Source organism: Hoplias malabaricus, chromosome 12 (assembly GCF_029633855.1).
Source record: "Hoplias malabaricus isolate fHopMal1 chromosome 12, fHopMal1.hap1, whole genome shotgun sequence".
Classification (NCBI taxonomy): Eukaryota; Metazoa; Chordata; class Actinopteri; order Characiformes; family Erythrinidae; genus Hoplias; species Hoplias malabaricus.
Genome location: NC_089811.1, coordinates 7,589,096 through 7,661,184, shown reverse-complemented (window position 1 = coordinate 7,661,184; position 72,089 = coordinate 7,589,096). Strand labels below are relative to the sequence as shown.

The 72,089-nt window shown below is 45.5% G+C and overlaps 2 protein-coding genes across 2 annotated transcripts; one reads left to right on the top strand and one right to left on the bottom strand.

Moving 5' to 3' along the window:
• The first annotated feature begins 14,571 nt into the window (after positions 1-14,571).
• Positions 14,572-36,759, top strand: dct (dopachrome tautomerase). The gene is made up of 8 exons (XM_066686597.1): positions 14,572-14,857; positions 26,739-27,038; positions 27,176-27,276; positions 29,812-29,978; positions 34,868-35,047; positions 35,215-35,350; positions 35,500-35,698; positions 35,856-36,759. Exons 1-8 carry the CDS (start codon positions 14,572-14,574, stop codon positions 36,029-36,031), a joined length of 1,545 nt encoding a protein of 514 aa, XP_066542694.1. The 3' UTR covers positions 36,032-36,759.
• Positions 36,760-42,748: 5,989 nt separating this feature from the next.
• On the bottom strand, positions 42,749-66,352 carry gpc6b (glypican 6b). The gene is made up of 10 exons (XM_066641249.1): positions 66,208-66,352; positions 63,342-63,500; positions 59,748-60,139; positions 55,860-56,025; positions 51,907-52,037; positions 51,320-51,463; positions 50,968-50,997; positions 44,591-44,724; positions 43,987-44,159; positions 42,749-43,503 (listed from the first exon to the last, which is right to left on the bottom strand). Exons 1-10 carry the CDS (start codon positions 66,350-66,352, stop codon positions 43,298-43,300), a joined length of 1,680 nt encoding a protein of 559 aa, XP_066497346.1. The 3' UTR covers positions 42,749-43,297.
• Positions 66,353-72,089: the final 5,737 nt, after the last annotated feature.

Sequence of the window (72,089 nt, the reverse complement as noted above, 5' to 3'; positions counted from 1 at the left end):
AGAGAGAGAGAGATCCAAATCCATTAATACAACAGCAAACTGCAACCGAGTGATCTGATTGGACGAAAGACACTAACTAAGTGTTTCTGTTGTTCTTTAGGAGATTTCCTTGTGAGAAACAAAATGAGACAATAAAGGAGACATGAGACTTAAAGCTTGAGACTTTACTGAGATCTCCACTGAGACTCTAGAGGAGACAGGTGTGAGACACTGAGGTCTTAAATTTGAGGATTTAGTATATCGAGGGAAAAGGACTTAAAGGGGATGTCTATAATTGTGGGGAAACACTGTTCTGTGTTTGGTTTAAATTCAGGAGCTCTCCGTCTTTTAAGGAGGAACGGTGTGATTGAGGAAGAATTGTATCTTATTGGTGTCTGAAGTGTAACCGACTCTAAATTCAGGAGAGCGCTAACTGCGTGAAAGTAAACACAGAGCGAAAGTGCTACAAAACTAAACTAAGCTTGAGTTACAAATGAGATTCAGTGGGAAATCAAACAGTGAATAAAAGCTTACAGACAAGTCTGACTACAGACACCAACAAGATACAGTTACTTCTTACTCAGACACACCGCTCCACTTTAAAGGTGAAAACGAAACATGGAGAAGCAGAGTTTAGCTACTATGCCACTGACTTTAGACACTTTTAAATCAAGAATTAAAACATTCCTGTTTAAAATACTCTGCACTTTTATTCGGTAACGACACATTAGTTCATTTCTTTTATTGTGTCATTTAAATTGTTTTAATCATTTTTATGATGTTTCCTTTGACTCTTTTTATGTATTTCCTTTTATTGCAATATTTGAATTGTTTGATTGATTTTCATGCTTTTAATTTAACTGTTTTTTTTTTTTTTTGTTTTGTATGAAAGGTGCTCTATAAATAGACGTGCCTTGCCGTGTCTTAAAAGACACAGAGCTCATATGGAGCAGGAATAAAGAACAATCCTCATCTTGGCTCATGCTTTTCTACAGTTTACCATTTCTTTTTGGTGAGAGAAAGCCTAGCATACCGGACCAAGACACTGTTTTTTTAACCCATTTACAGACAGGGAGAGGAAACATCCTCAGAGTTTTATACAAAGTGTTTTTTGTTTAAAATCATGTCACCTTTGAAAGCTAAGCACCACTTAATGAACCTCCATGAATATTTCACATTATTTTAATTACTGACATATCCATCCATCCATTATCCATCCATTATCTGTAACCGCTTATCCAATTTAGGGTCACGGGGGGTCCAGAGCCTACCTGGAATCATTGGGCGCAAGGCGGGAATACACCCTGGAGGGTACGCCAGTCCTTCACAGGGCAACACAGACACACTCACACACTCACACCTACGGACACTTTTGAGTCGCCACCGACCAATGTGTGTTTTTGGACTGTGGGAGGAAACCGGGGCACCCGGAGGAAACCAACGCGGACACGGGGAGAACACACCAACTCCTCACAGACAGTCACCCGGAGCTGGAATCGAACCCACAACCTCCAGGCCCCTGGAGCTGTGTGACTGCGACACTACCTGCTGCACCACCCTGCCGCTTACTGACATATATAAGTATGAATTAAAATGAAAATAGCTTAATGCTTAATTTGCTTTAAAACGGACAATTTTATTAAATTGACGGAAAAACCCGAGCTCACTACGGAAATTCTTGAACGCGACCGTGACGTCACTGGTGGACAACAGCTGAACAGTGCCGCAGTAAAACACCATTATGACTGACTGTTATGACAGTATCTAGCTAAATAACCAACATTATTCATGACAATAGCCTAGCAATAAGCTAAACTCAAATGTAGAGGTACCGTTATTCTCGTAAATGTGATCGAAGTCGAACTCGAATTCATCCGACACTATAAACCTCCGTAATGCAGCTACGTAGCCGAGTATAATCTGAGCCACCGAGTTTAGCAAGTCAAGCTAACGTTAACTAACACCAACTAAAACAGGCGAAGTGAGTGTCCTTACCCTGTTTACCTCCATGTTACAGAGGCTCTTGAACACCTTTCGTTGGTGTCCTTACATGCCCATATTGTTGGAAAAGCGCCAGTAAAATGAGCTACAGATAACGGAGTGAGCGGATGGTCCTTTCCAAAGTGTCCGTTTAAAGTTGAGAAATTTAGTCCATTTTCTGGATATTTTGGGATCTTTGGGCCATTTGTTCACAGATGTCCCACTGTACATTGAATGATTGCAGCCACAAACAACACACCTTTTCGTCATTTTACATTAAACTAAGTGCAGCTTCTAGAGTTGTTGTCCACCATCTACGTCACAGGCAAGACGCCTATTAGAGTTTCCAAACACCGTTGGGGGGGGGGGGGGGGGGGGACCAACGGTCTTTTAAACCTTATTCCTTCAATTAGTAAGAAATAACATGTTTTCTGACGATCAATAAACACAGGTTAGGAACTCAAATTCCACTGTATTTATTTGTTTGACACTTTCATAGAGCTGGTGCCTAGCCTTAAAAACAGTCTTGATGTTGACCAACCCCAAATAACAGCGAGAAACAGCCTCAACAAAACACTGTATTTTCATTAAACAGGTAAGTCTTAGGCCCTTATGTTTCTTGCTCATACGGTCAAAGTCTGAAATAAATCTTTAAATAAAGTAGCAAAGTGCTATTGTTTAGTGTTTAATTGCAATTCAACATTTCTTCTGTCATTTCACGGTAAGTGTGTGTCATAGTTCTATTTTTATTCAACAAAAAGAACCTAAAAATGACACATTAATGCGCTCCGTTCCTGATCTAACACTGAATTCCCCACCTTTAAATCGACTAAACCCAAACTCACATATTTTTGGATACAGTTTTATCCCCAAGAACAGAACAAATCCATCATGTTTCTGCAGCGCTTTTTCCAGATGGAGCTCATAACAAATGCAGCGGCCAATAAATTCATACATTCATTCATTCATTGTCTGTAACCCTTATCCAGTTCAGGGTCGCGGTGGGCCCAGAGCCTACCTGGAATCATTGGGCGCAAGGCGGGAACACACCCTGGAGGGGGCGCCAGTCCTTCACAGGGAAACACAGACTCACACATTCACTCACACACTCACACCTACGGACACTCTTGAGTCGCCAATCCACCTGCAACATGTGTTTTTGGACTGTGGGAGGAAACCAGAGCACCCGGAGGAAACCCACGCAGACACAGGGAGAACACACCAACTCCTCACAGACAGTCACCCGGAGCGGGAATCGAACCCACAACCTCCAGGTCCCTGGAACTGTGTGACTGCGACACTACCTGCTGCACCACTGTGCCGCCCAATTACAGTTATACACTACACAAAAACACTTTAAAACTTGTTTGTGCACCTGACACACTCTCAGAATTAAAGGTACGGTACAGGTACATTACTGTCACTAAAAGTACAAACAGTGTAAAGTACCTTTAAAGGTAAGGAAGTGATGTTAAAGTCCAGTTTCCTAAAGGTTAATTACATTCTCATACATTTGAAATCTACAGTTAGTATAGAATATGGCACTAATATGTTCCCTCATTAAAGGTACAGTATATGAACCCTTGAGTTTTTCTGACTGTCTATAAACACAGTGTCACACTGAAGGTGGAGCTGCATAACCAAGGCATAGCCACAGGTGACCCACCCAAACTGGACAAGGGCCCACCTGGTCTGGTCTGACAGAGGACTCTGTGCGCCTACTTTGCCAAAGACGCCCACCCAGTGCTCACCCCATGAGTCATTAGTGGTTACTGCTGTTATCACTGTTACTAATGTTAGTGTTAAAGTAGATGTTGCGGATGTTGCTGTGGTTGTTATTCTGTTACTCTTTGTATGTGTTTTGAAATAATGCAAACCTATCTTTAACCTGGATACACTCACTCACACACGCACACACACACACACACACACACACACACAGAAGGAGAGAGAAAGAGGGAGAGAGAGAGGCCTATTCAGAGCAGAGCTTCCTACTCCTCATTGTCTGGACTCTGCATTTGAATATTCTCTCTCTCAGTTTCTCTCTCCTCTCTCTCTCTCTCTCTCTCTCTCTCTCTCTCTCTCTCTCTCTCTCTCTCCTTCCTCTCTCTCTCTGACAGATGAGAGGCTTTAGTGCCACATGTTTGTCGCTTTTCTCTCCTTCCCCCTTTTTTATTTGCAATTAAATGCATTTCAAATGGAACAACTCTACAGAAAGCAATTTCGATAAGGGGGGGGGGGGGGGGGGCAGTGGAGGGGGAGGTGAAGAAAGGCCGTCGTTCCTCTCGTCTTTTGTGGATTTTTTTGCATTTCTCCAGCGTGCGTCCTGAGGATTCCACAATCCAAAACATATCTGCTCCGAGGATGTGCTTCGGAAATTTAATCGTCTCACATTGAAAATTAAATTGCATCCAAGAAATCATTTAAGCCTCTTCTCTTTCTTTCTCTTCTCCTTACTCCCGCACTTGTTCTGACGCTCCTGAGCGTGACCCGGTTCTAAAGGCCTCTGAGCGTGACCCGGTTCTAAAGGCCTCTGAGCGTGACCCGATTCTAAAGGCCTCTGTGTGTGACCCGGTTCTAAAGGCCTCTGAGCGTGACCCGGTTCTAAAGGCCTCTGAGCGTGACCCGATTCTAAAAGCCTCTGAGCGTGACCCGGTTCTAAAGGCCTCTGAGCGTGACCCAGTTCTAAAGGCCTCTGAGCTTGGCCCGGTTCTAAAGGCCTCTGAGCTTGGCCCAGTTCTAAAGGCCCCTGATCTTGGCCCGGTTCTAAAGGCCTCTGAGCTTGGCCCACTTCTAAAGGCCCAGTTTTACACACAAGCTTCGCACACAGCTGTTAGGGGGTTAAGGCCCTGAGCTCAGCTTTATGTGGAAAACCTACATCTCTAAAGGTGCTGAGAAATGGAAGTCACTGCTGAGACGTAAAGTAATGGGTGTCACCACTGAGACGTAAAGAAATGGGTGTCACCACTGAGACGTAGAGAAATGGGTGTCACCACTGAGACGTAGAGAAATGGGTGTCACTGCTGAGATGTGGGAAAATGGGTGTCAACGCTGAGACGTAGAGAAAGGGGTGTCAATGCTGAGACGTAGGGAAATGGGTGTCACCGCTGAGACGTAGAGAAATGGGTGTCACCACTGAGACGTAGAGAAATGGGTGTCACTGAGGAGACGTGGAGAAATGGCTGACACTGAGGAGATGTGGGGAAATGGGTGTCACTGCTGAGACATGGAGAAACGGCTGTCACCGCTGAGACGTAGAGAAATGGGTGTCACTGAGGAGACTTAGAGAAATGGGTGTCAATGCTGAGACGTGGGGAAATGGGTGTCACCACTAAGACATAGAAAAATGGGTGTCACCCCTGAGACATAGAGAAATGGGTGTCACGGCTGAGATGTGGGGAAATGGGTGTCACTGAGGAGACATAGAGAATTGGGTGTCACTGCTAAGATGTGGAGACCAAGGTCTCACTATGGAGACGTAGAGAAATGGGTGTGACCGCTGAGACGTAGAGAAATGGGTGACACCGCTGAGGCGTAGAGAAAAGGGTGTCACCACTGAGACGTAAAAAAATGTGTGTCATCACTGAGACGTGGAGAAATGGGTGTCACCACTGAGACGTAGAGAAATGGATGTCACCACTGAGACATAGAGAAATGGGTGTCACCGCTGAGACGTAGGGAAATGAGTGTCACTGCTGAGATGTGGGAAAATGGGTGTCAACGCTGAGACGTAGAGAAAGGGGTGTCAATGCTGAGACGTGGGGAAATGGGTGTCAACGCTGAGACGTAGAGAAATGGGTGTCACCACTGAGACGTAGAGAAATGGGTGTCACTGAGAAGACGTGGAGAAATGGCTGACACTGAGGAGATGTGGGGAAATGGGTGTCACTGTTGAGACATGGAGAAACGGCTGTCACCGCTGAGACGTAGAGAAATGGGTGTCACTGAGGAGACTTAGAGAAATGGGTGTCACCACTGAGACGTGGGGAAATGGGTGTCACCACTGAGACGTGGGGAAATGGGTGTCACCACTAAGACATAGAGAAATGGGTGTCACCGCTGAGACATAGAGAAATGGGCGTCACCGCTGAGACGTGGGGAAATGGGTGTCATCGGTGAGACGTGGGGAAATGGGTGTCACCACTAAGACATAGAGAAATGGGTGTCACCCCTGAGACATAGAGAAATGGGTGTCACCACTGAGACGTGAAGAAATGGGTGTCACCATTGAGACATAGAGAAATGGGTGTCACCACTGAGACGTGGAGAAATGGGTGTCACCACTGAGACATAGAGAAATGGGTGTCACCACTAAGACGTAGAGAAATGGGTGTCACTGAGGAGACTTAGAGAAATGGGTGTCACCACTGAGACGTGGGGAAATGGGTGTCACCACTAAGACATAGAGAAATGGGTGTCACCGCTGAGACATAGAGAAATGGACGTCACCGCTGAGACGTGGGGAAATGGGTGTCACCGGTGAGACGTGGGGAAATGGGTGTCACCACTAAGACGTAGAGAAATGGGTGTCACCCCTGAGACGTAGAGAAATGGGTGTCACCCCTGAGACATAGAGAAATGGGTGTCACCACTGAGACGTGAAGAAATGGGTGTCACCATTGAGACATAGAGAAATGGGTGTCACCACTGAGACGTGGAGAAATGGGTGTCACCACTGAGACATAGAGAAATGGGTGTCACCACTAAGACGTAGAGAAATGGGTGTCACCACTGAGACGTAGAGAAATGGGTGTCACCGCTGAGACGTGGGGAAATGGGTGTCACCGCTAAGACGTAGAGAAATGGGTGTCACCACTGAGACGTGGAGAAATGGGTGTCACCCCTGAGACATAGAGAAATGGGTGTCACCACTGAGACGTGGAGAAATGGGTGTAACCACTGAGACATAGAGAAATGGGTGTCACCACTGAGACGTAGAGAAATGGGTGTCACCACTAAGACGTAGAGAAATGGGTGTCACCACTAAGACGTAGAGAAATGGGTGTCACCACTGAGACGTGGAGAAATGGGTGTAACCACTGAGACATAGAGAAATGGGTGTCACCACTGAGACATAGAGAAATGGGTGTCACCACTGAGACGTGGAGAAATGGGTGTCACCACTGAGACGTGGAGAAATGGGTGTCACCACTGAGACATAGAGAAATGGGTGTCACCACTGAGACATAGACAAATGGGTGTCACCACTAAGACGTAGAGAAATGGGTGTCACCACTAAGACGTAGAGAAATGGGTGTCACCACTAAGACGTAGAGAAATGGGTGTCACCGCTGAGACAGGGAGAAATGGGTGTCACCACTGAGACATAGAGAAATGGGTGTCACCACTGAGACATAGACAAATGGGTGTCACCACTAAGACGTAGAGAAATGGGTGTCACCACTAAGACGTAGAGAAATGGGTGTCACCACTGAGACGTGGGGAAATGGGTGTCACCGCTGAGATGTAGAGAAATGGGTGTCACTGCTGAAATGTGGAAAAATGGGTGTCACCACTGAGACGTTGGGAAGCGGGTGTCACTGCTGAAATGTAGAGAAATGGGTGTCACTGCGGAGGGGGAACAGGGTATATTCATTCATTCATTCATTCATTCATTCATTGTCTGTAACAATCCTTTTATCCAGTTCAGGGTCGCGGTGGGTCCAGAGCCTACCCGGAATCACTGGGCGCAAGGCGGGAACACACCCTGGAGGGGGCACCAGCCCTTTACAGGGCGACACACACTCACACATTTACTCAAACACTCACACCTATGGACACTTTTGAGTCACCAATCCACCTACTAACGTATGTTTTTGGACCGTGGGAGGAAACCGGAGGAAACCCACACGGACACAGGGAGAACACACCAAAGTCCTCACAGACAGTCACCCGGAGCGGGACTCAAACCCACAACCTCTAGGTCCCTGGAGCTGTGTGACTGCGACACTAACCTGCTGCTCCACCATGCCGCCCAGGACAGGGTATAGCTGAAAGCTAATTCGAATTGTGTCTGTTAATTTAAGTTGTGTGAATGTTAATTTGTGTTGTGTGTATATTAATTAGAATTCATTCATTCATTCATTATCTGTAACCCTTATCCAATTCAGTGTCGCGGTGGGTCCAGAGCCTACCTGGAATCATTGGGCGCAAGGCGGGGAATACACCCTGGAGGGGGCGCCAGTCCTTCACAGTGCTTAATTAGTAATGTGTGTATTCTAATTCTAGTTGTGTGTACGCTAATTTAGTATAAATTTAATAAGGGCTCCCTGATGCTCACAAATGGTGTAAAACTCTCAGATTATCCCCTGTATATTGCATTAATTTTCAGATTAATATGTTCTACAGAGCGACAGAAAAAAACACCAATTTAAAGACAGCTTTAAACTGTTTTGATAAAACTGAACATTATTTATATATATTTTTTTTTGTCATCCAATTTTTACTAAATTCCTTTACAATTAAATAAATTTATGAAGTATCATTTTATTCAGAGCAGCGGAGAAACACAAACAGCTGCCGTATTTGTGATATGTTCAAATAATATTTTTTCCAGCGTCCAAAATCATTAATTCAATCACACTGCGAAGTTTTAGATAAAACGGCAATGAAATATGTGATATTTTAAAATTCTAATTATTGTATTTCTGTAATTAAATGTGTCTGGGTTTAAAGGGTTTAAAGGGGTTTTAAAGGGTCACTGTTTATTTCCTGAAGTCAGCTCTGAGTTAATGACCATGCAGAAATTTGTTTTTTTTAAATATATTTTAAATTGTTTCCATAAACTCAGTAAAGAAAGAAATCTGAAAATTGCAGAAAAATAAGATATAATCTTGTGTAAAATTATATTTACAAAAATAATCAACAAAAACATATTTGTTTAAGAGTGTGTGTGTGTGTGTGTGTGTGTGTGTGTGTGGGGTAAGAGAAAGAGAATGACAACACTCTGCTGCCCTCTACAGGTCGCTGTTAATCTCTGTATGATTTATGTGTGCATGGAACTGTGTTCTCTGGAGTGATGGGGTTCCTCTGGTGTGTGGAACAGTGGAACTGTGTTCTCTGGAGTGATGGAGTTCCTCTGGTGTGTGGAACAGTGGAACTGTGTTCTCTGGAGTGATGGAGTTCCTCTGGTGTGTGGAACAGTGGAACTGTGTTCTCTGGAGTGATGGAGTTCCTCTGGTGTGTGGAACAGTGGAACTGTGTTCTCTGGAGTGATGGAGTTCCTCTGGTGTGTGGAACAGTGGAACTGTGTTCTCTGGAGTGATGGGGTTCCTCTGGTGTGTGGAACAGTGGAACTGTGTTCTCTGGAGTGATGGAGTTCCTCTGGTGTGTGGAACAGTGGAACTGTGTTCTCTGGAGTGATGGTGTTCCTCTGGTGTGTGTAACAGTGGAACTGTGTTCTCTGGAGTGATGGGGTTCCTCTGGTGTGTGGAACAGTGGAACTGTGTTCTCTGGAGTGATGGTGTTCCTCTGGTGTGTGGAACAGTGGAACTGTGTTCTCTGGAGTGATGGAGTTCCTCTGGTGTGTGGAACAGTGGAACTGTGTTCTCTGGAGTGATGGAGTTCCTCTGGTGTGTGGAACAGTGGAACTGTGTTCTCTGGAGTGACGGGGTTCCTCTGGTGTGTGGAACAGTGGAACTGTGTTCTCTGGAGTGATGGAGTTCCTCTGGTGTGTGAAACAGTGGAACTGTGTTCTCTGGAGCAATGGAGTTCCTCTGGGATGAGTTGGAGTGATGAGTGTGATCCAGAACTAATCCCCAACACCAGCCCCTGACCCTCACTGATGATTATGAGGCTAAGCTCCATCAGATCCACACAGCTATGTTCTAGTTCCTAGAACGTGTGGTTCTTGTGTGATTATAACTGAGAACCCTAATAAGAACGTGTGGAGGGTTCTCTATTCTGCTGATTAATTCCCTTGTTCACAATTTCAATGTGAAAAGCTCCACATCCAAAACAAGACTGTCCAGCGTCCATCAAACCGCGCACTTTCATGTCTCCATGACGACGAATGTTCGCAGAGTTTCAACATCACCATCCTTTCCGTCCTGAGAGGCTTTCACTCGTTAATCGCTCATTGTTTCACTTCAAAGCTTCAATTCACACAAATTTCATTAAAAGCCTTTGATTTCGGTGGAGGACTGGAAGAATGGGGGCGCCGCTGAGTGCTCTCCGCTCCCTGGCCTTTGTCCTGACCACAACACCCCACCGCTATTACAGCCTGGACGAATCAGCAGCACCGTGACACGGGACACACAAACAACACCTCAGCAATGAGCAAACAAACAAGAAGATGACAATATGAGTAATTACACAAGAGACTAAACCTCAGACTACACCTCAGAACAGAGACTATTGCTCAGATCTAAGACTAAACCTCAGACTACACCTCACAACTGTGACTAAACCTCACACTAAACCTCAGACTACACCTCACAACTGTGACTAAACCTCAAACTAAATCTCAGAATACACCTCAGAACTGTGACTAAACCTCAAACTAAACCTCAGACTACACCTCAGAACAGAGACTATTGCTCAGATCTAAGACTAAACCTCAGACTACACCTCACAACTGTGACTAAACCTCACACAAAATCTCAGACGACACCTCAGAACTGTGACTAAACCTCACACTAAACCTCAGTCTACACCTCACAACTGTGACTAAACCTCAAACTAAACCTCAGACTACACCTCACAACTGTGACTAAACCTCACACTAAACCTCAGACTACACCTCAGAACAGAGACTGTTGCTCAGATCTAAGACTAAACCTCACACTAAATCTCAGACTACACCTCAGAACTGTGACTAAACCTCACACTAAACCTCAGTCTTCACCTCACAACTGTGAATAAACCTCAAACTAAACCTCAGAATACACCTCAGAACTGTGACTAAACCTCAAACTAAACCTCAGACTACACCTCAGAACAGAGACTATTGCTCAGATCTAAGACTAAACCTCAGACTACACCTCACAACTGTGACTAAACCTCACACAAAATCTCAGATGACACCTCAGAACTGTGACTAAACCTCACACTAAACCTCAGACTACACCTCACAACTGTGACTAAACCTCAAACTAAACCTCAGAATACACCTTAGAACTGTGACTAAACCTCAAACTAAACCTCAGACTACACCTCACAACTGTGACTAAACCTCAAACTAAACCTCAGAATACACCTCACAACTGTGTCTAAACCTCAAACTAAACCTCAGACTACACCTCAGAACAGAGACTAAACCTCACACTAAAACTCAGACTACACCTCACAGCTGTGACTAAACCTCACACTAAACCTCAGACTACACCTCAGAACAGAGACGATTGCTCAGATCTAAGACAAAACTTCAGACTACACCTCAAAACTGTGACTAAACCTCACACTAAACCTCAGACTACACCTCAGAACATAGACTAAACCTCACACTAAACCTCAGACTACACCTCACAGCTGTGACTAAACCTCACACTAAACCTCAGACTACACCTCAGAACAGAGACGATTGCTCAGATCTAAGACAAAACCTCAGACTACACCTCAGAACGGTGACTAAACCTCACACTAAACCTCAGACTACACCTCAGAACAAAGACTAAACCTCACACTAAACCTCAGACTACACCTCACAGCTGTGACTAAACCTCACACTAAACCTCAGACTACACCTCAGAACTGAGACTATTGCTCAGATGTAAGACTAAACCTCAGACTGCACATCAGAACTGAGACTATGGCTCAGATCTAAGACTAAACCTCAGACTACACATCAGAACTGAGACTATGGCTCAGATCTAAGACTAAACCTCAGACTGCACCTCAGAACTGAGACTGTTGCTCAGATCTAAGACTAAACCTCAGACTGCACCTCAGAACTGAGACTGTTGCTCAGATCTAAGACTAAACCTCAGACTGCACCTCAGAACTGAGACTATGGCTCAGATCTAAGACTAAACCTCAGAACTGAGACTGTTGCTCAGATCTAAGACTAAACCTCAGACTGCACCTCAGAACTGAGACTGTTGCTCAGATCTAAGACTAAACCTCAGACTGCACCTCAGAACTGAGACTATGGCTCAGATCTAAGACTAAACCTCAGAACTGAGACTGTTGCTCAGATCTAAGACTAAACCTCAGACTACACCTCAAAACAAAGATGTATATCTTATGTCTGTAACTGCTTATCAAGTTCAGGTTCATTGTGGATCCAGAGCCCACACGGAATATTTTATATATTATATATCTAAATTTTTAAATAATAAAACATTGTTTCCACCAGGTTGGGGAAGCCCCAGTGGCCACCAGAGTGGATGGTAAATGTTTGGGTGTGTCTGAACGGGTCATGTGATCCTGCTTTTCCTTATTTATTATGTTTTAATTGCTGTGTCATGTACAGGGTAAAAAGTAAGACTAAACCACAGAACTGAGACAGCACCTGAGAACAAAAGACCACACCTGAGAACTGAGACTAAACCTCTGATTCTAAACTGTAGCTGAATACTGACTGAAAGATTAAAGCAGTGATACCATTTCCTCCTGTGAACAAACTCTTATGCTAATTGTAAAAACTTCAGGGTCAGACGCTAAAGCTGCAGCAGCTCTGTGGAGCCACCATATGAATATGTACTGCCCTCTGGCGGCAGTGGAGTGTGATTACAGCCAACCAAACACCGAATTAGACCCAGGAAAATATAATAATTTACAGCACAGTCCAGACTCTCTCACTCCTCCTCTCTCACTTCACTCTTGCAGCACACCTCCTTCACCTCTGAGTGTGTGTGTGTGTGTGAAATTCATTAATTCATTACAGAAATCACTACAACTTTTAATAACCCAGAGAAAAATTAAAGAATAAAAATATATATATTATCAAAAAAGATAGAAAAACTATTAATAAAAACAATATATATATATATATATATATATATATATATATATATATGTGTGTGTGTGTATGTGTGTGTGTGTGTGTGTTACAAACACAACAATATAAAAAATAAATTATGTTGATAGTAAATCATGTATAAATCATGTAAATGCAGCAGTTCCAGAACAGACGAAAACAGTGTTCTATGCATTAGAGCCTCAGGCGTTCCTCAGGGAACCTTCTTCTGATCCTAACAGCTCTGACGTACTTATGTGGTTCTGTGAAATACGTTCCCATCGTTCCTTTATGATCCTCATGACGCAGTCATGTGGTTTTTCCAGGAGTTTCCGAGACCCCTTCCTGGCCCCAGGGGTCCACATCAAAAGCCAGAAACTCCACAAAGAACCTCGCTGTTAACATTGGCATCATCAGCACCACAAAGGTTCTGTACGTACGGCCATACTTCACTGACCAATCACGTCCACCTTCCTACGACGAACCGGGCTATGTGCTGGTCCTGCCCGGTACCTGGTGGTTCCTGGTGGACCCCTGCCACCCTGAGCAGACTGAGAACAGCTGAGAACAGTTCCACTGGTCAAACCAAAAGGTGCGGCTCTGTTCTGATGCTCTGAACCGTACGTTCTAATTTATGGATGCAGACAAAGTTTGTTCCTGGGCCTAATCACAGCCCAGAGAGCAGAATGGTTCTGGTTCAGGTTCCAGTCCGTACAGCCCACTTCTGCATGACTGCACTTGATCGACAGATCCGAGCCACATGTCAGTAGAAGACACTGTTTGGGCCATATGTAGTGTGGCGGTACCAATAGGGGGCCAGAAGAACCGCATTCTTCCAGAACCCATCTATATCCGCTTTGAGTTTTTTGGTTACGATGTGTTTCACATGTGTTTATACTTGGTTCTGGTTCTAATTCTGTGGTTATATTTGTTTCTGGTTCTAACTGTTATTTATATTCGGTTCTGGTTCTAATTCACAGTTATTTCTATTCAGTTCTGACTCTAATTCTGTTATTTACATTTGGTTCTGGTTCTAAATCTACATTGTTTTTATTGGTTCTGCCTCTGTGTGGTTTATATTTAGTTCTGAATTTAATTCTGTGTCATTTCTATTTGGTTCTGGGTTTAATTCACCGTTGTTTCTATTCGGTTCTGGTTCTAATCCTGTGTGCTTTTGATTTGGTTCTGGTTCTGCCTGTCCAGTTCTGTTCTCTTCTGATGTTCTGCTGCAGTGCGTTGAGCTCCTGTTTCTCATCAGGTGATTACCACGAGACCAGAGCCGTAATCCCCACAGCCCCGGGGCGAGAGTGGAGAGCAGGGGTGAGTGTGTGTGTGTGTGTCTGTGTGTCTCGAGGCAGGGGGTGGGGAGTGGGGGGAGTGTGTGATCTGTAAAATGAGCTCAAACACAGCCCTCATTCTCTCCGGACCTTCATTAAACTCTCACGGAGGACTGTGGCTAATCTTTAAGACGCTCCAGTCCTACAGCTGTCCTTAGTGTTGTACATAGTGCAGAGCGACGGAAACCTGCCACATTCAACCCTCAACTGGGCCTTGAACCGGACCCTCAACTGGACCCTGACCAGGAACCTTCACCCGACACTGACTTGATCTCGTAAACAGACCCTAAACTGGACCCTCAGGCCTTTCCACTCTGAACTGGACCTTAAGCCGTACCAGAACCACACCCCGAGCAGGACCGCGACCCGGTTTTAGTGATGGAGGTATGGTCGGTGTGTTTTCTGTTGTTTCTGTGCTGGACCCAGCAGGTGGGAGCTCAGTTCCCCCGGATCTGCTGCACGGTGGAGGGGATTCTGACGAAGCGCTGCTGCCCCTCGCTCGGTTCCAACTCAGCGGATGTGTGTGGGGTTTTGTCGGGTCGAGGGAACTGCTCTAACATCCGAGTGGACTCCAAACCCTGGAGCGGACCCTACAGCCTGAGAAACGTGGACGATCGAGAACGCTGGCCGCTGAAGTTCTTCAACCAGACCTGCACATGCTTTGGTAATGTATTAGTGTCTTTACTGAGCCAGTGTCTGGTACACACCCACCCACCCACACACACACACACACACACACTTCCACAACAAGCACTGTACCATGCTCCTCACCTTTTGCTACAACATCTGCACTCTTAAAGATAAAGGTGCCACAGAGGGTTCTCTGAGCCACAGAAGAAATACTTCTGGTTCCATTAAATTTTTAAAAAAGTTTACACTCTTTGAGGGTTCTCCCATGGTTCTTTAATAAAGCAATGCTTCTAATCAGAACCGTGATTTCTGTATAGAACCAGCTGCAGGGTGAAACTGTTCTTCAGATTCATGGAGAACGTAGTGTGTATGGTTCTATACAGTTTTAAAAATGGTTCTTCTGTTGTAACAACCCAGAGAACCATTGTGGGAATTTAATCAGAATTGTTTTCAATAAAAGGTGCTACCTTATAGAACCATATTTAACACTTATTTTCATTAATCTTGAGAACCATTTCTGAATGGAACTAGTTCTATAGAGAACATGTGGTTCTAACTAGAGGAATCGCTTTAAATAAAGAGCTCTACACACTTAAAAATTACAAGAGTTCTAAAGGGGACCTTTAGTAAAGATAATGCTTCTATACAGACCCCTGTAGACCCTTTTTCATGATTAAAGTGTTCTTTAGATTGATGAGGTTGTGCTATAGATGGTTCTATACAGCAATGTTTAGGGAAGGGTACTATGCAGCACAAAAAGGGTGCTTTTATAGTTATCTGCAAAGCTTGTTACAACAGAGAAAATGTTTTTGGTGCCATAAAGAACCCTTCCCTAAATGGTGTCGTATAGAACCCTTCCCTAAACGGTGCTGTATAGAAGCCTTCCTTAAACGGTGCCGTATAGAACCCTTCCCTAAAATGTGCCGTATAGAACCCTTCCCTAAACGGTGCTGTATAAAATCCTTCCCTAAACGGTGCGGTATAGAACCCTTCCCTAAAAGGTGCGGTATAGAACCCTTCCCTAAAAGGTGCGGTATAGAACCCTTCCCTAAAAGGTGCTGTATAGAACACTTCCATAAAAGGTGCCGTATAGAACCCTTCCCTAAAAGGTGCGGTATAGAACCTTTCCCTAAAAGGTGCCATATAGAACCTTTCCCTAAAAGGTGCCGTATAGAACCCTTCCCTAAAAGGTGCGGTATAGAACCCTTTCCTAAAATGTGCCATATATAACCCTTCCCTAAGCATTGCTGTATAGAACTCTTGCCTAAACGGTGCTGTATAGAACCCTTCCCTATTAGGTGCCATATAGAACCCTTCCCTAAAAGGTGCTGTATAGAACCCTTCCATAAAAGGTGCCGTATAGAATCCTTCCTTAAACTGTGCAGTATAGAACCCTTCCCTAAAAGGTGCCGTATAGAACCTTTCCCTAAAAGGTGCCGTATAGAACCCTTCCCTAAAAGGTGCCGTATAGAACCCTTTCCTAAAATGTGCCATATATAACCCTTCCCTAAGCATTGCTGTATAGAACCCTTCCCTAAACGGTGCCGTATAGAACCCTTCCCTAAACGATGCTGTATAGAATGCTTCCCTAAACGGTGCCGTATAGAACCCTTCCCTAAACGGTGCAGTATTGAACTCTTCCCTAAACGGTGCCGTATTGAACCCTTCCCTAAACGGTGCCGTATAGAACCCTTCCCTAAACATTGCTGTATGGAACCCTTCCCTAAACGGTGCCGTATTGAACCCTTCCCTAAACGGTGCCGTATAGAACCCTTCCCTAAACGGTGCCGTATAGAACCCTTCCCTAAACTGTGCCGTATAGAACACTTCCCTAAACGGTGCCGTATTGAACCCTTCCCTAAACATTGCTGTATGGAACCCTTCCCTAAACGGTGCCGTATAGAACCCTTCCCTAAATGGTGCCATATAGAACCCTTCCCTAAACGGTGCCGTATAGAACCCTTCCCTAAACGGTGCCGTATAGAACCCTTCCCTAAACGGTGCCGTATTGAACCCTTCCCTAAACGGTGCCGTATAGAACCCTTCCCTAAACGGTGCCGTATAGAACCCTTCCCTAAACATTGCTGTATGGAACCCTTCCCTAAACGCTGCCGTATAGAACCCTTTCCTAAAACGTGCCATATAGAACCCTTCCCTAAATGGTGCCATATAGAACCCTTCCCTAAACGGTTCTGTATAGAACCCTTCCCTAAACGGTGCCGTATTGAACCCTTCCCTAAACGGTGCCGTATAGAACCCTTCCCTAAACGGTGCCGTATAGAACCCTTCCCTAAACGGTGCCGTATAGAACACTTCCCTAAACGGTGCCGTATTGAACCCTTCCCTAAACGGTGCCGTATAGAACCCTTCCCTAAACATTGCTGTATGGTACCCTTCCCTAAACGGTGCCGTATAGAACCCTTCCCTAAATGGTGCCGTATAGAACCCTTCCCTAAACATCACTGTATGGAACCCTTCCCTAAACGGTTCTGTATAGAACCCTTCCCTAAACGGTGCCGTATAGAACCTCTCCCTAAACGGTGCCATATAGAACCCTTCCCTAAACATTGCTGTATGGAACCCTTCCCTAAACAGTGCCGTATAGAACCCTTCCCTAAACGGTGCCGTAAAGAACCCTTCCCTGAACATTGCTGTATGGAACACTTCCCTAAACTGTACCGTATAGAACCCTTCCCTAAACAGTGCCGTATAGAACCTTTCCCTAAACGGTGCCATATAGAACCCTTCCCTAAACGGTGCCGTATATAACGCTTCCCTAAACGGTGCCGTATAGAACCCTTCCCTAAACATTGCTGTATGGAACCCTTCCCTAAACGGTGCCGTATAGAACCCTTCCCTAAACATTGCTGTATGGAACCCTTCCCTAAACGGTGCCGTATAGAACCCTTCCCTAAACATTGCTGTATGGAACTCTTCCCTAAACGGTGCTGTATAGAACCCTTCCCTAAACGGTGCCGTATAGAACCCTTCCCTAAACATTGCTGTATGGAACCCTTCCCTAAACGGTGCCGTAAAGAACCCTTCCCTAAACGGTGCCGTATAGAACCCTTCCCTAAACTTTGCTGTATGGAACCCTTCCCTAAACGGTGCCATATAGAACCCTTCCCTAAACATTTCTGTATGGAACCCTTCCCTAAACTGTGCCGTATAGAACCTTTCCCTAAACGGTGCCATATAGAACCCTTCCCTAAACGGTGCCGTATAGAACGCTTCCCTAAACGGTGCCGTATAGAACCCTTCCCTAAACGGTGCCATATAAAACCCTTCCCTAAACGGTGCCGTATAGAACCCTTCCCTAAACGGTGCCGTATAGAACCCTTCCCTAAACGGTGCCGTATAGAACCCTTCCCTAAACACTGCCGTATTGAACCCTTCCCTAAACGGTGCCGTATAGAACCCTTCCCTAAACTTTGCTGTATGGAACCCTTCCCTAAACGGTGCCATATAGAACCCTTCCCTAAACATTTCTGTATGGAACCCTTCCCTAAACTGTGCCGTATAGAACCTTTCCCTAAACGGTGCCATATAGAACCCTTCCCTAAACATTTCTGTATGGAACCCTTCCCTAAACAGTGCTGTATAGAACCCTTCCCTAAAAGGTGCTGTATAGAACCCTTCCCTAAACGGTGCCGTATAGAACCCTTCCCTAAATGGTGCCGTATAGAACCCTTCCCTAAACATTGCTGTATGGAACCCTTCCCTAAACGGTGCCGTATAGAACCCTTCCCTAAACGGTGCCGTATAGAACCCTTCCCTAAACTTTGCTGTATGGAACCCTTCCCTAAACGGTGCCGTATAGAACCCTTCCCTAAACGGTGCCATATAAAACCCTTCCCTAAACGGTGCCGTATAGAACCCTTCCCTAAACGGTGCCGTATAGAACCCTTCCCTAAACAGTGCCGTATAGAACCCTTCCCTAAACTGTACCGTATAGAACCCTTCCCTAAACAGTGCCGTATAGAACCTTTCCCTAAACGGTGCCATATAGAACCCTTCCCTAAACGGTGCCGTATATAACGCTTCCCTAAACGGTGCCGTATAGAACCCTTCCCTAAACATTGCTGTATGGAACCCTTCCCTAAACGGTGCCGTATAGAACCCTTCCCTAAACATTGCTGTATGGAACCCTTCCCTAAACGGTGCCGTATAGAACCCTTCCCTAAACATTGCTGTATGGAACTCTTCCCTAAACGGTGCTGTATAGAACCCTTCCCTAAACGGTGCCGTATAGAACCCTTCCCTAAACATTGCTGTATGGAACCCTTCCCTAAACGGTGCCGTATAGAACCCTTCCCTAAACTGTGCCGTATAGAACCCTTCCCTAAACTTTGCTGTATGGAACCCTTGCCTAAACGGTGCCATATAGAACCCTTCCCTAAACATTTCTGTATGGAACCCTTCCCTAAACTGTGCCGTATAGAACCTTTCCCTAAACGGTGCCATATAGAACCCTTCCCTAAACGGTGCCGTATAGAACGCTTCCCTAAACGGTGCCGTTTTGAACCCTTCCCTAAACATTGCTGTATGGAACCCTTCCCTAAACGGTGCCGTATAGAACCCTTCCCTAAACGGTGCTGTATAGAACCCTTCCCTAAACACTGCCGTATAGAACCCTTCCCTAAACGGTGCCGTATAGAACCCTTCCCTAAACGGTGCTGTATAGAACCCTTCCCTAAACGGTGCCGTATAGAACCCTTCCCTAAAAGGTGCTGTATAGAACCCTTCCCTAAACGGTGCCGTATAGAACCCTCCCCTAAACGGTGCCATATAGAACCCTTCCCTAAACATTTCTGTATGGAACCCTTCCCTAAACGGTGCCGTATAGAACCCTTCCCTAAAAGGTGCTGTATAGAACCCTTCCCTAAACGGTGCCGTATAGAACCCTTCCCTAAATGGTGCCGTATAGAACCCTTCCCTAAACATTGCTGTATGGAACCCTTCCCTAAACGGTGCCGTATAGAACCCTTCCCTAAACGGTGCCGTATAGAACCCTTCCCTAAACTTTGCTGTATGGAACCCTTCCCTAAAGGTGCCGTATAGAACCCTTCCCTAAACGGTGCCATATAAAACCCTTCCCTAAACGGTGCCGTATAGAACCCTTCCCTAAACGGTGCCGTATAGAACCCTTCCCTAAACGGTGCCGTATAGAACCCTTCCCTAAACATTGCTGTATGGAACCCTTCCCTAAACTGTACCGTATAGAACCCTTCCCTAAACAGTGCCGTATAGAATCTTTCCCTAAACGGTGCCATATAGAACCCTTCCCTAAACGGTGCCGTATATAACGCTTCCCTAAACGGAGCCGTATAGAACCCTTCCCTAAACATTGCTGTATGGAACCCTTCCCTAAACGGTGCCGTATAGAACCCTTCCCTAAACATTGCTGTATGGAACCCTTCCCTAAACGGTGCCGTATAGAACCCTTCCCTAAACATTGCTGTATGGAACTCTTCCCTAAACGGTGCTGTATAGAACCCTTCCCTAAACGGTGCCGTATAGAACCCTTCCCTAAACATTGCTGTATGGAACCCTTCCCTAAACGGTGCCGTATAGAACCCTTCCCTAAACGGTGCCGTATAGAACCCTTCCCTAAACTTTGCTGTATGGAACCCTTCCCTAAACGGTGCCATATAGAACCCTTCCCTAAACATTTCTGTATGGAACCCTTCCCTAAACTGTGCCGTATAGAACCTTTCCCTAAACGGTGCCATATAGAACCCTTCCCTAAACGGTGCCGTATAGAATGCTTCCCTAAACGGTGCCGTATAGAACCCTTCCCTAAACATTGCTGTATGGAACCCTTCCCTAAACGGTGCCGTATAGAACCCTTCCCTAAACATTGCTGTATGGAACTCTTCCCTAAACGGTGCTGTATAGAACCCTTCCCTAAACGGTGCCGTATAGAACCCTTCCCTAAACATTGCTGTATGGAACCCTTCCCTAAACGGTGCCGTATAGAACCCTTCCCTAAACTTTGCTGTATGGAACCCTTCCCTAAACGGTGCCGTATAGAACCCTTCCCTAAACGGTGCCATATAAAACCCTTCCCTAAACGGTGCCGTATAGAACCCTTCCCTAAACGGTGCCGTATAGAACCCTTCCCTAAACGGTGCCGTATAGAACCCTTCCCTAAACGGTGCCGTATAGAACCCTTCCCTAAACGGTGACGTATAGAACCCTTCCCTAAACGGTGCCGTATAGAACCCTTCCCTAAACGGTGCCATATAAAACCCTTCCCTAAACGGTGCCGTATAGAACGCTTCCCTAAACGGTGCCGTTTTGAACCCTTCCCTAAACATTGCTGTATGGAACCCTTCCCTAAACGGTGCCGTATAGAACCCTTCCCTAAACGGTGCTGTATAGAACCCTTCCCTAAACACTGCCGTATTGAACCCTTCCCTAAACGGTGCCGTATAGAACCCTTCCCTAAACGGTGCTGTATAGAACCCTTCCCTAAACGGTGCCGTATAGAACCCTTCCCTAAAAGGTGCTGTATAGAACCCTTCCCTAAACGGTGCCGTATAGAACCCTTCCCTAAACGGTGCCATATAGAACCCTTCCCTAAACATTTCTGTATGGAACCCTTCCCTAAACGGTGCCGTATAGAACCCTTCCCTAAAAGGTGCTGTATAGAACCCTTCCCTAAACGGTGCCGTATAGAACCCTTCCCTAAATGGTGCCGTATAGAACCCTTCCCTAAACATTGCTGTATGGAACCCTTCCCTAAACGGTGCCGTATAGAACCCTTCCCTAAACGGTGCCGTATAGAACCCTTCCCTAAACTTTGCTGTATGGAACCCTTCCCTAAACGGTGCCGTATAGAACCCTTCCCTAAACGGTGCCATATAAATCCCTTCCCTAAACGGTGCTGTATAGAACCCTTCCCTAAACGGTGCCGTATAGAACCCTTCCCTAAATGGTGCCGTATAGAACCCTTCCCTAAACATTGCTGTATGGAACCCTTCCCTAAACGGTGCCGTATAGAACCCTTCCCTAAACGGTGCCGTATAGAACCCTTCCCTAAACTTTGCTGTATGGAACCCTTCCCTAAACGGTGCCGTATAGAACCCTTCCCTAAACGGTGCCATATAAATCCCTTCCCTAAACGGTGCCGTATAGAACCCTTCCCTAAACGGTGCCGTATAGAACCCTTCCCTAAACGGTGCCGTATAGAACCCTTCCCTAAACATTGCTGTATGGAACCCTTCCCTAAACTGTACCGTATAGAACCCTTCCCTAAACATTGCTGTATGGAACCCTTCCCTAAACGGTGCCGTATAGAACCCTTCCCTAAACATTGCTGTATGGAACCCTTCCCTAAACGGTGCCGTATAGAACCCTTCCCTAAACATTGCTGTATGGAACTCTTCCCTAAACGGTGCTGTATAGAACCCTTCCCTAAACGGTGCCGTATAGAACCCTTCCCTAAACATTGCTGTATGGAACCCTTCCCTAAACGGTGCCGTATAGAACCCTTCCCTAAACTTTGCTGTATGGAACCCTTCCCTAAACGGTGCCATATAGAACCCTTCCCTAAACATTTCTGTATGGAACCCTTCCCTAAACTGTGCCGTATAGAACCTTTCCCTAAACGGTGCCATATAGAACCCTTCCCTAAACGGTGCCGTATAGAACGCTTCCCTAAACGGTGCCGTATAGAACCCTTCCCTAAACATTGCTGTATGGAACCCTTCCCTAAACGGTGCCGTATAGAACCCTTCCCTAAACATTGCTGTATGGAACTCTTCCCTAAACGGTGCTGTATAGAACCCTTCCCTAAACGGTGCCGTATAGAACCCTTCCCTAAACATTGCTGTATGGAACCCTTCCCTAAACGGTGCCGTATAGAACCCTTCCCTAAACGGTGCCGTATAGAACCCTTCCCTAAACTTTGCTGTATGGAACCCTTCCCTAAACGGTGCCATATAAAACCCTTCCCTAAACGGTGCCGTATAGAACGCTTCCCTAAACGGTGCCGTTTTGAACCCTTCCCTAAACATTGCTGTATGGAACCCTTCCCTAAACGGTGCCGTATAGAACCCTTCCCTAAACGGTGCTGTATAGAACCCTTCCCTAAACACTGCCGTATTGAACCCTTCCCTAAACGGTGCCGTATAGAACCCTTCCCTAAACGGTGCTGTATAGAACCCTTCCCTAAACGGTGCCGTATAGAACCCTTCCCTAAACGGTGCCGTATAGAACCCTTCCCTAAACGGTGCCATATAGAACCCTTCCCTAAACATTTCTGTATGGAACCCTTCCCTAAACGGTGCCGTATAGAACCCTTCCCTAAAAGGTGCTGTATAGAACCCTTCCCTAAACGGTGCCATATAGAACCCTTCCCTAAATGGTGCCGTATAGAACCCTTCCCTAAACATTGCTGTATGGAACCCTTCCCTAAACGGTGCCGTATAGAACCCTTCCCTAAACGGTGCCGTATAGAACCCTTCCCTAAACTTTGCTGTATGGAACCCTTCCCTAAACGGTGCCGTATAGAACCCTTCCCTAAACGGTGCCATATAAATCCCTTCCCTAAACGGTGCCGTATAGAACCCTTCCCTAAACTTTGCTGTATGGAACCCTTCCCTAAACGGTGCCATATAGAACCCTTCCCTAAACATTTCTGTATGGAACCCTTCCCTAAACTGTGCCGTATAGAACCTTTCCCTAAACGGTGCCATATAGAACCCTTCCCTAAACGGTGCCGTATAGAACGCTTCCCTAAACGGTGCCGTATAGAACCCTTCCCTAAACATTGCTGTATGGAACCCTTCCCTAAACGGTGCCGTATAGAACCCTTCCCTAAACATTGCTGTATGGAACTCTTCCCTAAACGGTGCTGTATAGAACCCTTCCCTAAACGGTGCCGTATAGAACCCTTCCCTAAACATTTCTGTATGGAACCCTTCCCTAAACGGTGCCGTATAGAACCCTTCCCTAAACGGTGCCGTATAGAACCCTTCCCTAAACTTTGCTGTATGGAACCCTTCCCTAAACGGTGCCATATAAAACCCTTCCCTAAACGGTGCCGTATAGAACGCTTCCCTAAACGGTGCCGTTTTGAACCCTTCCCTAAACATTGCTGTATGGAACCCTTCCCTAAACGGTGCCGTATAGAACCCTTCCCTAAACGGTGCTGTATAGAACCCTTCCCTAAACACTGCCGTATTGAACCCTTCCCTAAACGGTGCCGTATAGAACCCTTCCCTAAACGGTGCTGTATAGAACCCTTCCCTAAACGGTGCCGTATAGAACCCTTCCCTAAACGGTGCCGTATAGAACCCTTCCCTAAACGGTGCCATATAGAACCCTTCCCTAAACATTTCTGTATGGAACCCTTCCCTAAACGGTGCCGTATAGAACCCTTCCCTAAAAGGTGCTGTATAGAACCCTTCCCTAAACGGTGCCGTATAGAACCCTTCCCTAAATGGTGCCGTATAGAACCCTTCCCTAAACATTGCTGTATGGAACCCTTCCCTAAACGGTGCCGTATAGAACCCTTCCCTAAACGGTGCCGTATAGAACCCTTCCCTAAACTTTGCTGTATGGAACCCTTCCCTAAACGGTGCCGTATAGAACCCTTCCCTAAACGGTGCCATATAAATCCCTTCCCTAAACGGTGCCGTATAGAACCCTTCCCTAAACGGTGCCGTATAGAACCCTTCCCTAAACGGTGCCGTATAGAACCCTTCCCTAAACATTGCTGTATGGAACCCTTCCCTAAACTGTACCGTATAGAACCCTTCCCTAAACAGTGCCGTATTGAACCCTTCCCTAAACGGTGCCGTATAGAACCCTTCCCTAAACGGTGCTGTATAGAACCCTTCCCTAAACGGTGCCGTATAGAACCCTTCCCTAAAAGGTGCTGTATAGAACCCTTCCCTAAACTTTGCTGTATGGAACCCTTCCCTAAACGGTGCCGTATAGAACCCTTCCCTAAACGGTGCCATATAAAACCCTTCCCTAAACATTGCTGTATGGAACCCTTCCCTAAACGGTGCCGTATAGAACCCTTCCCTAAACGGTGCCGTATAGAACCCTTCCCTAAACTTTGCTGTATGGAACCCTTCCCTAAACGGTGCCATATAAAACCCTTCCCTAAACGGTGCCGTATAGAACCCTTCCCTAAACGGTGCTGTATAGAACCCTTCCCTAAACGGTGCCGTATAGAACCCTTCCCTAAACGGTGCCATATAAAACCCTTCCCTAAACGGTGCCGTATAGAACGCTTCCCTAAACGGTGCCGTTTTGAACCCTTCCCTAAACATTGCTGTATGGAACCCTTCCCTAAACGGTGCGGTATAGAACCCTTCCCTAAACGGTGCTGTATAGAACCCTTCCCTAAACACTGCCGTATTGAACCCTTCCCTAAACGGTGCTGTATAGAACCCTTCCCTAAACGGTGCTGTATAGAACCCTTCCCTAAACGGTGCCGTATAGAACCCTTCCCTAAAAGGTGCTGTATAGAACCCTTCCCTAAACGGTGCCGTATAGAACCCTTCCCTAAACGGTGCCATATAGAACCCTTCCCTAAACATTTCTGTATGGAACCCTTCCCTAAACGGTGCCGTATAGAACCCTTCCCTAAAAGGTGCTGTATAGAACCCTTCGCTAAACGGTGCCGTATAGAACCCTTCCCTAAACGGTGCTGTATAGAACCCTTCCCTAAACGGTGCCGTATAGAACCCTTCCCTAAAAGGTGCTGTATAGAACCCTTCCCTAAACTGTGCCGTATAGAACCCTTCATTGCATTGTTCATAAAAAATGTTTAGAGTTCTATATACATTTTATTTACTAAAGAACCCTTGTAAAACCATCACATTTAAGTGTGTAGAAGAACTCTGTTTTTAAAGAGTGGATCCCTCACCCCCAGCTTCAGATTCAGCTGCATTTAATAGAAATTAAACCAATGACACCTAATGATACAAGGAACATCTACAAACCGTCTGCAGTGGAGCTTCCTATCGAAGTGTTCCCTAGAGTCCTGCTTTTCCTCTAAACATCGCAAAGTCTTCATCTAGTGAAGTGTTGTTAGATTTGATGAAGTCTCACATTACACACTACTTAACAAGGGTTCTTTATTAAAGGAATTAGTTCTATATAGAACCCTGAACGTTTAAATAACACTGCATAATTAAAGGGTTCTTTGCATCATGAAAGTTATGGAGAATGTGCCATAGATGCTTCTATACAACACCTTTCAGAAAAAGGTTCTGTTTGGCACCAAGGAAGGGTCTAATGTAACATGTTTGAACCGTTTTAGGAGCCAAACAACCGTTTTCTAAAAGATGCTGCATAGAACCATCTACAGCACATTCTCCATCAATCTGAAAAACCCCTTCACGATGCTAAGAACTTAAAAGTTCTTCAGGTGTTCAGATTTCAATATAGAACCATATTTTGCCTTACTAAAGAACCCTTGTAGAACCATAATTGTGAAGTGTGTAGGCGGTTCTTGATCACATTGGGCAGTGAAAGGTACTAGACTCCCTGTAGAGACAATGAGTGACTAGATTTTCTGTGAATGAGTGATGAGCTGTGGGAAGAAAAGCTAACTTCCCTCAGTGCTCTTCTGCATCCAATTGCTTCAACGATGGCAGTCACAAACTCAGAAGACTCTTTGAGACACACACACTTTCCCCATTGGTTTAACCCCCCTCTCAAACACACACACTTTCCCCATTGGTTTAACCCCCCTCTCAAACACACACACAGGCACCAGCCTCCTAAAAATCTGACCTCTTTTCTTAAGCTGAATTTCACAAATCTCTGAAGTGGACCATTGTGTGTCCCCTGTGTTAAAGCTCCTTAGGCTCGAGTCTGCTCAGGAATGACCGCTCTGCCTCGGACCCAGTCCAGGAGATTAGACTGACCCTCATTTGACCTTCTTGCAGGTAACTTTGGGGGATATGACTGCGGCCAGTGTAAGTTCGGCTGGACCGGGCCCAACTGTGACCAGCGCAAGGCTCCAGTCGTGCGGAAGAACATCCACTCGCTCTCTCCGGCCGAGCTGCAGGAGTTCCTGGACGCTTTGGACCGAGCCAAAACCACATTCCACCCAGACTATGTCATCGCTACGGAGCACTGGCTGGGCATCCTGGGACCCAACGGAACCGAGCCGCAGTTCAAGAACGTCTCAATCTATGACTTCTTCGTGTGGCAGCACTATTACTCAGTGAGGGACACTCTGCTCGGTGAGGAGGCACACACCACTTGAACACTGCTGTAAAGATCTGATGGCGTAAATGTAAAACTGTGTCTGTAGAAATGGGTCATTATTAAAGTAACAGTATGCTGTAACGTAGAGTACCTGTTAATGCTCTCACTGCAGGACCCGGGAGGCCGTTTAAGGCCATCGATTTCTCCCACAAAGGTCCAGCGTTCATCACCTGGCACCGGTTCCACCTGCTCAGTCTGGAGAGGGACCTGCAGGTGAGCCACAGCATTTAACCCTTTACATTTCCTATCAGGGCTGGTAAAGCTTTAAAGCAACAGTAAGTAGTATTTTTATCTTAAAATCACAGCTTCAAAATCATTGTGATTCTCCACTGAGCTGTAATGTGTAGAATAGAGCCTCTGTCTTTGCTACTCCCGGCTCAGCCCTGCAGAAATTGCTCTATGTAAATTTGGAGGAGGGTAGGAAACCACCCCCAGCCTCCCCCTGGATTTCAGGACTGTGCTGTAAAGGGGAATTTCACTCTGCAACTGTAGGATGAGCCCAGGAGCAACAATACAAAACATTACCTAGTGTTCCTTTAATTAATATCTCTGGTTTCTCCCACACAACAGTGAGATCCTGAGTGTCTCCTGAGATAAAGCCACGAAGATCTCACGTTTCTTCTCTGGAGTTTTAGTGGAGATCTCAGTAAAGTCACAAACTGTGTACGGATTTACCCAGATGAACTCACTCTCCTTTATATCTCCTTTAGTTTTGAACATTTTTGGCTGTTGTCACTACCAGATTTGGACTGTGCAGGTGCTGAACGCCATGCTCGCGTACACTGTTGATAGCTCTGATATATTATTCATTTCGTCTTCAACGTGTCTCACATCGTTATTCGTCATGTTTAGTTTAAACCTCCTCATATCAACACGGACATACTCAGCTGTAAATAAACATACTTTGCCAGTGTCTACAGTTGTTTAAAAAAGTTGTGGAATGCGCGTATGGCAAGCCGTTTGGGCCTAAAATGACACCAGCGATAGTAGTCCTAATTCAGTTTTTACTAGTTTTACTTTTACTATATGGTAAATATAAGAATTACAGATATCAATAATACAGTTCTTGCTAGTAAAGATTGTATTTTCACTAGTAAAAATTATAGTTGGTATAGTTACTTGTAAAAATGTAATTCTTACTAGAAAAAAATTAATTAGTGCTTGTATGAATCTAATTTTTACTAGTGGAAACTCTTACTAGTACAAATTTATTTTTTGATAACAAGAATTAAATTTTCACTAGCAAAAAATCAACATTTACTAGTGAAAATTAAAATTTTTGATATCGAGAACTAAATTGTTACTAATGAAAATTGAATTTTGGATATCATGAATTGATTTTTTACTGGTTGAAATGCTTCCCCCATAAAAATGAATGGGGGAACTCTTGAATGGGGAACTATTAAGAATTAAATATTTACTAGTAAAAAATTTATAGTTGATATCACAAATTTCTTTACTAGTTAAAATTTAATTTCTGATATCAAGAATTAAATTTATACTTCTAAATATTGAATTTCAAATTTTCACTAGTGACAATTGAAATCTTACTAGTAAGCAAATTGAATTCTTGATATCAAGAAAAAATGATTAGAAGCAAAAATAGCTTGCTATAAATTAGAGATGTCTGAAGTTATATTTTTACTAGTAGATATAATGTCAGATAGCTACAATGCAATTCTGACTAGTAAAAATGACTAGAAACAAAAGCTTAACAGAGCTCTGTAATGTTAATATTCACCAGTAAGAATGTAATTTTTGATATCTCTAATTACATTAGAGAGCTCTCTAATTCAAATCTTAGTAAAATATATTTCTTACTAGTGAACATTATTTTTTTACTAGTAATAATTTCAATCCCACAGGTAAAATCAACCAATTTTATCTTTTGTTATGGTTAAGGTGAAGGTTAGTAGCTAAGTAAGGTAATCAAATAACACAGTGCATCATTAAATAACATTGTCCCTGTGCCTTAATAAATTAAATAAGTATCTTTCTTTTGTGCTGATAGCGCTGTGTATTTTAAAATAGTTGAATTTGTTAGAACTGACTTTAAAGAAAAGTAAATATTTTACCTTAAATTTCCAGCTTCATAATTACTTTAAAGAGGAATGTGGTGTGTTCTCCCTGTGTCCGGGTGGGTTTCCTCCGGGTGCTCCGGTTTCCTTCCACAGTCCAAAAACAAACGTTGGTAGGTGGATTGGCGACTTAAAATTGTCCGTAGGTGTGTGTGTGTGAGTGTGTGTAGCACTGTGAAGGACTGGCGCCCCCTCCAGGGTGTATTCCCTCCTTGCGCCCAATGATTCCAGGTAGGCTCTGGACCCACCGCGACCCTGAACTGGATAAGGGTTACAGACAATGAGTGAATGAATAAATGAATTACTTTAAAGCTCCATTGTAATAAGGAGAATAGAGACAGGTGATGCTACTCTGAGCTCAGCACTGCAGAAACTGCATTATGGAAACCACCCTCCTCTCTCTCCCCTCGTACTTTATTTCCGGACAGTGCTGTAAAAGTGAATTACATTCTGCAACTGTAAGTGGAGCTCAGGAATAAAAATACTAAATCTTCCCTAGTGTTTCTTTAATATATTTTATAAATGTCATGTTTTTATGCAGAGGGTGCTGTGTTTATGTTTTAGTATAAAAAATAGTTGAATATGTTAGAACTGATTATAATAAATCTTTTTTATTTTGTATTCAGTGGATGATTAAAGGTGACGGATGTTTTCTGGGCTCTGTGTGCAGAGACTGACAGGGAATGAGAACTTTGCGGTTCCGTACTGGAACTTTGCAACGGGTCGTGGTGAATGTGACGTCTGTACGGATGATCTACTTGGGGGCCGTGACCCCAATGACCCCACCCTCATCAGCCCCCGCTCCCGCTTCAACCGCTGGGGGGTGGTGTGTGACAGGTACACTCTCCTTTACTGCACTACATTACCCACAATCCCCTGCTGACAACATCACACTAACTTTACTGCACTACATTACCCACAATCCCCCACTGACAGCATCACACTCACTTTAGTGCAGTACCTCACCCATAATCCCATACTGACGAGTCTTCTGAATCCTGTACTCTGGATAACTGTAACTGGAAGGTGACGCTGTGTTTAATCTTGGGTTAATCCTGTACTCTGGATAACTGTAACCGGAGGGTGACTCTGTGTTTGATCTTGGGTTAATCCTGTACTCTGGATAACTGTAACCGGAGGGTGACGCTGTGTTTGATCTTGGGTTAATCCTGTACTCTGGATAAATGTAACCGGAGGGTAATGCTGTGTTTAACCTTGGGTTAATCCTGTACTCTGGATAACTGTAACCGGAGGGTGACGCTGTGTTTGATCTTGGGTTAATCCTGTACTCTGGATAACTGTAACCGGAGGGTAATGCTGTGTTTGATCTTGGGTTAATCCTGTACTCTGGATAACTGTAACCGGAGGGTAATGCTGTGTTTAACCTTGGGTTAATCCTGTACTCTGGATAACTGTAACCGGAGGGTGACTCTGTGTTTAATCTTGGGTTAATCCTGTACTCTGGATAACTGTAACTGGAGGGTAATGCTGTGTTTAACCTTGGGTTAATCCTGTACTCTGGATAACTGTAACCGGAGGGTGACGCTGTGTTTGATCTTGGGTTAATCCTGTACTCTGGATAACTGTAACCGGAAGGTAATGCTGTGTTTAACCTTGGGTTAATCCTGTACTCTGGATAACTGTAACCGGAGGGTAATGCTGTGTTTAACCTTGGGTTAATCCTGTACTCTGGATAACTGTAACCGGAGGGTAATGCTGTGTTTAATCTTGGGTTAATCCTGTACTCTGGATAACTGTAACTGGAGGGTGACTCTGTGTTTAATTTTGGGTTAATGCTGTACTCTGGATAACTGTAACCGGAGGGTGACTCTGTGTTTAATCTTGGGTTAATCCTGTACTCTGGATAACTGTAACTGGAGGGTGACTCTGTGTTTAATTTTGGGTTAATCCTGTACTCTGGATAACTGTAACCGGAGGGTGACTCTGTGTTTAATTTTGGGTTAATCCTGTACTCTGGATAACTGTAACCGGAGGGTGACTCTGTGTTTAATTTTGGGTTAATCCTGTACTCTGGATAACTGTAACTGGAGGGTGACGCTGTGTTTGATCTTGGGTTAATCCTGTACTCTGGATAACTGTAACCGGAGGGTAATGATGCTGTGTTTGATCTTGGGTTAATCCTGTACTCTGGATAACTGTAACCGGAGGGTAATGCTGTGTTTAATCTTGGGTTAATCCTGTACTCTGGATAACTGTAACCGGAGGGTGACTCTGTGTTTAATCTTGGGTTAATCCTGTACTCTGGATAACTGTAACCGGAGGGTGACTCTGTGTTTAATCTTGAGTTAACCCTGTACTCTGGATAACTGTAACCGAAGGGTAATGCTGTGTTTAATCTTGGGTTAATCCTGTACTCTGGATAACTGTAACCGGAGGGTGACTCTGTGTTTAATCTTGGGTTAATCCTGTAGTCTGGATAACTGTAACCGGAGGGTAATGCTGTGTTTAATCTTGGGTTAATCCTGTACTCTGGATAACTGTAACCGGAGGGTGACTCTGTGTTTAATCTTGGGTTAATCCTGTACTCTGGATAACTGTAACCGGAGGGTAATGCTGTGTTTAATCTTGGGTTAATCCTGTACTCTGGATAACTGTAACCGGAGGGTGACTCTGTGTTTAATCTTGAGTTAATCCTGTACTCTGGATAACTGTAACCTTGGTTTAGTCTCGGTTTAATCATGTAGTCTGGATGACTATAACCGGAGGGTGACTCTGTGTTTAATACAGGTTTAATCCCGGGTTAATCCTGGTTTAATCCTGTACTCTGAATAACTGTAACTGGAGGGCGACGCTGTGTTTAATCTTGGGTTAATCCTGTACTCTGGATAACTGTAACCGGAGGGTAATGCTGTGTTTAATCCTGTACTCTGGATAACTGTAACTGGAGGGTGACGCTGCGTTTAATCTTGGGTTAATCCTGTACTCTGGATAACTGTAACTGGAGGGTGATGCTGTGTTTAATCTTGGGTTAATCCTGTACTCTGGATAACTGTAACTGGAGGGTAATGCTGTGTTTAATCTTGGGTTAATCCTGTACTCTGGATAACTGTAACTGGAAGGTGACGCTGTGTTTAATCTTGGGTTAATCCTGTACTCTGGATAACTGTAACCGGAGGGTGACTCTGTGTTTGATCTTGGGTTAATCCTGTACTCTGGATAACTGTAACCGGAGGGTGACGCTGTGTTTGATCTTGGGTTAATCCTGTACTCTGGATAAATGTAACCGGAGGGTAATGCTGTGTTTAACCTTGGGTTAATCCTGTACTCTGGATAACTGTAACCGGAGGGTGACGCTGTGTTTGATCTTGGGTTAATCCTGTACTCTGGATAACTGTAACCGGAGGGTAATGCTGTGTTTGATCTTGGGTTAATCCTGTACTCTGGATAACTGTAACCGGAGGGTAATGCTGTGTTTAACCTTGGGTTAATCCTGTACTCTGGATAACTGTAACCGGAGGGTGACTCTGTGTTTAATCTTGGGTTAATCCTGTACTCTGGATAACTGTAACCGGAGGGTGACGCTGTGTTTGATCTTGGGTTAATCCTGTACTCTGGATAACTGTAACCGGAGGGTAATGCTGTGTTTAACCTTGGGTTAATCCTGTACTCTGGATAACTGTAACCGGAGGGTAATGCTGTGTTTAACCTTGGGTTAATCCTGTACTCTGGATAACTGTAACCGGAGGGTAATGCTGTGTTTAATCTTGGGTTAATCCTGTACTCTGGATAACTGTAACTGGAGGGTGACTCTGTGTTTAATTTTGGGTTAATCCTGTACTCTGGATAACTGTAACCGGAGGGTGACTCTGTGTTTAATCTTGGGTTAATCCTGTACTCTGGATAACTGTAACTGGAGGGTGACTCTGTGTTTAATTTTGGGTTAATCCTGTACTCTGGATAACTGTAACCGGAGGGTGACTCTGTGTTTAATTTTGGGTTAATCCTGTACTCTGGATAACTGTAACCGGAGGGTGACTCTGTGTTTAATTTTGGGTTAATCCTGTACTCTGGATAACTGTAACTGGAGGGTGACGCTGTGTTTGATCTTGGGTTAATCCTGTACTCTGGATAACTGTAACCGGAGGGTAATGATGCTGTGTTTGATCTTGGGTTAATCCTGTACTCTGGATAACTGTAACCGGAGGGTAATGCTGTGTTTAATCTTGGGTTAATCCTGTACTCTGGATAACTGTAACCGGAGGGTGACTCTGTGTTTAATCTTGGGTTAATCCTGTACTCTGGATAACTGTAACCGGAGGGTGACTCTGTGTTTAATCTTGAGTTAACCCTGTACTCTGGATAACTGTAACCGAAGGGTAATGCTGTGTTTAATCTTGGGTTAATCCTCTACTCTGGATAACTGTAACCGGAGGGTGACTCTGTGTTTAATCTTGGGTTAATCCTGTAGTCTGGATAACTGTAACCGGAGGGTAATGCTGTGTTTAATCTTGGGTTAATCCTGTACTCTGGATAACTGTAACCGGAGGGTGACTCTGTGTTTAATCTTGGGTTAATCCTGTACTCTGGATAACTGTAACCGGAGGGTAATGCTGTGTTTAATCTTGGGTTAATCCTGTACTCTGGATAACTGTAACCGGAGGGTGACTCTGTGTTTAATCTTGAGTTAATCCTGTACTCTGGATAACTGTAACCTTGGTTTAGTCTCGGTTTAATCATGTAGTCTGGATGACTATAACCGGAGGGTGACTCTGTGTTTAATACAGGTTTAATCCCGGGTTAATCCTGGTTTAATCCTGTACTCTGAATAACTGTAACTGGAGGGCGACGCTGTGTTTAATCTTGGGTTAATCCTGTACTCTGGATAACTGTAACCGGAGGGTAATGCTGTGTTTAATCCTGTACTCTGGATAACTGTAACTGGAGGGTGACGCTGCGTTTAATCTTGGGTTAATCCTGTACTCTGGATAACTGTAACTGGAGGGTGATGCTGTGTTTAATCTTGGGTTAATCCTGTACTCTGGATAACTGTAACCGGAGGGTAATGCTGTGTTTAATCTTGGGTTAATCCTGTACTCTGGATAACTGTAACCGGAGGGTAATGCTGTGTTTGATCTTGGGTTAATCCTGTACTCTGGATAACTGTAACCGGAGGGTAATGCTGTGTTTAACCTTGGGTTAATCCTGTACTCTGGATAACTGTAACCGGAGGGTGACTCTGTGTTTAATCTTGGGTTAATCCTGTACTCTGGATAACTGTAACTGGAGGGTAATGCTGTGTTTAACCTTGGGTTAATCCTGTACTCTGGATAACTGTAACCGGAGGGTGACGCTGTGTTTGATCTTGGGTTAATCCTGTACTCTGGATAACTGTAACCGGAGGGTAATGCTGTGTTTAACCTTGGGTTAATCCTGTACTCTGGATAACTGTAACCGGAGGGTAATGCTGTGTTTAACCTTGGGTTAATCCTGTACTCTGGATAACTGTAACCGGAGGGTAATGCTGTGTTTAATCTTGGGTTAATCCTGTACTCTGGATAACTGTAACTGGAGGGTGACTCTGTGTTTAATCTTGGGTTAATCCTGTACTCTGGATAACTGTAACCTTGGTTTAGTCTCGGTTTAATCCTGTGCTCTGGATAACTGTAACCTTGGTTTATTCTCGGTTTAATCATGTAGTTTGGATGACAATAACTGGAGAGTGACTCTGTGTTTAATCCCGGGTTAATCCTGGTTTAATCCTTTAGTCTGGATGACTATAACCGGAGGGTGACTCTGTGTAATGGGACGGTAGAGGGGCCACTGCGGCGCGGCGTGATGGAGCAGAGCACCACTATCTTGCCGACAGTCAACGACGTGAGGAACTGCCTCCGCCTCTCGGACTTTGACAGCCCTCCATACTTCACCAACTCCACCTTCAGTTTCAGGTATACACACACACACACACACACTCTGCTGTAGACGCTGGATGTACTTATGTATTATCAGCTCATTGTTTATTTAATCCTGAATTACAGATGAACTCAGATTTTCCAGTGAGTGGGCGGAGCCTCTGTATCCCGCCTCTCTCATCCTCTCTCTTTTTGTATTAAAGGAACGCTCTGGAAGGTTACGATAAACCTGACGGAGAGATGGACATCTCCATGAACAGCCTCCACAACCTCGTCCACTCTTTCCTGAATGGGACCAGCTCCCAGGCGCACTCCGCCGCCAATGACCCCGTCTTCCTGGTAACCTCCCGGAACACCCGGAACAGCAGGGATTAAGCAGAGGGGCCAGTGACCCAGCCTTAGATAGAGTGGAGGTTTAGGAGCTGACCCTCTGATACACACTGTCTTTGATTGTATCCAGTCTCAGTGTGTCTGTTTTTCTGTTGCAGGTTCTGCACTCATTCACCGATGCGATATTCGAGGAGTGGTTCCGGCGTTTCCCAGGGAACGGGAGTTATCCTGAGGAACTGGCTCCAATCGGACACAACCGGCACTTCAACATGGTGCCGTTCTTCCCACCTGTCACCAACGAGGAGCTGTACATCTCGTCTTCTCAGCTCGGATACGACTACGCCCTTGACCTGCAGGGTCAGCTACTGCTACAAACACACACACACACACACACACACACTTCTACTGAGTGTTTCTTAATTTCCTCCTGACCATTCCCCAGTCTCATCCTATTGTGTTCCTCATTGTTCTCCTGTTGTGTTCCTCATTGTGCTCCATTGTGTTCCTCTCTCAGACACAGATCCTGGTTCCACGATGTTTATTCTGGGTGGAACTCTGGGAGGGATCTTCCTGGCTCTGCTGCTGCTGCTGCTGCTACTGGTTCTGTATCTGCAGCAGAGACGCCGCCGCGAGTTCGAGCCGCTGATTAAAGCAGAGTTCATCAGCACTAGGTACACCGAAGAGGCCTAACAGAACCAGACCAGGACCTGACCCAGAACCAGAGCCAGAAACTCCCACACAGTGACTCCAGAACCTCCAGGGAGATACCAGATCAGAACCAGAATAAAATGATGTAGATTTAGGTTGCATTTGATTTCAGAGATTTGTAATTAGCTGCTAATTTTAACGGAGAGAACAAGATTGTAAGAACAGAGATATGAAGTAACTTAGATTTGTGTGGAGGACCACACCTGAAACTTCTCCAGCTACACCCGCCACATCCAGTTAATCCTCCTTCTGTGCTGCCAGAGTCCCACCGCCATCCTGTCACATCCCTCTCTCCCAAAACTCCTCCCCTGTCTCAGGCCTCATCCACTCGTATCTGGATATTTTTTTTAAAAATTGAGGTTTTTCCTCCCCCAGATTCTGAAAATTTCCCAGTGCCATGCCAGTCCAGTAGGGGGCCATAGTACCTCTTAAACGGTGCTTTTCCATTACATGCGACTCAGCACGGCTCAACACGCTTTTCCCTGGTCGGTCCCTGGTTGGTTTTCCACTCCCACTTCCACTCATTTACTCATCGTGTATTGGCATGTTGTTGTTTTTGGACTGAACACAGCTCCATTGTCACTTCAGACAGATCAGACTTATCAAGTTAAGTAGGTTCCAGGCAGTGGAAAAGTGCCTGCATAACTCCACCAAAATCAACACCATCCCAAATCACTCCATACTCCCTACGAAGTGCACTTGAAATTACTGAATCTAGATCTTAATAGTGTATTATAGATATCTAATACACACATTCATTCATTCATTATCTGTAAGCGCTTCTCCAGTTCAGGGTCGCGGTGGGTCCAGAGCCTACCTGGAATCATTGGGCGCAAGGCGGGAATACACCCTGGAGGGGGCACCAGTCCTTCACAGGGCAACACAGACACACACACATTCACTCACACCTACGGACACTTTTGAGTCGCCAATCCACCTACCAACGTGTGTTTTTGGACTGTGAGAGGAAACCGGAGCACCTGGAGGAAACCCACGCAGACACAGGGAGAACACACCACACTCCTCACAGACAGTCACCTGGAGGAAACCCACGCAGACACAGGGAGAACACACCACACTCCTCACAGACAGTCACCAGGAGCGGGAATCGAACCCACAACCTCCAGGTCCCTGGAGCTGTGTGACTGCGACACTCCCTGCTGCACCACCGTGCCGCCCCTTTATTCATACGTGTGAATCTGAAATCTAGTGCTGTCTGTGTGTATAGAAGGAGTGAGGAGCTGTTTGAGTTTCAGACAGAGACAGACACGTCGTGTGACGTCAGTATTTCAGAAAAGAGCAGTTTTCCTCATCCACACATCTCCACCTTGCAGAGCTTTTTTAAAAACACAGTTTACAGCGACCTACAGCACCGTTTTCATGTGGACGGGAGGAAGAACATAGACAATGACCTTTGTTTTTAAAAACATCTGGATACGTGTGGATAGACCTCAAATGTGGACTCCCTCCGACACTCAATCTCCTCCCTCTGTTCTCTCACCGCTCTCTGGGCGCCCAGAACTCCACCCCAGCCTCCTCAGAGTCCCCCTCCCCTGCTCAGGTTTGGGTGTGGTCCATGCACTGAAAGTAATTTTAATAACAACAACAATCATAACAATAGGAATCAGAGGATGTGAAATACAGTGTCTGTTTAGAGTGACATTCAAAACAAACACCCAGTTTAATAGTTATATTCTTTAATGTTCACAATTCTGATCTTGTTCACCTTGAATTTGATCATAATTCTTTTATATTTTTATAGTATTTCTTTAATATATTAAAAACTAACACGTCCCCAATTCTCATCTACAAAAATATAAACAGTTTGCGTTGTCCAATCAGCTCTCAGGGAATCGGACCTTCAACAGTTCAACAGTAACTCCCCATTACACACACACACACACACACACACAGTCTTGTCTCCATGGCTTAAGGGGGCATTACATAGACTTCCATTCATTTCTTGGAGATTTGCTCTAAAATTTACTGAAAAAAGATACTACCCCAAACCTAACCTTAACACATCTTCACCTTCAAATGTTATGATTTATGTCGTGGACATGTGTTTTGTCCCCACAGTGTGAGTGTGTTAAAGGATTTTTTTCCCCACAAACGCACACAGAGCTCAGTTTCGACCAAAAATAAACCCTCAACAATAAAACAAACTAATGATGAAGTGAATATTCTCCAAAGTTCTTTACGTATTTCACTGTAGTCCCTGATGGAATCATTTATATCAATAAACACATCAGAATCACCTCTCTGTTTCATTTTCTCTGTTAAAAAACCTGGCTTCACAGACCTCCGTGTGAAAGATTAAATCCGGAGCAGAAGTGTGATTCTTTGTTTTTGCATTTTTTGATAATTTTAATGTTGATTCAGATTTTTACAGCTACATTCAGTTCATAATCTGGAAGAGATTGGGTGTGTGTGTGTGTGTGAGACTGTCCACAGGTGTGTGAGTGTGTGAGACTGTCCACAGGTGTGTGTGTGTGAGACTGTCCACAGGTGTGTGTGTGAGACTGTCCACAGGTGTGTGAGTGTGTGAGACTGTCCACAGGTGTGTGAGTGTGTGAGACTGTCCACAGGTGTGTGTGTGTGAGACTGTCCACAGGTGTGTGTGTGTGAGACTGTCCACAGGTGTGTGTGTGTGTGACTGTCCACGGGTGTTTGTGTGTGTGACTGTCCACGGGTGTGTGTGTGTGAGACTGTCCACGTGTGTGTGTGTGTGAGACTGTCCACGTGTGTGTGTGTGTGTGTGTGTGTGAAACTGTCCACGGGTGTGTGTGTGTGAGACTGTCCACGGGTGTTTGTGTGTGAGACTGTCCACGTGTGTGTGTGTGTGTGTGTGTGTGTGAAACTGTCCACGGGTGTGTGTGTGTGAGACTGTCCACAGGTGTGTGTGTGTGAGACTGTCCACGGATGTTTGTGTGTGTGACTGTCCACGGGTGTGTGTGTGTGAGACTGTCCACGGGTGTGTGTGTGTGTGACTGTCCACGGGTGTGTGTGTGAGATTGTCCACGGGTGTGTGTGTGTGAGACTGTCCACAGGTGTGTGTGTGTCCACGGGTGTCTGTGTGTGTGACTGTCCACGGGTGTGTGTGTGTGTGACTGTCCACGGGTGTGTGTGTGTGTGTCCACGGGTGTGTGTGTGTGAGACTGTCCACAGGTGTGTGTGTGTGAGACTGTCCACGTGTGTGTGTGTGTGTGTGTGTGTGTGTGAGACTGTCCACGGGTGTTTGTGTGTGAGACTGTCCACGTGTGTGTGTGTGTGTGTGTGTGTGTGAAACTGTCCACGGGTGTGTGTGTGAGACTGTCCACAGGTGTGTGTGTGTGAGACTGTCCACGGATGTTTGTGTGTGTGACTGTCCACGGGTGTGTGTGTGTGAGACTGTCCACGGGTGTGTGTGTGTGTGACTGTCCACGGGTGTGTGTGTGAGATTGTCCACGGGTGTGTGTGTGTGAGACTGTCCACAGGTGTGTGTGTGTCCACGGGTGTGTGTGTGTGTGACTGTCCACGGGTGTGTGTGTGTGTGACTGTCCACGGGTGTGTGTGTGTGTGTGTGTCCACGGGTGTGTGTGTGTGAGACTGTCCACAGGTGTGTGTGTGTGTGTCCACGGGTGTGTGTGTGTGTGTCCACGGGTGTGTGTGTGTGAGACTGTCCACAGGTGTGTGTGTGTGTGTGTCCACGGGTGTGTGTGTGTGTGTCCACGGGTGTGTGTGTGTGTGACTGTCCACGGGTGTGTGTGTGTGAGACTGTCCACGGGTGTGTGTGTGTGTGAGACTGTCCACGGGTGTGTGTGTGTGTGAGACTGTCCACGGGTGTGTGTGTGTGAGACTGTCCATGGGTGTGTGTGTGTGTGAGACTGTCCACGGGTGTGTGTGTGTGAGACTGTCTACAGGTGTGTGTGTGTGTGTGAGACTGTCCACGGGTGTGTGTGTGTGTGTGACTGTTCACGGGTGTGTGTGTGTGTGTGAGACTGTCCACAGGTGTGTGTGTGTGTGTGAGACTGTCCACAGGTGTGTGAGTGTGTGAGACTGTCCACAGGTGTGTGTGTGTGAGACTGTCCACAGGTGTGTGAGTGTGTGAGACTGTCCACAGGTGTGTGAGTGTGTGAGACTGTCCACAGGTGTGTGTGTGTGAGACTGTCCACAGGTGTGTGTGTGAGACTGTCCACAGGTGTGTGTGTGTGTGACTGTCCACGGGTGTTTGTGTGTGTGACTGTCCACGGGTGTGTGTGTGTGAGACTGTCCACGTGTGTGTGTGTGTGAGACTGTCCACGTGTGTGTGTGTGTGTGTGTGTGTGTGTGAAACTGTCCACGGGTGTGTGTGTGTGAGACTGTCCACGGGTGTTTGTGTGTGTGACTGTCCACGGGTGTGTGTGTGTGAGACTGTCCACGTGTGTGTGTGTGTGAGACTGTCCACGTGTGTGTGTGTGTGTGTGTGTGTGTGTGTGAAACTGTCCACGGGTGTGTGTGTGTGAGACTGTCCACAGGTGTGTGTGTGTGAGACTGTCCACGGATGTTTGTGTGTGTGACTGTCCACGGGTGTGTGTGTGTGAGACTGTCCACGGGTGTGTGTGTGTGTGACTGTCCACGGGTGTGTGTGTGAGATTGTCCACGGGTGTGTGTGTGTGAGACTGTCCACAGGTGTGTGTGTGTCCACGGGTGTGTGTGTGTGTGACTGTCCACGGGTGTGTGTGTGTGTGTCCACGGGTGTGTGTGTGTGAGACTGTCCACAGGTGTGTGTGTGTGTGTCCACGGGTGTGTGTGTGTGTGTGAGACTGTCCACGGGTGTGTGTGTGTGTGAGACTGTCCACAGGTGTGTGTGTGTGTGTGAGACTGTCCACGGGTGTGTGTGTGTGAGACTGTCCATGGGTGTGTGTGTGTGTGAGACTGTCCACGGGTGTGTGTGTGTGAGACTGTCTACAGGTGTGTGTGTGTGTGTGAGACTGTCCACGGGTGTGTGTGTGTGAGACTGTCCACAGGTGTGTGAGTGTGTGAGACTGTCCACAGGTGTGTGAGTGTGTGAGACTGTCCACAGGTGTGTGTGTGTGAGACTGTCCACAGGTGTGTGTGTGAGACTGTCCACAGGTGTGTGTGTGTGTGACTGTCCACGGGTGTTTGTGTGTGTGACTGTCCACGGGTGTGTGTGTGTGAGACTGTCCACGTGTGTGTGTGTGTGAGACTGTCCACGTGTGTGTGTGTGTGTGTGTGTGTGTGTGAAACTGTCCACGGGTGTGTGTGTGTGAGACTGTCCACGGGTGTTTGTGTGTGTGACTGTCCACGGGTGTGTGTGTGTGAGACTGTCCACGTGTGTGTGTGTGTGAGACTGTCCACGTGTGTGTGTGTGTGTGTGTGTGTGTGTGTGAAACTGTCCACGGGTGTGTGTGTGTGAGACTGTCCACAGGTGTGTGTGTGTGAGACTGTCCACGGATGTTTGTGTGTGTGACTGTCCACGGGTGTGTGTGTGTGAGACTGTCCACGGGTGTGTGTGTGTGTGACTGTCCACGGGTGTGTGTGTGAGATTGTCCACGGGTGTGTGTGTGTGAGACTGTCCACAGGTGTGTGTGTGTCCACGGGTGTGTGTGTGTGTGACTGTCCACGGGTGTGTGTGTGTGTGTCCACGGGTGTGTGTGTGTGAGACTGTCCACAGGTGTGTGTGTGTGTGTCCACGGGTGTGTGTGTGTGTGTGAGACTGTCCACGGGTGTGTGTGTGTGTGAGACTGTCCACAGGTGTGTGTGTGTGTGTGAGACTGTCCACGGGTGTGTGTGTGTGAGACTGTCCATGGGTGTGTGTGTGTGTGAGACTGTCCACGGGTGTGTGTGTGTGAGACTGTCTACAGGTGTGTGTGTGTGTGTGAGACTGTCCACGGGTGTGTGTGTGTGTGTGACTGTTCACGGGTGTGTGTGTGTGTGTGAGACTGTCCACAGGTGTGTGTGTGTGTGTGAGACTGTCCACAGGTGTGTGAGTGTGTGAGACTGTCCACAGGTGTGTGTGTGTGAGACTGTCCACAGGTGTGTGAGTGTGTGAGACTGTCCACAGGTGTGTGAGTGTGTGAGACTGTCCACAGGTGTGTGTGTGTGAGACTGTCCACAGGTGTGTGTGTGTGAGACTGTCCACAGGTGTGTGTGTGTGTGACTGTCCACGGGTGTTTGTGTGTGTGACTGTCCACGGGTGTGTGTGTGTGAGACTGTCCACGTGTGTGTGTGTGTGAGACTGTCCACGTGTGTGTGTGTGTGTGTGTGTGTGTGTGTGAAACTGTCCACGGGTGTGTGTGTGTGAGACTGTCCACGGGTGTTTGTGTGTGAGACTGTCCACGTGTGTGTGTGTGTGTGTGTGTGTGTGTGAAACTGTCCACGGGTGTGTGTGTGTGAGACTGTCCACAGGTGTGTGTGTGTGTGAGACTGTCCACAGGTGTGTGTGTGTGTGTGTGTGTGAGACTGTCCACAGGTGTGTGTGTGTGTGTGTGAGACTGTCCACAGGTGTGTGTGTGTGTGTGAGACTGTCCACAGGTGTGTGTGTGTGTGTGAGACTGTCCACAGGTGTGTGTGTGTGTGTGAGACTGTCCACAGGTGTGTGTGTGTGTGTGAGACTGTCCACAGGGTGTGAGTGTGTGAGTGACCTGGAGAGTGTATAAGTGACCAGGTGAGTGTGTGAGAGACCGGTCAGTGTGTGAGTGACAGGGTGAGTGTATGAGAGATGGGGTGAGTGTGTGAGAGATGGGGTGAGTGTGTGAGTGACTCAGTGAGTGTGTGAGTGACAGGTTGAGTGTGTGTTCAGGGTACATTCCTGCCTTTTGCTCAGGGATTCTGTGTTGGGATTAAAGAGAGTCTTTTCAGAAATGGTTTATAAAAATCCCCAGACGCAGGACTTTATCGGTGCTTGTGTGTTGTGTTCTCAATTTAAACCCTGACCACAGTCCTCTACACTTTAATGTCCATTATAACTTTAAACAACTTATACAACTCCCTTCCGTAAACACACCAGGCCAGAAGGATGTGGACACTGCTATAGATTAGTTCATGGATACATGAGATACATACACGGATTTGATGTAAAGGTGTCCACATACTTTTGGCCACACAGCGAATAAACATATAGAGCCATTAGTGCAATTATTAGAAAACAAAAACAAACACAAAAACTAAAATAATAAAAGTTTCACAAAACACAACAAATGAAGTTTGAAACTCTGAGTAGCGTCTGAACCGGGTCTGGACCTGGCAGAGCTCGGGGGGAGTGGCCTATCTCCGGAGGAGGAGAATGAGTGAGAACGAGGGGAGAAACAGATAGAAAACAGAAGGATGAAAGAGCGCAGACGAGCTCTCAGCACCAGGTTCTGGATCTGAACCAGAAACTTCAGAACTGTTAGAGCCATCAGAACCATCAGGGTCCGTTACACAGGACTCAGTACAACCAGAACCTGAACCAGAACCACTGTTATCATCACCTAGAGAGAGAGAGAGAGCGAGAGAGACAGAGAGAGAGATGCAGAGCGAGACCCACAGAGACAGAACAGAAAAAGACAGAAAGAGAGAGCAAACGAACCGAGAAAGACAGAGAGAGAAAGAGAGACAGAGTGAGACACAGAGAGAACAGAAATATAATGAGAGAGACAGAGAGAATGGAAAGAGAGAGAGAGAGAGAGAGAGAGAGAGAGATGCATCAGATATACAGAACATGTGGGTCACATGAAAGTCCCACTGGCCACTTTATTAGAAACACCCACCATATTAAAACTAGGGATTACTACACAGTGGGTTCCTAATAAAGTGGCCAGCAGCTTTGTTTACATTTCTCTTAAATATGGGTGAGATAAACCCTCTGTGACCTAATGTAGTCCTCTCTAAGACTCCTGCCTGAGCTGGGACTCAAACCCCATTGGGGCTCTCTACTCTAACCCTCCCCTGTATCCAGACTGTAGGGTTCTTACTGGAGTCCTGGAAGTAGAGGTCGGTGCCATGGTAGGCATTCCTCAGCTTGTTGGTTATGACCCTCAGAGCCAACACCTGCTGCCGGACCCCTGAGTCGGGCCGGGACACGTCCAGCAGAACCTCAGAATTCTGACCGTGAGAGAGTCTGTCCTCTGGAACCTCGGGAGCAAATCTGAAACAAAAACAGTACCCAGTCCAGTACCACGAGCGGAGAAACGGATCAGAACTGGACTTTATCTTCTGTTTTAAAGCAACACTGAGCTGTAATAGGGAGAATACAGCCTCTGTCAACTTCAGGGGGAGGGTAGGAAACCACCTCCATCCCTCCTCCCCTTGATTTCAGGACAGTGTGGTGAAAGACAATAACATTCTGACATCATTGGGGGAGCCCAGGAGCAAAAATACTAAACCTTACATAAAGTTGCTTTAAACACAAACAAAAGCAGGGAACATCAAAGAGCTCAGTGATGTCCATCTGGACTCTTTGATCTCAGGTGTTAACGATAAAACCGGACAGAGGCAGACACGCGGTTCTAGGATAAGGTTCCGGTCTTTAATGCGGGGAACCGTTCTGAGGTTGTGGGGTTCTGTGAAAGTGTTTACCTGCCCACTTCCTGTCCGTTCCAGCACGCTTCCTGCTCTGTCTCCACGGCGACATGCTCCTCCTCACAGACACCCTGAGGCAGCGAGGACCAGGCGTTTTTGGACTGTTTCAGCTTCTCTTTAACGTCCAGCACCTGCACAGAGCAGCAGCCAAGAGGAATTCACACCTTTCATCCGTTACACACATAATAAAAATGTATTATAAGTGTTCTCCCTGTGTCCGCATGGGTTTCCTCCGGGTGCTCCGGTTTCCTCCCACAGTCCAAAAACATGTTGGTAGAGGGATTGACGACTCAAAAGTAGGTGTGAGTGTGTGAGTGTGTGTAGCACTGTGAAGGACTGGCGCCCCCTCCAGGGTGTGTTCCTGCCTTGCGCCCAATGATTCCAGGTAGGCTCTGGACCCACTGCGACCCTGAACTGGATAAGGGTTACAGAGAATGAATGAATGTATTATAAAATAAAGTACAAACTAAAATGAAAAATTTATGTTTTTTCCCCATTCTGTCTGCACCTGAACTGCTTTGGAAAGTTAGCAGTATAGTGTGTGTGTGTGTGTGTGTGTGAGTGAGAGAGAACGAGACAGAATGAGGGAGAGAGAGAGAGAGAGAAAGAGGGAGTGTGTTTGTGCCAGAGGGTGAAAGTGTGGGTGTGAGAGCGAGACAGTGTGTGTGTGCGTATGTGTGTATGTGTGTGTGTTTGTGTGTGTGTGTGTGTGGTGTGTGTGCAGTTCTTCAACCAGTTATACCACATGACGCTCTTCATATTTCCTGGGCTTTGTGGGAGCTTTCGGGGTTAAATTGGATTAAAATGGATAAAAGTCAAAACCCGATTCTGCGCCGAGCGGAGTGTCGCTGAACCCTGGTCATGTGACCCGTCTCTGCTGATGTGTGATGTCGTTATACTTCACTTTAACGCACAATAACTGTTCGACGTTAGAATAAAGTGGTAGTGTGTCTCGTCTGTGTCAGAGCAGAGGCGTCAACACCCTCTGTCCACTGCTCAGGGCAGAACAGGGTCCCGGTGCCACTATCGTAAACTAGGAAATGAGTTCTAGATATATGTTCTAGATAAATTCATACTGTGGCCTGGGTTTCAAAATGTAATGCTGCAGTGTGGACACTAGAGGGAAACATTCAGCATAGAACAAGAAATTAAAAAAAGTCTACACACTCTCTGTGTCACACACCCACACCCACAGACAGGAAGACCCCAAATGATGACAGAAACACCCCACTGTATTTTTATTGGCTCACGGTTAGACAGCAACCCCCCCCCCTCTATTTTTATTGGCTCACGGTTAGACAGCAAACCCCCCCCTCTATTTTTATTGGCTCATGGTGAGACAGCAACATCCCCCTCAATTTTTATTGGCTCACTGTGAGACGGCAATATCAACCCTTGCTCTGCCTGCTCCTTGAGATACAGCGGGATGATTAAACATTGTTCTGCTCTTTAGAGGTTGAGAAAATACCCAACATCATCACAGATTACACACCCTGGGTTCACAGCTGAGCTCAGTCAGTGTGTGTGTGTGTGTGTGTGTGTGTGTGTGTGTGTGTGCATGTTGGGTGGGGGGGGGGGGTAGGGGTGTCCACAAACTATTGGACACAGAGTAAACATCCTCAAGTTTCCTCAGAAGCCTTTGAACTAGTTCATTAGATTCAGGGCTAAATAACGCCATGAAACGGAGGCTGAGACGCTCTACAGAGGGAGACTCTGAGGAGAGCCCTGTGAGCCAGAGTTAAACTGGAGAGAGATATCTCTGAAGTCCTGGATCTCATTCCTGTTTCTCCGAGTGCGGAATAACAACTTCACGGCAGAAATATTCCCAACAGGAACACAAACACGGAACGCTCTTCGCCTCGGCGTGGTGTTTACGCTGCTGTGGTTTATGTTTGAGCGATAATTACCGAGGAATTCTCCAAAAAAAAAAAAACAAAAAAAAAAAAAACACTTTTCTGCTCAAACAAATAAATATAATCTTTAAAAAGAACAAGCTGACGTTCAGCAGAAAATATCTGCTTTAGAGGAACCACCCTCTATTTATTACAGCGTTCCTCCACGTTCTACTTTTTTCCTCCACATTCCTTAAAAACAGCAACACACACAACTCAGAAATTAGCTCTAAGTGTCAACAAAAAAAAAACATCAACAACGAATAGCTCTTGAAAACATTGCTCTGCTGAACATCTGGGTTCTCAGAGTTTTCTGGGACCCTGTTTGTACTTCTGGTTCTCAGGATTTTCAGAGCTCTCTGGGTTCTCCAGATTGTCTAGGTCCTCTAGGCCAGGCTGGTTTTATGTTTCACTCGCCCACCTAGGCGCCACATTAGAGAGAGAGAGAGACACACACAGATATAATGGGTTGCCATGATGATTCTGTCTCTCTGCCAGGATCAGGTTTCACAATCACAACCAGTTTACCGTGTGAAGCCCAAATGATCTGAGGCTAAAATCAACGCTAATAAGTCTCTGGTTTCCGCTTCTTCAAGAGCTCAGCTAACTGTCTCCATGGAGACCAGATGCTAAGCTAACTGTCTCTATGGTGACAGGCCACTACCCTAAACATCTCCATGGTGATCAGACACTAACTGCCTCCACAGCTGCATTTCTCAAAGTGTGCACGCCCCACTAGTGGAGTGTGTAGGTATTGCAGGTGGGGCACAAGGAATCTGAATAAATGAGCATTTCTTTATTAATGAGCCTGTCATTATTAATGCCTTTCTGTTTTGCCTATAAAACAGAGCTTACTCTGTTATTAGCTTACTCAGTAAAAAGCACCCACTCACAATGGATTCATTAAGAGCCCTTAAACATACTAAAAGAGCTTTAGGTAGGAGAAAAACGTAGTTTGCCTGGAACCAAAATATGCTTTTATTTGCAAACCTTTATTTTGAAAATGTGCCACTGAGTCGGGTCTTCTTTCAGCCTTCATTAATGCGCCTGTTCAAATATAATGCTTCAATCATCAGCTTCACTAGATTCCGATTCACCGTCAGTTAGTTTTTTCCAGCTCTGGGTTTGAGGTCAGTATCGAGAGAACAACAGATAACAACGATGGCTAATTACAGTTATGAAAGCATCTTGTATATAACTTTTAGAGAAACACAGGAGGATCTGAGAGGTAGTGAATGATAAAATTAGCCGGGTTCAGGTTGTGAGAAAGCACTCTAAACATGCGGCAAGTAAATGTTAATCTCTGGCTGTGTCCATATATATATGCCACCCTTAGCAGTGTTTCTGTAGTGTAGTATGTAAAGTTCCATAGTTTGTTGTTTGGGACACAGCCTCATTCTCTAACGTTATCGTCATTTCCCCTAACTCCGGCCGCCCCCCTCCTGCCGTATATGGTGCAATTCCGCGCTCTCTCTTCACCAGTCGCATTGGGTAAAACAATAAAACATAAGTTCAAGTCTAACTAGGGCATTTAAACATCAGTCTTGCAAGAATCACATATCTAAACAATATTTAAGTATCTCTAACAGTGTTTTAATTCTGTGTGTGCAAAACTGCATGTAGAACACAACACATTTCCATTTCGTGACAGATATTTCCCTCAGTGTAAAAGTTAGCATAGCTTAACGGTTAGCTTCCTTTTCTCTGAGGGGAAAGTCTACCGCCATTTTAATCCTTACATATAGAGTACGGATACCAACACAGGACAAACGTAATCTCATTGTGAACCTCTCAAAACCACTGGATGTGGTAGCAACGGTTTTGTTTAAATGTCACAAGCAGGGGAGGTGGCTGAAGTTAGGGGGCGCTAGTAACCTTAGCAGTATTGGCACCTACTTAAAAGAGTTTTTATCTAAAAATATATTTTCTTTCAAAGTCAAGCAAGTCTTGGACATTAATCTACACATATTTGACTCCTGAAAAATGTTGATTTGAGTGAGTAAAGTACTTCTATTTATTTACAGTTAGCTAAGATTTCCAATGTTGTAATTAAAGTGGCCGGAACTAGGGGTCCCTACGCTAATGTTCCACATCATTATAAATACAGTATTTTACTGCCTTATCTACATAGGAATCAGTTTGTAGCTATCTAATATTTTGGAAATGGGGTGGGCTTTGACTCACCAAATATGTCCCCCCAATATCAAACTCACTCCTATGCCCTTGCACCTGCTGGTTTTTGCAAGATTAAAAAGTGAGAAACTGAAGCACAGGTTAATTAGGCCAATTTTCGGTATTTTTGAGCACTGACGGTAGTGTATCTGGTGTTATAATGTTAAGCTACTGATTTTGAGATAGAAGTTGATGTTATTTAAATTAATTATAAAATTGTAAACTTGCATGTGTATTTTATTACCATTTTTTGGGGCGGAAATTCCCTTTCGCCTGAGGTGGGGAATGATAGAAATAGTTTGAGAACCACTGCTCTACAGCAACCAGCTGCTAAGCCTGGGGTGTCCAAAGTCCTGCCTGTGGGCCAAATGCAGCCCACTGTAAGATTTTAATTAGCCCGCAGCTTCACTTTAAAAAAGACATCATTAGTGCCCAGTGGCAGCAGTGCAATAATGTATAGAATATTGCACCACTGTGTTAATGAACTAAGCTAAACTTAAAGGGCATTCATTTCTCTGGGGCAGCAAAGTAATTCACAGAACGATATTTGGTGATGGCTACAGCAAAAAAAAAAAAATGCAAAGTTGACAGTGAGAACCAGAGATGTTTTTGCAGTAAAAAAAGTTTCTGATATCCTGCAGCAGTTAATGCTCTAAAATTAAATCCAGTAGATAATATTTATAAACTGTTTTGTTAAATTAGTGTTTTTCATATTTTGAAAAATATGAGACCAGCCCTTATGAATTTTTATATAATCTATTTCAGCCCCATCTGAAAAAAGTTTGGACAACTCTGTGCTAAGCTAACTGTCTCTGCTGTTACCAGGCACTAGGGTCACCATCTGTACAGGAAATAGGCACTAGATGCTACAGAGTCTGTCACTAAGGCAACCAGTTAAGCTAAACATTTTTAGGGCAATCAGGCGCTAAGTTAACTGCATCTACAGCCACCAGACACTTAGCTAACATGCCTCTGCAGTGACCAGGCCCTAAGGTAACTGCCTCTACAGCCACCAGACACTTAGCTAACATGCCTCTGCAGTGACCAGGCCCTAAGGTACATGCCTCTACAGCCACCAGGCACTAAGCTAACATGCCTCTGCAGTGACCAGGCCCTACGGTAACTGCCTCTACAGCCACCAGGCACTAAGCTAACATGCCTCTGCAGTGACCAGGCCCTAAGGTAACTGCCTCTACAGCCACCAGGCACCAAGCTAACATGCCTCTGCAGTGACCAGGCCTTAAGCTAACTGCCTTTACAGCCAACACGTGCCAAGCTAACTGCTTCTACAGTGGCCAGGCATAAAGCTAACTGCCTCTACAGCCACCAGGTGCTAAGCTAACTGCCTTTACAGCAACCAGGCCCTACAGTGGCCTTACAGGGCTCTACAGTGGGCAGGTGTTAAGCTAACCAGCTTTATGACAACTCCATGTTAAGCTAACCATTTCTACAGTGACCAGACACTATACTAGCCCTCTCTACAGTGACGACATGTGATGCTAACCATCTTTAGAGTGGCCAGGTGCTATGCTAACTTCTCAATTGTTTCTCTGTGCTTTTTCTTTTTGTTGTTGTTGTTGTTGTTGTTTCTCACGAGGTTCTAACCAGTTCCTCAAAATTTCTTCAGTGGTTCCTCAGCTTGTTTCTCCATTGTTTCCCAGTAGTTCATCTTACAGAGCAGATGGGAGGAGATCTGAAAACTTTTCACATTTCCTCAGAAAGAGACCAAACACTATGAGACATCGAAGAGCCTTCATCGTCCTCCTCCTCCTCCTAATTAATCCCAGCAGAGACTGAGGGACTGGGTTTCAACTCAGGTTTAATTTAAATTAAACAGAGCTCAACAATAAGATCTCCAGATCTGACAGTGAGCATGGTTCCTCTGAAACTTCGAGGTGCTTTAATATATTCATCGTAATCTATTATTAATTCTCAAGACATTAATCCAGCACACAAACGAAACAGAAGAAACACAGATCCAGACGCAGAGGAACTGACATGAAGACGATCAAGCAGCTGAGATCTCAGTACATCTCTCTGCAGGTCCATCTCCACCAGGATTGGGTTTAAACACCACCACTTCTCAAAACTACGGTCAGACACCAGCCGTGTCCCCCTCACCGTTTACTGTCCTCACTTTCTGTGAGTAGCTTTTATACAAGTATGAGATGTCTGGTTCCATTCACATCCATTTCAAAATGTCAAAAATGTCAATAATTCGGTGGAATGTTTTTTATTAATAAATACAAGCGAGACACAAACCGGCACACACACATTCTGGGGGGAGTTAGAGAAGTTAAAGGGTCTTACACTGTGCTGCATGGCTTTCCACACAGTCCTCTGAGAGGCAGCAGAAGAGAAGAGAAAAGAAGAGAAGAGAAGAGAAGGTAGAACAGGAGTAAAAAAGAAAATGAGAAGAAAAAATAGGAGATAAGTAGAGAAGTGGAGAGAAGGGAACCAAGGCAGTGTTAGTAAAAATAAACACTTTGTGTGTGTGTGTGTGTGTGAGAGAGAGAGGGAGAAAGAAAGAGAGAGAGAGAGAGAGAGAGAGAGAGAGAGAGAGAGAGAGAATATAACTCCTGTGGGCTGTCTGAGGTCACTCAGGACAGTGGTAAATGTGAGTGCTGAGTGTGAGAGTGTGTGTGTGTGTGTGTGTGTGTACCAGGTGCTGCAGCTTGGTGCTGGACTCTGCGGTGGGCAGTTCCTCGGTGCTGTAGGGTCTGAACTTGGTGTTGAAATCTTCCGAAAGTGCTCTGGCGGCGCGGCTGGGCTCCGAGGGCTTGGGCTGACCACAGCCTTGAAAAACCTGCAATTAGAAAAAGAGAGGACACGTCCGCCTCGTCCAGAAATATCCGGCTTCTCCCAGGAACACAGCGAGGGAAAAGCGTCCACATTCCTCGGCCTCGAAGTTCGCGCAGACGGACAGACGCTGGACGGAGGTGTTTTAAAGAGACAGACGCAGCTGAACCTCTTCTTACAGAGACCTCTCTTTATTGCAATTTATTCCTTGTAGTCTTGTACTAATTATCATCCTACATCACACATCTATCTATCCATCTATCCATCTATCTATCTATCTATCTATCTATCTATCTATCTATCTATCAGCCTCAGCATCACTCCAGAGAACACAGTTCCACTGCTCCACACACCACAGCTGGGGTGAGCTTTAGCTCATGTGCAGCTGCATGTTGGATGCGCTGTGTATCGTGTGTGTGTGTGTGTGTGTGTGTGTGTGTGTTTATAAACCTGGTAGGAGAGCTGTACGCTCTTGTCCTGCATGTTCATGATGGCCTCCGAAATCTTCACATCGATCGGCTCCATCACTGATTCGATGTTAAAAGGGCCCTCCAGCTTCTCTGTTACCAACAACATCGCATCTGTCACAACAGAGAGAAGGAGACAACGAGAGGGAGAGGGAGAGAGAGGGAGAGAGAATGAGAGAATACAGAGAGGTTGAACAGAACAGAGGTGTGAAAGAGAAAAGCAGAACACATGAGAAAAAACAACAGAACATGGAAACAAGTGAGAAAGAAAGAAGAGGAAAAAAAAGAATAGAGAATTGAGATAATACAGAGACAGGGAGAAAGTGAATAGAGAGAGTATGGAGTGCAAGAGAAAGGAAAATGTAGAGTGAAAGAGAGAAGCAAGAGAGAATACAGAGGGAGGAAAACAAAGAATAGAAAGAGGATACAAAGATGGAACAGAAAAGGAAGTGAAGGAAAGAGATAGTGAAAGATGGACAATATAACACAAGGGAAGATTAAGAGGCAGTGAAAAGAGAAAATGGAAGAACAAAAGAGAAGAGAGTGAAAAAAGAGATGAGAGTGAGATAAAGAGAACAGAGAGAGAGAGACAAAAAAGAATTGAACGAATGAGTAAATAGAAGAGATTAAAAAGAACAGTAACAGAGAGAAACCAATGAACAGTGAGTAAACTCATGAACGTCTCGTGGTCTTGTCTCGTCTCAGACATTTCTGCAGCTCGGACCGGTCCACAGTGACCACGCTCTGGTCCGAGCACAGTCAAGAGTGTGGAGTCACTAATGGAACGCTGTTCCCTCACCACCTTCACAACATCAACATCTGTCCAGCTGCTGTAACACCACAAATATGTCCCAGGAAGTCCTCCCTTCCCCTCTCTTCCTGTCCACAGTGATGTGTTCGGGGAATTCTGGGAATACGTAAACACCGCAAAACCCCGGACGTGATCTGGAGTGGCTGGAGTTTTCTGACACAGACGCCGCCGTGCCACGTTCAACACCAGAAAACCACGACGACACATTTCAAGGGAAAATAGTTGTTCATTGATTGTCTACAACCCATATCCAGTTCAGGGTCGCGGTGGGTCCGGAGCCTACGCGGAACACAAGAGCAAAACCTGGATGGGGCACACACTCACACATTCACTAACACACTCACACCTACGGACACTTTTGGGTCGCCAATCCACCTACCAACGTGTGTGTTTTTGGAGCGTGGGTGGAGCACCCGGAGGAAACCCACACAGACACAGGGAGTACACACCAAACTCCTCACAAACTGTCACCCGGAGGAAACCCACGCAGACACAGGGAGAACACACCGCACTCCTCACACACAGTCACCCGGAGGAAACCCACGCAGACACAGTGAGAACACACCACACTCCTCACAGACAGTCACCCGGAGGAAACCCACACAGACACAGGGAGAACACACCACACTCCTCACACACAGTCACCCGGAGGAAACCCACGCAGACACAGTGAGAACACACCACACTCCTCACAGACAGTCACCCGGAGGAAACCCACGCAGACACAGAGAGAACACACCACACTCCTCACAGACAGTCACCCGGAGGAAACCCACGCAGATGCAGGGAGAACACACCACACTCCTCACACACAGTCACCCGGAGGAAACCCACGCAGACACAGTGAGAACACACCACACTCCTCACAGACAGTCACCCGGAGGAAACCCACGCAGACACAGAGAGAACACACCACACTCCTCACAGACAGTCACCCGGAGGAAACCCACGCAGACGCAGGGAGAACACACCAAACTCCTCAGTCACCCGGAGCGGGACTCGAACCCACAACCTCAGGACCCTGAAGCTGTGTGACAGAGACACTACCTGTAGTACCACCGGGCATCTGGAATTTTAAATCTCTTTCAGAATGACTTCATGAATGTCATAAGACGAGTGCTGTGTTCATGAGCTCATGGGAAGGTTGTATACAGCAGGTGGTTATATTGTATATGAATTCACTGCGTTCAAGCTCTTGGCTGAAGATCTGCCTGCTGTATACCGCTGTATGTCCCCAAAAAGTGATTTATCTTTAAATAACAGTTAAACGCTTCTGAGTAATAACAAATCTGATTAAAATATTTCTTTTATCTACAGAAAACACACATAATCAGGTGATTCTGATGTATATTTGCCATTTTCTAAAGAAGAAGAGGTAAAAGGTGGCGATATATTTCACATCTCGTAAACTCATGTGTCATCTAAATTCCAGTTTACCAGCACTAAATATGACTTTGCCCACTGTTCGTGTGCAATTTACAAGTGGGAAAATAAGTATCGTATCGTATTCATTTGAACGCAGCATAAAACAGTCCAAGGCTCCAAACCTTTTCCTATCACTGTGTAAAAGATGCAGGAGGCTTCTTTTATTGTTGGAAAGCCAGAGTAAAAGTCAGGGGTGGAGATTTTTTTGCATTGACATGAAGATGTTAAACTAAAAAAGCCTCTCAGAGTGAGGTCACAGAGAAGAGTCAGCAGTGTGTGTGCGTGTGTGTGTGTGTGTGTGTGTGTTTGTGTGTGTTTGTGTGTGTGCTGAGCTTATCTCTTATTAATGACTGTTTCTCTCCGGATCTCAGGAAATGTTTAGGGTTTGAATTTTCATGAATTGTGAAGTTGTGGAAAGCTCCAGTTTCTCAGTGAAACAAATGAAGCGATTAAAAAGGAATGAGGATGGGATCGATGCGGATCTGTTTACAGAGCGGCGAGAAAGGGCAACACACGGATTAATTATAAATGAAAACGCTAACCAGTCCAAATCTGTCTCAGGAACACAGCACCGCTCAGTGTGTGAAAAACTCTGCAGACCCTCAAAAACACTGCGGGGACCTGGACTCCACTCACATACCCACCACATCCACAGATCCAGATCCAGATTAATCTCTATCAGCTAGAAAATGTAAAACAACTGAAAGGGACACTCTGACAGATACATACGCCCATAGCACTTCCGCCAATGGTCTGTGCAGCGCCCTCTGTCACATTTTCTGTGATGTATCCTCGGTTCCACTAAAACTGGCGTGAATGTGGCTGTCACACATTCACAGCAACCCAGAAATTTGTACATTTGTACTGGGCTTTACCCAGGCTTTATCCAGCCAGCCCAGTAGTACACAGTCCAGATAATGTCTGAGTGAGTCCCTGTGTGAACAGATACGGGAATGTCCCGGAACATTCTGTGCCCCCTACATCTAAATGAATGAATGAATGATTGAAGTCTTTAAAACCAAGCACCTTTAATTAAGAGTGTGGGTCCAGTGGAGTGGCTGTGTTTGACCCTGTGTCTGGACAGACACGTTGACTCTGTATTTCTCACTGGAAGGCAGCGTTTTCCCTCAGACTCAGACTAATAAAGCACTAAGGCAAGGACAGAATCGTCACAAGTCATTCTCATCCACCGAGACCTGAAGTGTTTTATTACAAAAGTTATCAGAGCAGAGGGACAACCTACAACTCCCAGAAAGGGGGTGGGATTAGCAGACAGCGAGGGAGAGAGTGCACTGTGGGAGATGTAAGGTCAGTGGGACATTAAGAGAGAGAGACAGACACAGAGACAGACATAGATACAGACAAGCAGAGAATTGGCAGAGAGAGGACCGAGGAGACAGGGTCAGAATGAAAAAAGTGACAGAGACAGAAGGGCAGAAGGCAGAAAAGCAGACGCCATGGGATAAAGAGAAAGAAAGACAGAGGGAGAGAGATAAAGGGAGACAAAGAAACAGACGGATCAAGAGAGAAAGAGACAGAGGGAGAGAGATGCAAGGAGACAGAGAGAGAGCAATAGAAAAAGAGGCAGACAGACAGGCAGAGGAATAGATAACCCAAGAAAATTCAACCAGCTCAGATCAACGGCTGTGTTTTTAACCCTGGCTCTGATTGGTTGTGGAAAGTATGGGGGCAGGACTTACCAATGTAATGCGTCCACTCTGGGTCCAGGTTAGCTAGGCTAGCAAGGCAGTTGTTTAGGACGTTAAGACACAGACTCTTGCAGGGTTTAACCTCCGACAGTCCTCCACAGTATGGACAGTACAGCATCTTAGTGACCGCATTAGCACATGCTGTGCTAATGCTAACCTAGACACAGGGAGGACAGTACAGCATCTTAGTGATTCAGTAGGACAGAGAGATAAAACAGACACAGGAAAGAGAAACTTTCCTGTGAAAAGGACCACACCAAACTAAAGACACTCCTAAAGACGCCAGACTAAAGACCCAACACTAAAGACACTAGGCTAAAAAAAAACCCAGAAGACACTAGGCTAAAGACGCAAGACTAAGACACCAGACTAAAGACACTAGGCTAAAAACACCACCAGAAGACACCAGACTAAAGACACAACACTAAAGACACTAGGCTAAAAATAAACCCCAGAAGACACCAGACTAAAGATTCTAGACTAAAGACATCAGGCTAAAGACACTAGGCTAAAGACGCCAGACTAAAGAAGCTAAACTAAGACACCAGACTAAAGACATCAGGCTAAAGACGCTAGACTAAGACACCAGACTAAAGACACTAGGCTTAAGACGCCAGACTAAAGACGCTAGACTAAGACACCAGACTAAAGACATCAGGCTAAAGACGCAAGACTAAGACACCAGACTAAAGACACTAGGCTAAAGACGCTAAACTAAGACACCAGACTAAAGACATCAGGCTAAAGACGCAAAGACTAAGACACCAGACTAAAGACACTAGGCTAAAGACGCCAGACTAAAGACGCTAGACTAAGACACCAGACTAAAGATGCTAGACTAAAGACACCAGACAAAAGGCACAACACTAAAGACACTAGGCTAAAGACGTAAGACTAAGACACCAGACTAAAGACACTAGGCTAAAGACGCCAGACTAAAGACGCTAGACTAAGACACCAGACTAAAGACAATAGGCTAAAGACGCCAGACTAAAGATGCTAAACTAAGACATCAGGCTAAAGACACAAGACTAAAGAAGCTAAACTAAGACACCAGAATAAAGACATCAGGCTAAAGACGCTAGACTAAGACACCAGACTAAAGACACTAGGCTAAAGACGTAAGACTAAGACACCAGACTAAAGACACTAGGCTAAAGACGCCAGACTAAAGACGTAAGACTAAGACACCAGACTAAAGATGCTAGACTAAGACACCAGACTAAAGACACAACACTAAAGACACTAGGCTAAAAACACCCCCAGAAGACTAAGACACCAGACTAAAGACGCTAGACTGAGACGCCAGGCTAAAGACGCAAGACTAAGACGCCAGGCTAAAGACACTAGACTAAGACACCAGACTAAAGACACAACACTAAAGACACTAGGCTAAAAACACCCCCAGAAGACACCAGACTAAAGACACTAGGCTAAAGACGCCAGACTAAAGACGCTAGACTAAGAAACCAGACTAAAGACGCTAGACTAAGACACCAGACTAAAGACGCTAGACTAAGACACCAGACTAAAGACGCTAGACTAAGACACCAGACTAAAGACGCTAGACTAAGAAACCAGACTAAAGACGCTAGACTAAGACACCAGACTAAAGACGCTAGACTAAGAAACCAGACTAAAGACGCTAGACTAAGAAACCAGACTAAAGACGCTAGACTAAAGACGCTAGACTAAAGACGCCACGATAAAGACACTAGACTAAAAAAAAAATAAAGACACCAGGCTATAGACATTAAAGACCCCAGGCTAAAGACACTAAAGACATCAGGCTAAATACATTTGACTAAAAACATTACAATAAAGAAAAGTCATTATGGGCAAGTCTGAAAAATCAGCTGTGCACAGGTAAACAACATCAACTTACCATACAAACTAGCACAGCGCTAACAGAGCAGTCTGTGGATAAAATGACAATACCATTGACCTATCAAGTTAAAAGCACATATTACAGATAAAAATAATGTAAATACTACCTCAACAAACTACCACTGACAGCGTCTGCACAGTTAAAAATAAAGAATTGTTTTTTTAAAGGGATGAATGTCACCTTAACTTGGGAACTCTGGTTTAAAAGCAATGACATTATTAATTAAGGAGTGTTCGTGTGCAACTACCAAGTGGAGAAATTGTATTTACCATAATTCTGACAGCAGCGGAAGGTGAGATAATCCACATAACGCAACTAGCTGTTAAAGTACATATGTAAATAAATAAATATGTTTTTTTTTTACATTTTGCAATGCTATGAAGCTGGCCCTGTACTTTCACCACTCAAATACTATTAGTTTTACTAAGTGTAGACAAAGCATCATAGGTCAATTTTATAAAAGGTAAATAAAATAATAAATTAATATTATAACGACTCCGGCTGAGGCAAATGCTTTACACCATCAATGCTCCATACACATGAAACTAAAACAATGTGTTAAAAAATAACACATGATTTAGGGATAAATCAATCTGAATTTAAATAAATCTAAATAAATGCTAGCTTTGGAATAATGAGAAAGAATTAGGATTAATGAAGTAAAAATCGTTAAGATGTAGAACTAAACAGTGTCATTATATAAAATAAATGTTCTGTGTCCAAACTTGTGGAAGACTTTCCCAAAGGCTGTGTTTCTGAAGTGGAGCCTCACTCTGTGTGAACTGAATAAATAAATGAAGAACATCCAGAACATCACAATATCACGGCCATTTAACTCTTTAATGAACCGACAGCTCATGGTCTTAAATGAACAATAAGTAGCCTACTTACTAAACATGAGTTTAATAAAGTGCTGCTTGGACATGGGCTCTCACTCCGTGAAGAAACCCACGACCGGATCTGAGTCTAAACTGACATCTCTTCTGAGATCCATCTCGTGCCTCTCTCTGATCAAACCTCCATCTGATTCCAGAGTGTTCCAAGGTCCAACCCCATCATCTACATCACCCAGAACAATAAGAACAGGAGCAGGCACTAACACTAATAATCAACAACATCAGCCATAACAATAAGATCAGGAGTGTACACTAATAATCTGAGCACACAACTCCAGTGCTAAAGTGGGTGGGGTTATTTTTCCATGTGCACTGATATCAACACAAACGCCGCACTTCCTCCATTTTAACACAAAACACTGCTTTTTTTTAATACAATTGACTCTGGCTACAAACCTAAACGGCTCTGGCTCCACTCTAAACACAGGGGTGGATCAATCCCAGTAACAAGGAACGTCCCTGGATTTTCAAAATAGGTCTAAAAGTAGTCTGTCCGTCAAGGACATATTTTAAACGTCAATGGACGTCCAAAATCCATCTTAATAAGTTAGTTAAGTGGTGACCAATCGATAACGTCAGTGGACATCCAAAATACGTCTAATAGTCGTCTTTTCAATGTCTGTGTTTGGACGTCCTTTCAACTTTCATTTTCAACCTTAAGAGAACGTTGATTAGACGGCAGTCATTATGTTATTTCAACGTTGAATCAACGGCTTGTTTACTGGGGTAGCCTCTAATTCACTGCAGTAACATTGATTACAGCTATTATTTTACACCATCACACACCTCCATCACATCATATTACCATCTCCACCAATCAGCATGCTCTATTTACCTCCACTCTCAGTTCCTCCCTCCGTTTAACAGTAGGGGGCGTAGTGCACTGCTCCACCTCAAACTCAGACACTTACTCAGGAGCCAATGAACTCCATCTGTTCATTGGTTCACAGCTGAAACGTCTAAGTGAGTTTAATGTAAATTATATGTAAATGAGGCAAAGTTAGGTGGAGCTTGATTTCACATGATAAAGCTGATTCATCAACTGCGCTCAGATCTCCGCTCTGATCAATAAGGCTCAGTGTGTACTCTGCTGACCTTTGCCACTCTGTTGGCCACCTCCCGTCCCACCATGAGTCCTTGGACGAAGGTCCTGGCGGCAATGAAGGCCCGGGAGACCTGAGCTCTGAGCTTTCTAGGGACATCTCCAAACGGCTGGAGTTGCTCCGAGTGTTTGCTGATGCACTCCAGGTAGTCGTCCGTGAAGGAGAACTGAGAGTTCAGCAACTGGAACATTCTCTCCAAGAGCCGAGACCAGAAGTCTCCCAGTGTCTCATCCAGGCTCGCGTTCCCCCCGGAGTAGAACCGTTTCAGGTCAGAGAACAGGCTGCGGAATACTTCTGCGTTCTGCACGTAGGGCATTCCGTATGTCCGCAAGAACATCTCGTTCAGGGAACGTTCTGTGCTATCCAGCAGCTCCAGGAAGAACTCTGAAAACAGAAAGAGAACCGGGAGAAGCAGGAGAACACAATGAGGAACACAATCAGAATCTCTGCAAGATGGTTAAATTTACATCAACTCTGGGCCATCACTTCAGAACCAGGCTCAGGTCTAACTCTGGGTTATCACTCCAGAACCAGGCTCAGTTCTGGGTCTAATTCTCACTCAAACTGTGATCCAGAACAGGGCTCAGTTTTGACTCTGTCTGTGACCTGTCATTGCTCTATTTTAATTCCTTTGTCCAAAGCTGATTAATTATTCAGGCACTGGACTCTGGGGAGGAGCTTCAAAAAAAAAAAAAACACCAGATATCAGCTCCCCTCCTTAATTAATATTCTTTAATAATTAATTAATCACTCGCCCTGCAACCAAAGACCAGGAGATCTTTAATGTGCTGCTACATTCACTACAGCAAATGAAATTATTACACAATCACCAGGAGTCCATAAACATGACCAAAATACAGGAAGCAGATTTTTAAATTTGTCTGAACCACTTGACTATATTTTTTAAATTGTCGCTGCCCGATGAAAAACATGTATCTCCCAAAAACATAACTTTAAAGGAGAATGAAAAACTACTCTTAACTTTCAATGGAAGTCAATGTAAAAAGGTTTTTGCAATTTTGGAGTGTTCCTATTGGTCGATTCATCATGACATTTACACACCGTGTGAAGGAGAGCTGCTGTGTTCAAATGATGTAGTAAACTAAACACCCACAAACACTGAGATACAGGGACAGTAACAAAAATAAACACATTTAGGATCTGACTCAGCGGTAAACTTGTCTCCACCGACAGTTTGTGGAGTGAGTTTCAGACGTCAGATCCTAAATGTGTTTATATTTTTATATTCCTTTACTAACACAGTGTAAGCGTATGGGAACTGAGGAGACTCAGCGCTGCTCGATACGAGTCTTCAGCTGTTCAATAGTCCATGGTCACTGTTGTCCATAGGACACGACCATAGAAGACAGATCTGGATGCAGGCCGCTCATGCCCAGCACCCTGTGTCTACGAAGACACACTGTTGGAGCACACGCAGAATGATGACTCATCCTGCAGAAACAACCATGGACTTCCCTGAAAAAGACGTCACCTTGATGGCAGCATATTGTATGTCTCTGTAAAATCCCAGTATAAGCCTCGGCATCAATGGAACATTTTCACATACTGAGGTCAGCCATTCTGGAGGAAGTGTACATGGCCATAAGCTCCCAACTTAAACTGTGACTTTTATCAGTTGCTTTGTGAGCTTGTGAGAAATGAATTTTATTTACTATAGTGAACTGAGAGAGAAAGAAAGAGTGAGAGTACAGAGAGAGAGGAAGAGAGCTGAGGAATATACATCCCGACACTGAGTGAATTATTCAGGGAACTGATGGTGGAGGAGGAAATATTCTGCACTTTGATTAAATAAATTATATTCTGTCGTTTTCTCGTGTTTCAGAGATTTATCAGCCAACGGCATCTTGTTCCAGTGATAGCTGCTGAATTTATTTCATCATGAAAAATAATACAGACATTAGCAGAGGCACATTAACAGTGGTAAGATTTTCTATCCTCCAAATAAAACCTGTTCATCAGTTAAATGTATTTGCCGTCCACCATAAAGCATGAGCTGGAGGGGCATGGGCTCTGGGGGGAGGTCATCTGCGTATGTGAGGCTGTACCAATATATAGTACACTGTGGTACTTGTTTGGTCCCTGGTCCATGGACAGATCAGTAGAGTTTGTTCCTTCCTTGATGCAGCGTCCAGCTCTCACTGGATTCATTCCTCGGCCACCGATCCAAGGAGTGTTTGAACCTCTTCAAAAGACACCTGTGTAATTAAGCAAGTGAGTTGGATAGAAACAAATAGGATCGGGTTCTGTAGCTGGAGATTTTACAGATGGAGAGTTAGTGCTGATCGTCTGCATTACGTGGCATAGTGTGGCTACTTGCTCTGGACAATCAGCCCTCTGCAAGGTTTACACGTCACGGTTAAGTCTGTACTCGGCCCTCTTAGACCCACGAGAGAACAGGGATTAAAAAGAACTCGGTTCCAGGACCAGGATTTACCTGATGGAGAAGCAGGAATGACTAGTAGAGTCCAGTAGGGACCCTGCAGTGGAAAAGTGCCACTAGTGGTGTGCTGTGTGTTCATGGATGCTGTTTCATATCAGCCCTGGGTTCAACGCACCCCGGACACTGCACTGACCCTGGAGGACTGCATATGAGGAACTAGCATTTAACTCCTGGACTGAACTCGCTAGGCTCCCCGCATGGACCCACATGGGGGTGCTGGCTGGGAAGCAGTGAAAATGGAACACATCCATCAACAAAAAAGCAACATTTTCATGTAAACTCTTTTATATCAGACTGAGCGACTCCCAGCTCGGCGAGACCACGTTTAATTTCCCATTAAAGAAACCTCGCAGACATCAGTTTAATGAAGTTATGAATATTCGATGAGTTCATCGTCCCAGAAACGACACCAAAAGAAGAAGAGGATCAATGGAGATCAAACGATTAAACTCAGATATCAGTAACAGCACTTTTACTGTTTAAATACGGTCTCAAATACAGAACACAAGGCCTCAATCCAGTCACTGACTATCAGATCAGAGCCTTCTCAAATAAACATCTCCGCTCACACTTTCTCTTTCAGGGTATTAAAGGTGCAGTCTGTTTTTACAAAGAGTAACAGACGGTATTTATGAAAGTGATTGTTTATTATTTTTACAATGTTTTCTGATTAAGAATCTAATTTTCTGTTGAACCAGATAATGCTCCATGGAGAGGGTCTCCCACATGGGGGTGGCCATATTTATTATATATTTTTTAAACAGCTTTAGCACAGAATCTGTGACACATTCAGGCCTCTATCGTTCAGCTGGCAGTTCTTTGTATAAAGAACATTTTTTTATATAACTGTAAAGCGAGTATAAATGCCTACTTAAAGTCTAAAGAGCCTTCACGTTATGTATAGGTTCATCACACCCATAGAAGGACCTCTAAAACCTTCCAAATCAGCAGCTCAGAACATTCTTTAGTCACGTTTATTTTTAGACAGTTTTATGGGATGTTTACAGACCTCAAGCCCATATGAGGTGTTTCAGGTCTGAGCTGAACTTCTTTAAAGAACGGTTCCATGTTGTAAATAGGACCTGATGTAAAGTCCGGTTCTCAGCATGAATGGAAGGATCGTACCGTCAAACCTTTTATGTCTGGACACAAACGTGTTCCTCAGGTCTTCAGTCGCTTCATCCAGTAACTTCTCAAACTGGTGTTTACTCCTCTCAATAAGCTCCGCCTCTATCTGCGGAGAACAACAACTTCTCTCCAGAACACACACCTGGAGATCTGTACCTAAACACACACACACACACAGAGAGAGAGGCAAACACATAGCTGTGTGTAAGAGACACATTTAAATATTTTAAACACACTTAAATATTTATCAGCTACATTTTATTTATTCCTCTCTTTATTTAATGAACAGATTTCCCTTTTTTTACTATATTTTGTAAATTTAAACACTACATAAAATTTGTGACGGAGGTGAAACAAGAGCAAAGAGTTTATAGAATATTCCAGTTCCTCCGTTTTGAAGTGCTCCACTGTAAACAGGAAAATATTACAGAAATAAAAGAAGCATCCACAACAGGGTCAGTCTCAGCAACGTAGAGGGGGCATGGTTTCCACTCAGAGAGGGGGTGTGGTCTCCACTCCGAGAGGGGGCGTGGTCTCCACTCTGAGAGGGGGTGTGGTCTCAACTCAGGGAGGGGGCGTGGTCTCCACTCAGAGAGGAGGTGTGGTCTCCACTCAGAGAGGGGGCGTGGTCTCAACTCAGAGAGGGGGCATGGTCTCAACTCAGAAATGAGGTGTGGTCTCCACTCAGAGAGGGGGCGTGGTCTCCACTCAGAGAGCGGGCGTGGTCTCCACTCAGAGAGGAGGTGTGGTCTCCACTCAGAGATGGGGCGTGGTCTCCACTCAGAGAGGGGGCGTGGTATCCACTCAGAGAGGGGGCGTGGTATCCACTCAGAGAGGGGGTGTGGTCTCCACTCAGAGAGGGGGCGTGGTCACCACTCAACGAAGAGGTGTAGTTTTTATTCAGAAAGGGGTTGTGGTCACCACTTGGAGAGGGAAAGTCGTTACCACTTTTGCCCGAACTCCATGAGAGTTTAGGTCTCTCACCGTCTCCCGTCCACAACACTGCAGAAAACAGTCCATGTTGGACACCACTCCTGAAATGAACCTGACCTTCCAGCCCTCAGACAGCCCTGCAGGAGAAACCCTCATCACGCTGTGATTAATACAGACACATGGGCTCTGGAGTAGTTCATAAAACCACTGTCACTGAGCACAGTCCACCAACACATCAAGAAACTCGACAGGAGAAACCCCATCCATCAAATCCATACAGAAACACAGTCAAGTTCTTTGGACCTGAGCTCACCTTAGAGGGGCTGAAACACAGTGGACACGTGTTCTGTGTTCAGATGAGTCCATGTTTCAGCTTGATTTTGAAAAAATGGATGTCCAGTGTATTCAAGTGTGTGTGGGACACTCAGTGTACGGTGTCCAGTGTGTGTGGGACGTCCAGGGTGTGCAAGACACCTAGTGTGGGGCGTCCAGTGTGAGCGGGACACCCAATGTGTGTGGCATGTCCAGTGTTTGTGAGACACCCAGTATGTCTAGGACGTGCAGTTTGTTATTTCATATTAATCTCAAAAACATTTCACACATTCTCTATGGTGTCCAGGTAACAGCATGGGTTTATATATTGTCCTGCTTTTACAGTCAAAGCTCTGACGGTCAGCGAAGTCTAGAACAAACATAAACAGTGTTTATCTAGAACCTCAATCAGTTCTGTCAGCAGAAACAGAGCAGGGGAGGTTTAACAGAAGCGGAAACAGTGCAACGTATGAATTTTCACAATGGAATCCCCTAAAACTACACAATGGATTTTATTAAACTGGTCTCTGGAGCTGTGTGACTGCGACGCTTCCTGATGCACCACCGTTCCGCCCTGATAATGATTTACAGCACACTGCAAAAGACTTAGACACCTGAGATTATTATTATTATTATTATTATTATTATTATTATTCACACTTTGAGTCGCAATCCACGTGTGTTTATGGACCGTGGAGGAAACCCACACGGACACAGGGAGAACACACTCAACTCCTCACAGACAGTCACAGAGACCCTGGAGCTGTGACACCGACACTACCTGCAGTGCCACCGTGCCACCCTGATTATTATTATTATTATTTAAAATAACTGATCTTCTTTGTAAACGTGGTGCTTGTATATAGTTATATATAATTACAGTAAACACAGAAACATAAACACAGTAAAAGGATGTTTGTTCTAAAATGTATCTGTGTTGTGAGCGAGTGAATGACAAAGTGTGTTTCCAGACGTTCTCCTGATCGTATGGATTTGTTAAATCTACCGCACACTTGATCTAACATAATGAAGTATTTATTAACCTCTAAAAGTAGGGACTGGACGACAACCACAAATAATACTGGACTGTCACGAGGGTTAAACACACACACACACAGCACCTTCCCAGTGTCGGGGCTCAGAGAGTAAGCACTTTACCCGCGACAGGAAAGGCACGTCAAAGAGGACAAACATCTGCTTCCCAAACTGAATTTTAAATCTCCAGAGACAGCAGGACCCATAACAGCCACGCAAGACCCTGGAGTCTCTGCAGCAGTGCCCCCACCAAGTCAACACCACTTACAGTGTCCATCTCTTAGAGAGGGCACGTCCAGCGACACTCTCTCTCCAGTCCTGACCACATCCACAGCTCTTTCCATCCTTCAACCAAGAGGATATCAGCTCAGTACTGTGGGTCTGAAAGGACATGGAGCTAAAGAGAAAACACCTGTGCCAAGAAAAGGAAATAGACACAAAAGAAGAAGGTTGCTGTTGTTTCTCAGAATGATGGGCTGACCACCTCAGATCCCAGACCTCAACATCACGGAACAGGATTCACTTGGAGAAGAAAATCCTAAACCAACTTCTGAGACTGAACTTTGGAGGTGTGTGTTTTTACCTGTGAGTGTGTGTTGCGGCGCCGTTTCTGTGGAGATTCCAAGTTCTGTCCAGATTCGGAGCGCTGAGCTACAGTTCTCCGCTTGGAGATCTTCACCATCGCAGCAAAGAACCAGCAGCAGAACCCAGAGAACCCACACCATCATCACTCTCTCGCTCTACCTCCCTTTCTCCTCCAGCTGTGCTCTGCTGGGCTGAGCGAGCATCACTGAACATAGAGAGAGAAACAGCACAGCAACTGAACTCTACAAACCACACACTCAGAGAGAGAGAGGGAGAGAGAGAGAGAGAGAGAGAGAGAGAGAGAGAGAACAGTGATTGAACCCGAGTCCAGTGTGAATTTCTGAGAATGAGATTTTTGCAGTTTTGGCGCCACCTACTGGAACACAGCAGAAGACGGAGCAGTGAATCTTCAATAAAGAAGTGAGTCGAACTGGGGAGAAGGGACTGGAGAGAAGGGATTAGACGGAAGTGATTGGACAGAAGGGACTGGATGGAAAGGATTGGACAGAAAGACTTGACGGAAGCGATTATATGGAACACTGGAGAACCAATCAGTTTAGAGCAGGGGCCAGGGTCAGTGGGCACATTCACTCCCTGTCCGTCTCTTTCTCTGCGATGTGGTATTCAGATGAAACTAATCTCTAAACTTGTTTTCACTTGTTTATTTGTGATATTTTGCTTTTTCTTACGTGAAGAATTTGATCAGAATTAGGTCATCTGTGAAATTACTGTCCACTTAACACACACACGTTGTGGAGCTATTACACAGCCTAAGAGTTAGTGTGTAAACAGGATTTGATCTATAACGTTATATCTGGTACACACACACACACACTGACTATACCAGAGTTAATAAACCAAGAGCTGTTTCAGTGTTAATCTGAAGCCGAAAAATTGGAACACCCAGACCCCCAAACCGAAGATTAACTTTACTTTTAAGTAACTGCACTGGCCACTGAAGGCTAAGAGCGCCCCCACTGTCTCAAAACACACACTACACCCATTAGCTCTGACATTAACGTGACCTGTTGCACATCTGTTATTCTGCAGTTACGCAATTACTCTCTCATTCAAGAGCATGAACAAGAAGTTGTCACGTTTCCACCAGCAGGAGGCGCTGGGGGCAGATGTTTCTCCATTCATCCCGTTTCACAGGAAGCTCATTTGAAGGGACACAAAGATGAGATTTTTCTCCTGGGGTTCCCCCTAGTGTAATTGTTAAAGCACTGTACTGAAACAAGTGTGTAGTCAAGTTTCTGCAGTTTTGAGCCCAGAGTAAGTGACTATACCTCAGTGGAGCATCACAGTGATTCTGGAGCTTTGGTTTTATGGCAAAAATATTACATAGCTTTCCTTTAAGTCTCAAGTCAAACCTGATCTTCTAGTTGGGCTCAAGATATCCAGATAACAAGCTGAGTGTGTTGAAATTTTCTTTTTGTGCAGGAACATGCTCCACAATGTAAACTTTGTTGAACATGCCTCAGGATTGAAGTGGTTTCCTAGACAGAGATTAAGCCTAGTCTTGGACATCATGTCAATGGAAAATCACAATTCAAAATGCTGTATAGTCCAGGACTAGGACCAGGCCTGGGAAACCACCCCTTAAAATTTAAATTATCCAACTTAATTTAGGTCCAATGTTGTGGGCTATCCTCCTGCACTAGGATTAAATTAATTTCACAATAACTGGGGCAGCTGCCATCAAGAACCCAAAGTTGACGATCATAGCAGGCAGAGCTAAGATCAGACCCTAAAGGACAGCTGTACTTGTTCTGTCTGAACAGACACACCACTAAGGTTCTAGTTGAGAGAATACAGTTCCTAAAACTAGGTTCTCCAGGGTTTGATCCAGGTTCCAGTTTCTCCCCAACAGCTACACAGAGCTTCTCAGGGCCTGAAAACCCTGAACCAACAGGTTCTTGTTGGTTTTCTAAGAGGGAACGATGGAACGCTTTCCCTAGAGAACACTTCCAAACGGTTTTGAATAACCAGGGTTTATTTAGAGCTTAACACCTTCAAACCTCCACCAAACAGTCTTTAGCTCTGATTAAACATATAAAAGTACAGACACAAGGATGAAGGAGAGAAACTTTATTTTATTACAGTCAGGTCAAAGCAGACGGGAAATAAAACACAGAAAGATGCTCAGGTTCTGAGAGATTTTCCCCCAAGCCCTTCACAGGCCGGGACAAGTGCAATACTCGCTCAAGACAGAACATTGCTACTGATCCCAACCTGCAAAAAAACGGGGCACTCAAACACAGCATCCATCATCCACGTTCACGTCCACCCCTACTGACCTACGCTCATTCACAAAGACCCGAGTCAACCATCACCTCCGCCTTCCACGTTTCTCCTCAACACCACCAGTGAAAACCGTTTAGCATCTCATATCATTGAATAAACAAACCCACACCTCCATTTTATATTCTGGACCTCACTTAAGTATTTTTTCCATTTCAGGGTTTGATCTCGACTTTAAATCTATGGTTTAAGCTGAAACTAAAACAAGAGAACGAAGTTCTCCGACGAAGTCGGGTGTGATATACAGGAGTTAAAAGCTAAAATGGTGTTTATCTGGAGGCAAATGCTAATTCTGGACACTGCAGATTCGGTTCTTTTAATAAAGGACAGAACACAAATGCTAGCATCCTGTTGTAAATTTCTCCTCCCACTTTACGAGGTTCAGGAGTACTTCAGGACTCCGGTGACGTGTCTCCTCCCCCTTCGTGAAGTCTCCACACAGCTATGGTCAGTTTTGCATGGATTTGCACAGCAACACTGGGAACGCTGAATGCAAACCAGCAAAACTGACCAGAGAGGCAATGAGGTCCTCGGTCCAGGCTTCGGCGGCGGGTCCTTGGCCACGGCGCCCAAGTCGAGAAGTACTTCAAGTGCTCACACTGCAGTAGAAGCCATAACAAAACTACCTGCACTATAAGCACTTTAATACTGCTGAGACCAGAAAGTGGCTGCAGAGGAAGGGGTCGGGGCTAACGTCCTGGAGACACACAGACGGACAGACAGACACGCAGGCAGGCAGACAGACAGAACTACAGACCATTGGAGCCAACAGAGGAAATGACGGGGAAAGCAGGCCACCGTCAGTTTTGCATAGATTTGCACAACTCAATTTTTCTTGTAGTGCAACTATGCAAAACTAGCAGAGAACCGCATTAGAGAGAGAGGGCGGAGAGGGGGAGGGGTCTGAGGGTGGGGCGGGGTCTGAAGGAGGTGGGAGGAGCAGGGCAGGTCACAGCCAAATCACAGCAGGGAGATTGTGGGAGGGGTTAAAGGGACACAGCCAATCACAGAAGGTAGAGATCCCAGCCCCTTATGCCAGAAGGGGCACTTAGGGCAGTAGGTGCTAGTCTATTCCACTATCTGCACTAGATGCACCTTAGCATAAGCAGTCGCCCAGCTCACGGAACAGCATTCTCCGGTGCCTGGAAACTGCAGACCGTGTCGGGGTAGAGCTTGAAGTGCCTCCACTGCAGTAGACAATGCATAGAACTACCTGCACTGTAAGCACTTTGGTTCTACCGCGACCGGGTCACTGACTGAGAGTCTGAGCGAAGGATGGGAAAGATTCTGAAAGAAAGAAAGATGCAAAGGTTTTTACAACAGCGACACAAGCTGGGACTGTTAATAATAATCATCTAATATTTATTAATTGGGTTAATTTCACTGCCGAAAAAAATAAACACATGGATCTACACAGCTCATAACTTCTTAAAATATTTAAAAAACTTTATTTCTCTTAATGTGTCATACATTTAATTAGCCAACACCACCCCCCCCCAACACCATGGAGTAACCTTACAGGACCTGACTGAGAACCAACGGTGGTCTCTGTCTCAGATTGTGTGGTGAATGCTTGCCTCCATCTTATAGTAATTCACATTCACTTGTTTTATATCTTTATCGTGTATAAAATGTTCCTCCCTCGTTTCTAAATTACTCCGGTGTTAATTAAATGTTCTAAAAGCGCGCGTTTGTCCCTCATTCACAAGCGCGGGCCGAGATGCGCGTGCACGTGGTGGATCATCCAGAAAAGTCGCTCTGCGCATGCGCGCTCCGCCCTCCCTCCGCGCACGGTGGGGGAGGGAGCCCGCGCTCTCTGGAAGTAGAAGGGACAGCGGCTGCGCATGCGCGCCCCTCCCCCCGTGCACGAGCCGCAGCAGCAACACGGCGCCGCGCAGTCCGCAACCTTCACTAAAACCTCGCGAGAAAAACAATTACAACAATATTAATACTAATAATAGTAGTAAAATAAACAACAAAGACACTTGAATAAACCCGCGAGGACGGCGCGCGCTCGTGTTGTGTATGAGTGTGAGAGAACACTTAGCTTTAGCTCGCGCTGCTTTTCTCACAAACGAACCCCCACCCCCCTCCTTCCCCCCCTCCCTCCTCTCCGGTTCCTCGCGAGCGGAGAACCGGAGCCGTTTAACCCGCGCTTTCTCGCCGAGAGCCCGCAGCTTCGCGGAGACCGGGCCGGAAGAGCCCTCTCTCTCCCCGCAGAGCCATCTCAGACCCCCGCGCTCTCTGCTCCTCTCTCGGGACGGAGAGCGCCCACACGGCCTGTCCGCGGAGGGAGACCACGCGCCCGAGTAGCCGCGAGTACACGCGCGCCGCCGGAGAGTGGCTGTGTTTCTCAAAGAAACAGAAAGAAGTGTTTTGCTTTTCTTTCCCTCGCCGCTCGCCAGCCACCGCCGCTTTCAGCGGGGCTTAAACTGCAGCCGCGTGCCTCCGTTCGGGCCTTTCCTCAGACAGGAGAGTTAGCCGTTAGCAGTTAGCCGCTAGCCGTTAGCAATGCGCGGCCTCCTGCCCCATGTGCTGCTTTTGTTCTGCAGCCGCTTGCAGCGCGCGGACCCTCCGCGTACACACGCCTCGGACACACACACCGTACCCGCCGAGCGCGAGGCTCAGTGCTGCGCGTGCCCCACCAGCCTCCGCAGCTTTGGTTTACCCCGTTTCCCCGTGCTGCGCGCGGGCGGACGCTCCCAGCAGCAACAGCGCGAACCCCGCGAGCCGCACGCGCTCACAAACTCTACCCCCCTCCCCGCGAGCCTCGCTGCTCGGTGGTGGCTCGTGCGGCTCCTTTTCGTAGTTCCCCGTACTCTGCATTCCGGTTTTTCGCGCGCCACGTTCGTTTATTTATTGACGCGCGCGCTGCTTTTAGAAGTCTCGCGCCAACAGGTTTCATGTCAACAACATGCGCGCGCGGCCACAGCCTCCATCTTCATTCTCTCACACACACTCACTCTCTCTCACGCGCTCTTACCGAGTCTTACCGTTCTCGATGCACGCGGAGAACCCCAAATAACAAAGTCCAGCCAGGTCCGCGCGCCGCTGGCCCCTACACACATTCACACACAAACACACACCCGGCGGGCAAATAAAAAAATATAAAACAACTAAAACACACGGCGGAGTAAACAATGAGCGCGCGGCGGAGCTGGGGCGCGCTGCGATGAGCCATGTGCGCGTGAATGAAGGGCGGCGCCCGCGGAACGTAAATATCTTGAGCCCAACGCTTCATTAGCATACTCAAACTACTTCCGCTCGAAGCCCCGCCCACAAGCACCACCACAACAACGGACACTTTATTAAACTACACACAGATTATTTACCTCACAAAACTAAACACAGATTATATACCTTATTAAAATAAACACAGATTATACACCTTACAAAACTAAACACATAAAACTATACACAGATTATACACCTTATAAAACTAAACACACAATATAAAACACATAAAATTTTACACAGATTATACACTTTATTAAACTAAACACAGATTATACATCACATAAAACTAAACAGATTGTACACTACCTAAAACAAAACAGATTATTCACCTTAAAAATC

What these genes read in the sequence shown, in the direction of transcription:
- dct (XM_066686597.1), top strand. Translation starts at nt 14,572, where the DNA reads ATGGAGGTATGGTCGGTGTGTTTTCTGTTGTTTCTGTGCTGGACCCAG. An exon ending in AGTGAGGGACACTCTGCTCG is followed by an intron (nt 27,039 to 27,175) that starts GTGAGGAGGCAC and finishes CTCTCACTGCAG; the next exon opens with GACCCGGGAGGCCGTTTAAG. An exon ending in CCAATGACCCCGTCTTCCTG is followed by an intron (nt 35,351 to 35,499) that starts GTAACCTCCCGG and finishes TTTCTGTTGCAG; the next exon opens with GTTCTGCACTCATTCACCGA.
- gpc6b (XM_066641249.1), bottom strand. Translation starts at nt 66,352, where the DNA reads ATGATGGTGTGGGTTCTCTGGGTTCTGCTGCTGGTTCTTTGCTGCGAT. An exon ending in CAGACATAAAAGGTTTGACG is followed by an intron (nt 60,140 to 63,341) that starts GTACGATCCTTC and finishes TTCTGTTTTCAG; the next exon opens with AGTTCTTCCTGGAGCTGCTG. An exon ending in TGGCCAACAGAGTGGCAAAG is followed by an intron (nt 56,026 to 59,747) that starts GTCAGCAGAGTA and finishes CCCTGTGTCTAG; the next exon opens with GTTAGCATTAGCACAGCATG.